At 35.8% G+C, this 72,089-nt stretch overlaps 1 protein-coding gene across 1 annotated transcript; it reads left to right on the forward strand.

Moving 5' to 3' along the window:
- The first annotated feature begins 24,557 nt into the window (after nt 1-24,557).
- On the forward strand, nt 24,558-47,177 carry lrfn5a (leucine rich repeat and fibronectin type III domain containing 5a). Its single transcript, XM_041265341.1, has 3 exons — nt 24,558-25,276; nt 42,903-44,310; nt 45,660-47,177. Exons 2-3 carry the CDS (start codon nt 42,923-42,925, stop codon nt 46,600-46,602), a joined length of 2,331 nt encoding a protein of 776 aa, XP_041121275.1. The 5' UTR covers nt 24,558-25,276; nt 42,903-42,922; the 3' UTR covers nt 46,603-47,177.
- The last annotated feature ends 24,912 nt before the right edge of the window (nt 47,178-72,089 follow it).

The following is a 72,089-nucleotide window of genomic DNA, read 5'->3' on the forward strand; positions in this document are numbered from 1 at the left end:
AAAAAAAAAACCTCCAAAACAGAACAGGTTCTACAATCCTTAAAATATTCTCAGGAGGGAGATTCAACTAATGTTTACAAAATTACATCCTATGTTGATTGTAATAGTACAGGATACAACACCATATTCTTTACAACATTACTGAATGCATGCTTGCTATCCCAAGGCTATACTTTCCCCTGCTTTACGTTCAGAGAGAAAGTTTCCATATCGAGTGGCAAAAATGCATCAGCAATTCCTTTGTAGTCTGTCTGGCTATTCCCACACCAGCATAAAGGCTAAGCAACCATTTACTTGTTGATATTTTTTATAGAATTCTACACGTTTCCTCTCCAGCCGAATCTATGCTAGAAGGCATGCTTTCCCCATGGCATTTTCCATGATTCCGGTAGTACTTCTGTATATTGTGAGCAAACTGTGACCTCCTGTAACAAAGTGCCCTCCCCTGTGTGTATTTTTCTGTTTTATGCTGTGTGTGGTGTGTTAAATGTTGGTGTATAGGCATTGGTACACTGGATATAAACAGGTCTGTGTTTCACGTGTGTTTAGAAATGTATTATTGTATTTAGGCACGAGTATTGCGTGCAAGTAAAAAGTAATAATATGTTAGCAATCGAGTCTTGGCACAACTGCATAAAAGCAGCATGTTTTCACCCACTCGGGGTTGGGTGTTTGGTAAGTGGAGAACGGGAGAGAGAGGAGGAGAAATTGTTTACAACCATTGCTATTGCGTGCTGGTGGGACCAGCACGATAATTGTATATTTAAAACTCACCGTGTTTGTCAATGTGTCTTTCTGTGCACCGTTTTGTTAAGTACAGTCCTTTTTTGTTTGTCTCTTTTATTTTGGCGTAGAGTGCCGTGTTTCTGTTTCTGTTTGTTCAACCCTTTTATTTTGCAATAAACCGGCGCAAGCAGGCGCCATCATTGTTTCATTTCATCCGTCCTGTCTGTGTGTATTCCTTTCCTGGTTCTGACGCCGCCCACTTCGGCAGTCTTTGTGACACCTCCCTTTTCAAATGTCTTGCTGGTTGGTTCATTTGAAGCAGGAGTTTGTAAAAGATGCAGTTTTACTCAACGGTGTTACTGAATAATAATAAACCAGACAAAAGATTACTTTATTGAACATAGAAAACAACATTTCTTCAAGATCATCCAGCTTGGATTTTTTTGCCTTTAAGTGTTAAAACATAGCTTTTATCTGTATTATGAATGCATGTTCTTTCCATGCAAGTTTTATTAATTTAACTAACATTTAAAAAATGTGTAGTAAAAGTAATTCCACTCCTATTATGAATATTTTATTATTGCATTGAGGTTATGACAAAAAAATATAGTATGATTTAATATTGTCGAAGTGCCTTGCATAATGTGTCTCTTTCTAGCTAAATAGTACTGCACACTATTACCTAGCTGCGGAACTGATTAATTGACTAGTAGTGAGCTCCATGACAGTGAACCTCATGCTTGATGGACTTTATAATATATATGGATGTTTCCTGTTCAGTCTAACTTCTAAGAGTATTAATTTACCTTAAAAGTCAATGACAGAATGCATGGTCACAGAAAATGATGGTAGGCTATAGTAAGGTGTTGATTTAATCAGCTAGAATTTTGTAATCACCACGGGGGTACCGTAAAATGCTCTGAAACAACAGTGGATTATACTGGGCCCTACCGTCTAATACCCCTAATTTTCAAATTTGTGATTTTGAATTGCATATACAGTACAAACACAGACTTTGTTGGCTGTTTTTGGCCTTTAATAATAAGTAAGAATATGACTAGTAAACAGAAAAAAGGCTTTACCAGACAATCATAGGGGCATGGTCAGAATAGTAAATGCTTTTGCACATTAAAACAACGTTTGGAGTTTTATATTAATCCTTTAAATCTTAAAACAGAGATTTATGCTAACTGAAAGGACATTAACTACTGTACGATAGTACATTCAATGCTCCAAGTTTTAGTATTACTTTACCACAAAGAGCACACTCGTGGTTATTGTATTAGGCTACTGGGTTCTTCTTTGTGCCCTAATTTTAAAGTGCGGATAAAATCTCAGGAACAAAATAATAGGAACAAACTACTAATTACTACAAAATACAACCCTGTGTGTCTCATAAATCTAGATCATTTTAAATCTAGATATTGGCCTTATTGAGATGTTCACCCAGATCAACAAGCAATGGCAATTAAATTAGAGCCCTCACAAAGTTAAATTATGGACAGCAAATGAAGCCAGTTATTATGTTCACCGTGCAGAGTGTGACAGGCAGAGATGGATGGATGGGCAGACGTGATTAGACAAGATTGTGAAAGAGAAAGGCTGATGTGACATTGCCAGTACATTTATGTTTCAGTCAAAAAGCAACATTACAGTTACCGCTAAGTTCAAGTTGCTCTTTCTGTTGGCATAACTGTTTTTTAGGCATAACCGTTCTCATTGTAAGATACAGTAGGTGAATATACATACAAATTGCAACGTTAAACAAATGTTTCACCACTTTTAGCTGCTGGTGGCCCACATGAATCAAGCTTGACACAGAAGTCTCTTGTTGATTGCCAGTGTGTAAAACCATCATGTAAAATAACCTATATAGGTAAAGACAGTGCCAAGCCTGCAAAAAAGCTTGTGTGTGGTGCTTCAGGCTCAAAACAAAAGGTTGAATTTATCTTCAAAAAATGTTATGCAAAACTAATAAACACTTAAACTATTGTGGCTTGAATCAGCCCACTAAACTAAACGAGCCTTGTAGCTGCCAGAAAGCCTCTTCCTTCTGTTTAACAGATGCCAGTCAAATCAATTACCTTAAAGAATGCCAGCTGGGATTGACCAATCAGCACTATTTCTGGCAGACATTCTGCACATGGAACTTTGCAGGTAATTAAATACCCAAGTCACTGCACACTGTTAACCCTTTCTTGGTTCAACATCACATAACTTTTAAGCACGTGGCTGGTGCAAAGGCATACAGCCTGTATCTGTATTGGAGTGAAATGAAGGCACTAGTAGGGTTTATGTTGTTGGTAATGCTAAAATGCTTAAAGAATTAGGACTTTTTTATAATTATGTCAAATAAAGTCCCAGGGTCATTTCTACTGAAGCAGTTTGTGTGAGGATAATATAGATATTATAATATTCATTATTTTGTAACACAGACAAGTCATCACAATGAAATTTAATTCAGAAATGGAAATAAGATAATTCTTAAAGCATTTGGTAAGGTTATTTAGTGAAATGTACCTGATGTATAATGTAAGCACAGGCTGATTGAATACTGAAATTAGATTACAAGGATTCCGGATGATGATATACAATTGTAACAGCAAGTTAATCAATCTAAAGGTACTTGCCATTTATAAAATGTTCATAATTTCATCATTCAATCATTAACTATAAAAAACAATCTTTGTGACTCATTATTTCATCAGTCTTGGAATTTGTTCAGATTACTTAGTTTATTATAGTTTCACCTCATCTATAAAATTAACAAACAAACAAGATCATGCATACATTTGGGTAATGCATTTACACATTTCAATATAAAAGTACATTTGACTACATCAATAAGTAGCAGTTATCAGTAACTCAGGCCATTATCGTCCAGGTTGCAATGATGAACAGTAACGTTTTGCTTGTTGGTTGCCCCTGTTGCTATACTTATCATTCAACAGGTTAATAGTTGACAATCCAGTGTTGAAAGGACACAATCTCACATGATTCCTCGTAAATTTCGAAGAATACTGTCTCTGCTAATTGATTTTAGTTATTGGGTTATTGGGACCTATTTACAAAGCTTTTAAAGGACTGTTTAAACTGTTTTACCATAGTCTGTTTTTATGATTAACATACAGGTTGATATTCAAGAAAAATATCTAGACTGTTGTTAAACATCAGCCTAGAACAGTTTTGTGAATATAATATTAAAAATATTGGAATTAGTTCTCATAGTTAATGAGCGCTATTTGCTCTCTGTACCACCTCTGGAATCTGCAACTTGAAAGGTTAGACCATTTCCAGTAAAACTGTATAAAGAGGCCTTTGGGGAACTGTGTACTATTACGGCAATTGCTTTGCATTTTATAATCAGCGCTACATGGATCATAACAGGCAGTGAAAATACATAAAGGATGTAATTTCATCCAGACTCCATGACAATCAATAATTGAAGATGTTCTGTCAATATGCGGAACTGTGATAGCATCACATAGTTGAAATGACCCAGAACTAGCATTGTATAGCCTACCTTATGCTTTACATATATTTACAGAATTTAGAGAACAAAACTAGAAGTTTTTCACATCCAGTATAAATGTGCTGTGAAAAAAAAATGTATGTGTGACTGTGGTTCCTTATTAGATGTCAAATAACAACAAATAAAAGCAACAGTGACATGAATAAGTGTGTGGAGAAAACAATGGGTTGTTGATTGTCATGTTTTATTCATCTGTGCCACTGATATTGTGCTCTTGAATGTACAGCGGTATTGTGACAAGAGCAGATGTGTGGTGAGTGGAGCCAGCAATGTGAGTGATTTCCCTTCACACAAGGCTTCACACACATCTGCTGTGAAGAGGACTCAACGTAGCCTTAATATAACACAACTGATTAGAATTTCACAAAACTGAGTATGAAAACCTATGGCCAAATATAACGGGTAGTGTTGTGTGGTGTAACGGTGTTATGGATTCTGACCACTGTCAGGGAGCCACAACTGTAGACAAGCCTGGCCCAGCTTGCAGTGTGCGTGGTCACCGGTTCACGGCTAGCCTCTAACAAACCTACAACAGCTATGGTCATGAATTACATTTTTGCAATTTTAGGATTGAGGCATCATTTAAAAAAAAAAAAAAAACTATATGAACTTTAGACATATTATTTAGAATCATGTAGCTAATGCTAGCTACACAATTATATTGCAAAAGTGTACAGGAAGCCATTGTGTAGTAAAATATTTCATGTTAGATTTAAAAATTTCACACTTTTCAATTTTTGTCAGTTTTTCATTAAGTATCTGGAAAATTACAAAGCGCTATGTAATTCAATATGTTAACATAACGTTATTCAGCAGGTTTCATTTGACTTTATCAAGAAGCATTAATTAATTCTGTAGGGTGATGCAAAATTGTTGGCCATAGTTGTACAGTACAACATATCTAACTTCACTGAAGTCAATTTGTATTTGTTAGCTTTCAGGGGTTTTTAAGACTGCATTTACTTTGTGTCTGATGACATACTCCTTTTTGTTCTGTTTCTTGTACAGTTTGATAGAATAGCTTTTGTAGAAACTGTTAAATGAGATTTTCCTTATCTTTTTGAATGACATTTTACTGTCTGCCATGTTTTTAGTCATTGACAAGCTGATTCAGTTTTTAGCCAGGCTTATGCTGTATGTTTAGTTCTGGCTTCATTCATTTCAAGTGCACCAGCCAAGTTTGAATGAGGCAGACAATGCAAGTGGCAATGGAGCTGTTACACACCTCTAGGTGCCAGGACTGGTTTGATACCAAAACAGATTGGCTGCTTCAACAGATAACAAAAAGTAAATCAACATTTACCATTGCTAATGGATTACTGAAGCAATCATCAGTCTGCTACAGTCAAGCCACTACAATTGATGTGCTGCTGCCAGCTTCACTGATAGGTCTTGAAAGTACGTGGTCTGACTGAAAATGTTTTTGGGGCATCAGTCTATTTAAAATGTTGTTGGTAAATGGACCTATTTAAATCCAAGGTTAGGGTTAGGGTAACTTTTTAACTCTCAGCATATCTGTAAATTCATATACTGTAAGTACAAAAACACATTTTTCATTGTTAGGATGTGTGGAGCACATTGATTTGATTCATATCAGTTCATTTCTTATTTAACGTTGTGTTAAATACAACAGTTCAAGATACAGGTAACTACACCACAGCCAAACAATAGTTCCATTCTCACAATCACAGAATTGTGTTTTAGGTAGTAAATATTAGTAAATGCTAACTACAGTGTATATAGTCAATTTATCTGTATTTATGAATTATTTATGAATTGATTTATTTCAAAGATTGGAGGTTTGCTGGTGATTCATTATTATTATAATTAAAATTTTGATTTTGGAAATATTTGATGTAACACCATGTTCCTAGGTTAAAAACACAGACATCAATATTCTAGAGGTACAAGGTTCATGTACACAATAAAGTGTTACAAATATAACCTGATATAGTTTAAAATATTTTGGCAATTAGCATTTTTAACAACAGCACCATCAAAAACTATTTTTATAAGCATGATCACATATCTCCGATGATTCTGGAAAGATTGGCTATTTGTTTCAGCACAAACTTGAAATATCCGACAGCAGGACACACACAGGGATTACAATTTGTCTTTGCAGAGCCGATAACAGTTGGAATAACAAATCTGAGGACGTGTTCCAGGTGCATTGTCTTGGCGAGCATGCTGTCATGACAGCAGCTTCACAATCTGTTAGTTTGAAGACCTGACAAGCATGCAGTGTTCATTAAAGCCCTGGTGTAGAGATTGACAGGTGACTTTGGCTTCGACGATCTTGTCACCAAAACTATTCATTAGCAGACTTTATTTCAATCCACCGGGGTGAACTCAATGTCACACAACCCACGTCCTGCTCTGCTGTTCATAAATGCCTTGTTTACTCAGGACACAAATAGCCTATCAATTGATCACTGCGTGTTTAAGTGGCAATAGGTGCTTTTTTATTAAGTGCCCAGCAGTGTCTCTTCCATTACGCTGAGCAAACAATATTTTTCTTACCAGAATATTAATATTGTAAGGTGTAGAAAGTTGTGAATATTTTAATGAAAACTGTTTTTTTTTTAAATTGGACTTAGATTACATCTTGTTTTCTCCATAAAGACACTTTGTATGATTTCTTCTTGTTCTTGCAACAGCAGTCAGCAGTCTATTTCTAGGTCCTGTAGTTAACTCATTGTAACACCTGCTCGCTCACAGGGGTACAGACAGAGGGGTTATTTTTAATATGTAGTCCGACTATGCCAGCTCAGTGCGATAAGCACAGAATAATATTAGATAGTCATTGATCAGGTTCTTTTTATTCAGATACAGCGCTAAAATACGGGGGACAGTGTCACCAAAAAAACACAGACAATAGATACATATAAAATCAATGAGTAACTGTTTAATTGAGAGCAAGGTTAAAACAAGCAACAACACATTGTTCAATATCCAAGTGATCAATTACAGATTTTCCATTAACAGATCCTCATAATTGAGACTGATCAAAATAGCCATTTAAAATCACCATAGTGCAAACTGCAATACTGCACTTTAGAACATGCTTAGTGCATGTAGTAAGGGTATGGTTCTTTAACCAGTAGTAAATAGAGGATACTAAAACAAACACTGACCATAAAAACACAAAACATATGACACATTGTCTATGCAGGGGAGGGAACATCAGAGCGAGATAAAAATCTGAAAAACAATCTCTTACTTTACATTCCATAGCATAGGTTCCAATTAACTCATTGTTCAAACTGACATACTGTACGTCAGCCGAATACTTATTGTCAGGAAAGTCCATACACAGGCTTGTTTACCTTCCCCCTGTTACTCACTGTTCCAAACACTATAATTGTGTTGCTGCTCCTGCACAAACAAAACCACAACAAAGGATGAATGGACAGACAGACAAAACACCCCAGGATAGCAGTCCAGTTTGCAAGAAATGTGTGATGTTTATATTCAGTTGCGTAAAACTATAATAAGGCATTACAAGTGAACTGAGTGTAGAAGGTACTAGAAAGTATTACATCTATTACAAAGTGTTAGTCAATGATATATAACATGTATAATATAATATATAAAATAAAAAAATACAAGTAACAAATAAATATGTGAAAGATAATTGACCCTGTTACACCATCAAAGCCCCTGATTCTCTCAATCATTCACAGTCGGAGAAAGACAGTATATTCCATTCAAAGACCTCTATATTAAAAACAAGGGGTATAGGCAAATACAAGATTACATTACAAAGCTACTGTATGGCATTTCTTATTATTTTGTTGTAAACTGCACTATAAAAAGTGTATTACTGCTGAACGAATAACAATTCATTCATTAACAATACATTATTTCAGCCGACTTTTACAATAGTGACAGGATACACTCAGTACAATAATAATTGTTTAAAATGTATTTTTTTTTAAACAATATGCATCATGTCTTACAACGCACATGCACACACACACATACACACGCGCACACACATTGAAGTACTTAAAAAATAGATGGTGAGTAAGTAGATTCAAGAAAATGCACAGAGTCCTTTTCTTCAATCAGTTGCCAGGTTTATTGAAATATGCAGGGAGTCTGGTCCCAGGTACAGGACATACAGAACTCAAAATTACAATGTTTGCGTGACATTAAATACCCTTCTGTATAGATGGTCCACCTCCCCTTTCTCTGACATTAACCAATGGTCAAGGTAATTTAATTTATTGTGTGAGTGTTAATGTGTGTGTGTGTCTGTGTGTGTGGTCTAGTGTGACAACCTCTGAACTCAGTGCATTCTTCACACTCCTGGAGACAAAAGGTCCATACATCTGCCTTTTGTTATCTCCTTGCGACCCCCTTTGATGCCAGTGGGATTATCTCTTTTGATCTCTCTGAAGTCTAGAGCCTGTTCCCTTCTACTCCACAGCATTGTTATCTTATTAGCTTGCAGTCATTGTTGGGCAGTTTGTAGACGCATCGTCTCTATCAGTGGTTAGCAGTACATGCAATTTGAGCCAAACAGTCTGCTATCTGCAATATTAGTCTCCTTTCAGAAAAGAACACCAGTATAGCTCTGCTAGTCCACATGCGTAGCAAACCCCTAATCAATTCTCAATCCATGTTTTCCAACACACATACACACACATGCGCATACACACACATATACACACACACACATACACATACACACACGCACACACACATACACACACGCACATGCACACAAACACATACAAATACACATACACACACATACACACACACACACAAGAGCCCATTTTTGCCATGGCTCTATGCTACATTACAATACATATTTATTTTGTATGTATAGTCCAGCAGCTAAATTCTGCCTTCAATATCCACTGGTAGAAATCTAACAAGAAACTGAAGACCACTAGTACTGTTGGGCAAGAAAATAAAGCAAGCTATAACTGACTAAACAAACTGTGGCCTCAAAAAAAACCCTCCAAGTCTTCTCTCTAAGTACAGCTGGTACACCAAAGTGTAACACTAACCTGCCCCCCTTCAACACTCTGCCCCTAGTGGATGAAAGAAATACCACACACTGTATAACACATTTTTTGTTTCAAACATTCACTGGCAGCAGAGTGTTTGAGGGGTACTCGTTAATGCTTTTACTTTTGTGTATCAGGTGTACTTAGAGAAAATATATTCTGAGGGCTTTATGGATGTGCTCACTGAAACAAAAAAATTATATGCAAACTGATTCTAAACATGAAGTTAACTGTGATATTTCAGACCTTTCCAAGTTGCTGTTTTTACATAAACGAAATGGTGTGGATGGTTTGAGAAAAAATATAAAATGTTAACTGCGCTAGCACTGTGAAATCCTCAAAAATAAACATTTCATCCAATTATGGAAGATCCTGAAAGAGATGGAAGATTCTTTCAAATATATATGTTTAAAACTATGTTACAGGAGGTTACAAAATCCATTCCCCAATTCGTTTCACTGACGTTCATGATGGATAGGAAGCTACCGGAAAAGAAAAGAAATCAACAAAGAAGAAGTGGTCTGAAATAAAGTAATGGGATGTTGGTGCTTCACGAATCAGTCAAGGTTTGAAGTTTCCTTTTTTATAACAAATCAATGCTAGGTCAGCACAACAACAGCACAATGATGCTCAGTGGGAAATCTTTGCAAGTCTGGGGCTGTATCTAGTCATTTGATGGAAATTGTTAATCTAACTGCTTTCACCACTGTGCTTTAACCTTAATCATGATTTATCATTTAATTTACTAATGGCAAAAATGGACACTAATTGTGTGTGCTGTAATTAATCCTGTTCAGGGATAGAAGACAATTGGAATGGAAAAAAAAAACGTTAGGTTACATATGTAACCCTGGTTCCCTGAAAGAGATGATGACCACCAATGAGACTTTTGGGATGTTGCCTCCCTGAAATAAGTATTTCTGAGCATTTTATATCAAAGCTGCTAAAAGGAGTGACCTCTTCGGAGTGACGTCCCAGGTCCCGACTCCCAAGAGATCAATTAGTCAGTGCACAGAATGTTCGATCTCTTTTTTCCTGGAAGCCGTGTAAGCGACTGAAGCAACCTCGCTGGTCAGTGGTCATCTTCTCTTTCAGGAAACCAGGGTTACATCCGTAACCTAACGTTCCCTTTCAATTTGAAGACGACCACCAACGATACTTTTGGGAAAGTATACCAAAGCCGTTGCAAGGGAGATGAGCGGACAGCTAATGAGGGAGACCTCAACCACACATAACTGATAAGGTCAGTGATAGGAGTGTGCAACCTCAAGGACCCTTGTGCCCAATGAAGACACTGAGGGATCTATTACATTAACGTGGTAGAACCTGTTAAAGGTAAGCGGTGTAGTCCAGCTAGGCACAGTACAAATCTCGAACAGTGAGGCTCCTCTAAAGAGGGCCCAAGAAGTGGGGGTAAGCTGGCATTATCATATGCAGTCGAGACTGTGTCTGCAACCCAGTGCGACAGTCGCTGCTTGGAGAGGGCCTGCCCCAGGGTCTATATACCGTGATAGACGAAATGCTGGTCAGAACTATGCTAAGCTCTTGTCTTTTCAACGTAACATCTCAATGCCCGGGGGCAGAGGGAATTTAAATGCCTATATGGATGGAACGACTCCAGTTCCACAGATCGGTTCATGTGGAATGCCATTATCACCTTGAGAAGGAATGCAATTACGTATGCAGGAGCTGTGCACAGACTGCATCTGCAGCTCACTAAGGGTGCACTCACTAAGTGCAGCTGCAGGGGAGCCAGGATGACATCTACGCACTTTGAAGAGGTGTGGGGGGCTAGGGAGATGCCGAATGGCAGCACTGAAGACTCATACACGCTAGGCCTGGAGAGGGTCTGTCACAGATGTATTTGTGGCTCCTCGAAAAGGAGAAGGTCCCATGCAAAACTGTAGAGCATAATTGGTTTGTACTGTGATGAGCACCCAGATGTCCAAGGTGCAAGTACTCCAGCATTGCAGCGGGTGTGGAGAGAAGCAAAGGGTCTGAGGCCACAAGCCTTCAGGGGCCCTGCTGGGGCTGCTGAGGCTGAGACAGAGCACCCTGCTGTGGTGGCCTATGGTGGGCTTGGAACTGCCTCCTGGAACGCTGCTGCGTTTTGGTATAATGCAAATCATGTATCGTGTGATTAACATGGAAGACACTAAAGCATGTCTGTGACCTGTGTTCTCTTCCCGCCTGACAAATTTAAATGACTGTGTGAAGTTATCTATCCCTGCCTATCACTGAGCAACACATTGCAAAGTGGCTGGCTCATCATTGCAGCAAGCTGACAAGCTCTATGACTTGAATTTAAAGAGCATCATCCCTATAGCAATATAATGTATTCATCCAGGAATGTAATCCATAAAGGCAAAAGCCTAATTTAAAAGATAGCACAAACATAATCAATCAAGAAACAACTCAACACAATACGAACACAAACACATATACAACTAGTTCATATAAAAATAATAACACAGGCAAAAAGTAAAGATATACAGTAGTATCCAGGAACCTTTTTTTGTGTTTACATAAATCAGTGCCGCTGCCATATTAGAAAGATTTTCTTGTCATTCAGAGGTGAAGGCCAGGGAATAAATCAACTGCTATGTCAAACCAAATAGAAAAGTAGCAGTAATTTCTTTGAGCAGCTTTGAAAAAAAAAAAAAAAAGCCATCTCGATGATGAATGTGTGAATCATATTTTAAGAGCATGTATCTTTGTAGAAGCTTTATTAACCATACCTTTAAATTGTTAAAATTTACTTATGGTGGTCGTTACAGTGTGTGACATGTCAGGTGCCTAAATTGCATAACTCTTTGAGACTGCCCATCCCTCCACTTCTCATATGCTATTATCCCTCTCTAGCAAGGGCCATTTATAATCCCACTGTATTGTTGGATGAAGAGCGCATATTGCTGTTTGCAATTGATCTGTGATGCACAAATGACTGGAATAATGAACTTATATGTACAATACAAATGGTATATGTTATATGGGGTGGGGGGGGGAAATCAAAGTAATAGTGATTTAACATATGTTTTCTTTATAGTATTTCAAATTAATTGTAAGTAGATATTTATAAATGTAAGCAATATGAGTTTATTAATGAGTCTGACTATCTAGTAAAGCTTCATGGTAAACATGGTTCATTTGCCGTTTCTGGTTGCCACAGCAACAACTACAGACATTGAGATGAGAATGACAGCAAACACAAATTCATCTAGTATTCTTTACAGATTATGATCTTATGACAGTGATCATTTCCAGTACTTAAAAGCATACAATACAGACCTGTAGTGTCATACATTAAAATTGCAGGACACCTGGAGTACTCTTTTCATAGAATATGAGTGTTGATTTTTTGGATGCAATTTGACAGTAAAGTATGTTTTAATCAGAATGTTCAAGGTATTAGTGAGCTGGAACAAACTGCTTTCCCTTTGCACAGTAAAATAAACACACACTTCTCTGCTGATTGTTTAATGCCTGGTGGAAGGTATTGATTTAAAAAAGTTTTCATTTTTTATCTACAGCGGTTAGTGCACCATCAGCTATGTATATCTGGTTTCTCAAGCGAGAATGAATATGGGTGTTCTATCAAAAGTCAATTAATAAAGTTCACATCATAAAAAAAAAAAGTCAGATTACAAAAATGCAGCATTTATCATTGAAAGAGTTCCATTACAGGAAACAACAAAAGGAAACACACAACTAACCAATAAACAAAATGACAGAGACAGCCACAGTTCATTACTGACCACATCAGGAACTTCAATCAATAATACCTTTATATGAACATTGCACAGACGTAGACATACCTGAATCAATCTGTCTTGTCAATGGTGTACTTTTGTTTATAACAATCATGATAAACCAGTTATGAAAACTAGTTAAAATGTAGTTTGTATGCATTTCCAAAATGTAATACTTAACAAATAAAGACACTGTTGAACAAAACTAACTGTAATTTACAGCTGAAAGTGAAAGTGCAGAGGAAAAAGTGAAAGATCTCTTTGGGATTATAATTCTAATGTCACTGTACCGTGATGTCCCTTAATTAAACATTTTGCACATTTGTTGTATCTGTGTGAGTTGAACTTGTGTCCAGAGTTGGGCCACAAACACCACTGCAGCACCTGCTTTTCCCTGGACATATACTATAAGTACTCTTTGGCTTTTAGTGGTTTGCAAGAAGCAGGGCGTACAGTATAAGAAGAAGGCTGAAACACTTCATACAGATGTTGAGGTGTTATGCATACTGTGTACATGATCATTAGCAGGACTCTTTCTGTCATTTGTCAACCATTTGGATTGCCTAGCCAATAACTTTATCAGTGTGTCCAATAATGAGGTTTTCTGTACATTCAGGGAAACCAAAGCCTGAAGTCTGTTTTGCAGTTAGAGTCAGAATTCCTCCTATTTTTCTCTTAGGCTGTCAAGGTTGATACAGGGACATTTCTGGTAAGCTCTGTCATCGAATTACATTTTCTTTTCCAAATCCAATACTGTAAGGTTCATTTACTTCATAACAATCATTAAGTCAGCCTTCTTCAGGTAATCTTCAATCAAAATAGTTTTATTCAGGAACAAAGTAAATCCTATGACAGTAAAGGATGCAATCACAGCAATACTGTAAGTAAAGTTACAGATCTCAGCAGATGAAACCTTGAGCAACAAAGATGCAGGTAAACCTACAGGTCTAAACAGGTGGTCTTCGAGCCCCGAAACAATAGTTACAGACATTTAATATACTGGGCAGGTTACTGCCTACTAGAAGTGTAACCCCACCTCACCAATGAACAGAGTTGGCCCCTCCTTACTGGAGGCCTGCCAGCAGGTGCCCCATGACGCGGCACCAGAAGCACAGCTTGGCAACCTTTGCAGAAGTTTATGGATTCTAACCAATTTTAGCTGGGTTGATTGTGGTTCACACCTATTATTTAAAATCAGCTTTTTAAGAAGAAACAACTTATGCATAAACAAGGGTCAACCGCCCGAGGTCACAACTGCTTTTTGAGCCATAAATAAACCAAAAAAACCCCCAGCTTTTTAGACTTTCACACAGAGAGGCAACTTGAGAGGTGATGGCGCCACAAGGATAGGACAACACTAAACGGTATATTTGAAAAGCCTTACATGAAACACAGGATAGTCACACAATGTTCAGCGTTTCAATGATTTCTCACTTTTTTTTTTTTTACCATCGAAAGGGTTGCATACAATTATTCCAATTTATATAAAACCTTACAATACTGTATTTGGAAATTGCAGTCAAAGTAATAAACTACATATTTTACCATTCCAATGACACATATTTTTTAAACTTCAGCCTGCCATAATCATTTCAACTGTTTATATAGTGTTTTGTTTGTGCATCAAAATATACTTTTATTCCACTTAGATTTTACTGAGATCTTGCACGTACAAGTATGTGTTTGAGTCACAAATTGATTCCAGTGAACAGATTATTCTAATTCAATTCCTTTTAAATAAATTCATTGTATCCTGGTGAATTCATGATTTTTTGAAACTATCATAAAGCATAATTGAAAGGTTTTGAAATATTTATCAAATTGTTGATTGTTCTTTGTGTTTTATATGATACCTACTGCTTTGTCCCTATTTTACGAGATAATAATAGCATACTCATTCCATGTGACAATATTTTGTTATTAGAATATGCTGATCTCATTATGTATGTCTAATGACAAGGGTTTCTCAGAGCTGATCATGGTTATCTCCTGCTAGTTTTCTCAGCAGTAACTACAATAGAATGCTGATTACACATTTGGACTGCTACCAGCATTATTTCTCCTTAAAGGGGTAATATCATCAGTCTCCCTTGCTGGCTTTAGAAATTCCCATGAATGCTACTGTGGGATACTTGATCTGTGTTTGTCCAGCTCAGTTGTTTCTTTTTTTTGTGTGTTCTGCTTCATTTTAGTGTCTTGGGATTTTAAGTTTATTCTTCTTTCTGTCAGGATTGCAAAAGGCTTGTCTCGCTTTTCTCGCACTAATGTACAGGGTGTTTCAGAAATGTTGTTTCATAATGATTTCTTGTACTTGTTGCTGGTGAGAATCTAATGGAATTATTATGGCACAGTATACACTGCAATAAGAACTTGAAACAACCTGTATACACAATCATCAATTTTAATATAGCATAATAATGTATAGCAATACCTGTGAAATGTCTAGCACATGGAGTGCTTAATAGAAACATACAACTAAAAATTGAAATAAAAGACCTTCGCTGTACAATATGTTCTTTAATTAAAATGGCACTCTTTGTTAAAGTAGATGAGTGATAGAAATCACTATTTTGAGCTTTATCAGAAAAAAAACAACAGAAAATAAGAACACAATTATTAAAACAGCAGGTGATGCTGTGTCTGACACTACGCCAGATTCTAATTATTTAAATAGCTAAGTGTATGTGATGCAGACACAGACTTTTCAAGCTCTTCAATTCGATCGGCAGAGACTTGGGACACCTAGCTGTCTCATGGTCAATTATCTAGTTGGAATGACTGATGCATCAAACATTAGTGCTTAATTTGACATGGGTGCCGATTAAACTAAGCATGTTGCTCTAGTTACCTTCTAGGAAAATAAAATCTCTCCTTGGGCTAGAATCTCAAAGGCGACAAAGCCAACTCTGAAAAATGCCAACAATTTGGACAGAATTCATTAACTATTGTTGGACAACAAAAGGTGGTCTTCCAAAAGTTTTTATTTCACCGTTTCAATACAAGTGTGTTTTGTTCTCCTTAATTTGTAATAAACATGGCTTTTATCAAGTAGCTGGCATCTTTTAGGTTGTGAATGCAATCTACTTTACACATGCTGAAGTAAATCTGTAGGGGATAATGGATCCAGCTAACCAGTGCACTGCTGTTAAGGTTCTTAATGAGAGCTCATTGCTGTTCTAATTCACTGAGCCTCTACCTTTTAAGTAAATATCTCTCTCTATTTTTCTACATAGGCCTTTCTGTGGGTCTGTGTTAGAATAGGATCAGATGCATTACTTTTCCAACAAGTATTGTGTGATGCCCAAAATCCTTTTTGTTATTTTTTTCTTGTTTTAACGCAGATTATGCTATCCAAAAAGTGCTGAGGGTCTTGCATTGAATCATTATTATTACTTTTTTTTTTTTTTTTTTTTTTTTTTTAACCAGATCTCATTTTGGAATCTATCTTGAATCCATACAAATCAACAATGGCCCAAATTGCATGTCAGAGCTTGATCTTTGGAAGTAATTCTCAGAATTCAGTTCTTTAATTTAGCTTTAAACATATATTGTTCTCCATGTCTACTCATATATAAAATGAATAATCCATAAACATTCATGGAGTGTTGTTGTTATTTCCCTCATGAGGATAGCCATAAACATTATCCTCATTCGCTAAATAACTGCAGTAACCTATGAGCATCAATGGTGTATCCTCTATGCTTACTGTCCTTCACTATGAGTGAAAGGATTGCATTGTTTACAGTAATACCAGTGTGTGATTTTCACACAGGAATATGCACTGCTGTATCGCCATAAGTGTTTCTTCTACAGTATCTGCAGCACTGTGCTCCCATTAAAATTCATTGCATTGTAGAGGCTGTAATCTTTCTTCTATTATAGAAATACAGTCACTGCTGCAGAGCTTCAGCCTTCAATTCCCATACTTGTCTCTCTTTTAACTGCCATTTTCGAATGAGTTTTCATGAAACAAATTCAGTTAGGTACATCATTGTAGAAATAATATTAACTTTTGTTTAATTGATTCTGTCTATATATATATATATATATATATATATATATATATATATATATATATATTATATATATATAGCTATATGAGAAATCACTCAATGTCCTTTTAGTAAAGTAGATCAAAGTCACTAAAGTATTTAGTGACATGACACCCAAAACAGCTCACTAAACTTTTGTTGATGTAAAACACTAACTTAACTTTCACTACCAGTCTCTTTTTTTTAATGGTCCTAGGATGCAAATATAGAAGTATACTATGTACATATATATATATATAATATATATATATATATATATATTATATATAATATATATATATATATAACACACACACACACACACACACACACACACACACACACACTACGGAATGTACTTAAATGTTAATTGATTATCAACAAAGTTGAGACTCTACCCTTATGTGAGTACAGGAAAATAATTCCATTAAGGGTTTCTGTGATAGTTATAAAATATTTACTGACCTTTGGTCTTGTAATTTATGTCGACACAGAAACCCTAGATTAAATTATTTTCCAGTAAAAAGGTCAAAGCCCATCTATTATATATATATATATATATATATATATATATATATATCTATATATATATATATATATATATATATATGTGTGTGTGTGTGTGTGTGTGTGTGTGTGTGTGTGTGTGTGCATGTCTTAATAGTTGTATAGTCCATTTCATAGTAGTAAATTTCATTGTTGCTTGTTATAAAACTGGTCCTTTTTATTCTTGTTTTATTTATTAGTAGTTATTGTGCATAATACAGTTTGTAATACTGCCACCAGGCACAATCTCACTCCTTTATATTCACCTTCTGTTATGTCCTTAAGAAAACCCCTACATGTTGCTATATCTCACTTTTTGTCTTTCACTTTGACAAGCAATGTAGACAATGTAACAAATACCTGAATATCATCCTGCTTCTGTGCAACTACACTGATGCACACTGTTGATTGGAAAACAATGGTATTCACTGATTACCTTAAAGAACTGCTAACATAAGTTGAAGAAACTCATATTCTGGAATCATTGTATTGTGCATGGGAAAGTGTGTGCCTATTTTGGACCATGTTGGAAAGATCGATTTTTTTTTTTGGATAAGTAGAAATTCAACACCTCATTTATGCATAATCAAGAATACGTTTAAACATATTGCTGCGCACTTTAGACTGCTTATTGTATCTGATGATAAACTGTAGCACCTTATAATAAACTCTTAGTCAAAAACCTTGAGTGTCACCCCTCCTGGTAGTTACAGATCTTAAAATGGCTTGATTGTGACTGGTTTAGATTTAAGGCTTTGCTATATTATTTTGCTAAATGTTTTGTGCACCTCTTTTTAGTAACCATAGCAACCCCTAACCCAGTTAATTCAACCCCTTTAAGGTCTGGATTAAAAAGCCCTTTAATGGCTGACTAAACAGTGAACAATAGATTTGCAACTATAATGTAAACAAGGATGTATATAGTAATGTAATTACTATTCATTCACCACTGACAAATATTTTCCACCGCATAAGGTCAGTAATATGATGGGAAATATTTTCTGATACACGCATTAATACAACTTCTGTTTGTCATTGCCATGGAAACAGCTACCTTTTGTACTGCTTGCTTGGCTATACCTTATTCAACCCACTTTGGATTTCATATAAAATATTTATTAGAATTACTCAAGTCAAAACAAACTGGTAGAGGACTTATAAGCAGGTGAAGGGGAAGTTTAAAGAACATGTAAGTGTCTCCTCTGAAGACTTGATTCCTCTTTACAAAAGTCAAAACAACCACAGTTGATACGAATTGGTGACCAATTTAGGAAATCAGCTGAATGCGATACAAAAAGAGATCTGGTACAAGACCAATACAAGGAGAATCACAGAGACTGAGATTGACCTTTCATCACACAAAAATGAATATATCTGACAAGCCATAGAAAGTCACTGACATTCTACATCTGAGCACACCATTCATGTTTTTAAAGAACAATACTCAAATGAGACATGCACCTGTAAAATACAAGAATGTGATTTATTTAATCAATGCACCTCTAAACTATCCTAATAGTACGAAAAATGTTTTTACAATAAAGCACAGATACAGTAATTCACTATAAAACAGACTCAGTGTGATTCAAAAGACTCAGTGATTCAAACTCTTTAGTAAATTCCACCTCAACAGAGCTGCATGAATTTTACTGCATAGATCATTTTTGTGATCCCATGAAACAGTTTAAAAAGAGATTTGCAATGATTCTTCCAACAATAGACTCCATTGTCATTTACATTATTTTTTTTCTGAAAATAGACCAACACCTGCTCATTTTTTTTACAAAAGTTGAAATAAAAAAATTAAGACTAAGTGAGAGCCATTGGATTTGATCCCCTCTTGCTTGGTTAAAGTATTTTTTCACTATTTCAGAAAAAAATGGTGCTGTAGTGAGACTTTGTGGATTAAGCTGTTGTCCTTGTCAACAGTTTTTTTGTTATTAAACAATTAAAATGTGTAATTACATTGAATCATTATCAGTACCTTGTTTGTGATTACCCTTTTCTGACACATTGATTAACTTTCTTTAAAATGTTGCATGTTGCCAGAATATGAAGGAACAGAAATCTCTTCTCTCTCTCTCTCTCTCTCTCTCTCTCTCTCTCTCTCTCTCTCTCTCTCTCTCTCTATATATATATATATATATATATATATATATATATATATATATATATATAACTTTACCATTAACACATATATGTCATACATTGCCAGTTACTGATATTCTAATATTTAAAAATACTAATTAATGTGTTTTCTATGTCCCTGGGATCACTTAACACAGCTTTAAGAATATTATTTTCATATGCAAGTCTCTGGGACTTTCCTAGACAAGCTGTTAAGGGAAATTCAACAAACATGGCAAGATATGAAGTGTGCCAGGCCATTGGTTTGGAAGATCATGTTACATTTAACTGTACAGACACAAAGCTTAGTCATCCCATTATATGTGATACAATACCTCCCCTTGAACAAAGTGCAATACTAGCATCATCAACTGGTATATCTGAACTAGGTATTAACAAAGCAATCTCCAAATAACACACTATTCACAGGTTTGATGTATGTACAGCAGTACATATCACAAGATTACATAACTATAAGTGTAACAGTAACTTCTTCCAGCTGACTGTGTGGATTTACACATGGTGCCCCCCTGCCTTGTTCTGTGGCAGTACCAAACTTCATGCCTCTATTCCAGCTAGATAAGCCAAATCAAGAGACTTGACCTCATTCCTGTAAATTTAATATTGCGCTGTGGTACTGAAGAATCGAAAACAATTTCAGGACCATGGACAATGATCAAGGTAATACTGTTTCAATGGGGCATATTTTCAAAGCCTTTACTCCAGCCTTTCATTAAAGAGTAAGTCGTGGGGTTTCAAAAAGTATAACGTTACATGTACCAACATGTTACTACAACTGTTTAAATGATATGCATGGTATTCGCTTTTCATTGTTACGATCATGACAACTTTTTACACTTATAACTTTAAAGTCTGTTTCAAAGCTTTTTTTAAAATGGCTGCTCTAGTGCACTGGGGATTAAGATATGTTCTCTAAATCACTGCAGATTTAGAAAAAAAAAACATAACAACAAGTGCTCTGGCTTTTCTGTTTCATACCACATCATGGATTGTTATTGCTTTGTTACCTGTTTGACAATTTGTAAAAGGTTTTCAGGATGTTAACAATGAAAAGAAAAATTGCAGCTACGTTATTTGAACAGTTGTAGCAGCACATGGGGACGTGTAATGCTATATATTTTCAGAACCCTGCTACTTACTCTTTAACTTCTATTTTTAATTTTTTTTTTTGGAAAGTAATTGTAATGTTGTCTCAACTTTTATAAAAATATGTGTACAGCTGATTATATGAGAGAATCAGATTTTTAACCTCAAATAAGATGCTGCTGTTCATGTCTTCTTTAACCATGTACCACTATACTAGTAATTAGTCAAAACCTTCTCTAATATTATCTGTTGTGTTGTTCCTATAAATAGAATGAGTAATTACTGACATTCCATATTTAATAACAACATAGACACCACAGAAACAGTAGATTGCATTAAGCTTCTGTCATTAAAAGCAATTATATAATTGAAAGGGTGATAACTGCCAAATTCACATTATCAACATTGGTATAAAAGCTATTAGCATTGAAGTAATATTTTCATAGAATATAACAACAGCAACTTAAAGCCAAAATCGACTTAATTATATAGTTTGTGTAGCTCTGCCAGGATAATATATATATATATATATATATATATATATATATATATATATATATATATATATATTCAGCATATACAGTACTGGAAAATGTTCCTGGTTGCATCAACCACTTTTTGTTTGTACCCCTCAGAGGGTATAGTTTGGGATGTAGGTTCATTACACTGATGAAGGAATGTTTGTCTGCTTGAAATGTAAATACACATGTATCCATCTTTCAACAATATGCAGTATAAAGAGTATCGGTACCTCACCCAAATTAAGGTTATATGTAATAGTAATAGTAGAAGAGTACAGTAGCTTAATCAACAACGTAATACAATAGTGTTACTAAAAATAAGAGAACAAATCAAGATGCCTCTCAGGCAGTTTGCATCCGTCCAATTTCCATTACTAGAGAATTATACATGATATGCATTGCCTAAGTGCATTTTGTCTTTTAAATGGGATGGATTTTCACAGCGTTAAGTGTTCAGTCAAACTGTACCCAGCCACCCAAGGAAGCATCTTGGAAAGCAGCAGAATGAAGATGAAACGGCATGCTTGTATACAATTCAGGTGCATTCTGAAATACAACAGCACCCCCCATCTTACCAGATATTACACACAACAAACAAATGGCAGGATTGTTTTACTTTAATTTCCATATTGTTTATTTCTACATGTCTCAAATTTCTTCAAGGGGCTATTGAAATAAAATAGGCTTTGTTTTGCATTCATAACTTAAACAGGGTTTTGAGAAAATGGGGCCTGTGTGTTATCGCCCTTTTTAAGTGTGTGATATTCCAAGTGATATCGTTGGTTCATAAATGTAACAGGTGGTGCTGCAAGTTATAGCTGGAAATAATGTTATTTACACGTGTATTGTTTTCAATTGAGGCAGGTGTTACCAGAATTATCAGTTGATAGTATAACGATAGTATTACCACACTGTCTATACATTTGTAATTCAAAACCAAGTTACATGTTTGAGGTGAGATTATGCTTGATAGGGAGCACAAGTGAAAAATCAATATACTGCCACCCCACATACAATAATAACCATTTAGTTTTAGGATAGTTATTTTACACTTGATATACATTGTGCAAATGTAACACAACTTAACAAATGCATGTCATTTAAATGTAATGTGATATTATTTAAAACTGGATTTTCAACCAGATTTGCAAATCACTTTTCAATCACTTTTTACCAAACATATCTCAATACGTGTTCATTTTCACTTACTCATAATAAATCACAACCTTACTTATCTACTTTATCTGTAACATGTATAATACTGACTGACAGGTATCTTTTGATAATATTGCCCACGTAATGTAGTTGTATAGCACGTCATAGATACAGGCCTACAAACCTTATCAAGCCTGTTTATTAGTATTTTAAATATTTCAAACCTAAAATTATGTTTGCAACTCATAATGACACACACACACACACACACACACACACACACACACACACACACACACACACACACACACACACACACACACACACACACACACACACACACACACACACACACAAACAGAGGCAAAAATAGTTTATGAATATGGTAATGTCGTGCTGTAGTTACTTGAGAAATTACGTCATCGTATTGCAATAAGTATTCAACGAAACAGTCTTTAAACAATGTAGTATGCGGGTTAAAAAGTATACCATAGGTGTATACTTTTACGTGCCAATGCTCTCCAAATTCTTCCCAGTGGAGAATAAAATAAACACATCGGCAAAATATGGTATTTGTATACAATAATAACTTTAACGATTAGTCATAATTTCACATTTTATCGTCAAGAAACACAACCCAATGTTGCATTATGTTAGTTGTAGACACGCCCTGCTCTGTAACTGTCCATGGTTCTGAAAAGGCTCTGACAAAAGCAACCCTGAGAGAGAAAAAAAAAAAAAAAGTGATCTGTCTCTTCAGATTAGTCGGTTTAAATGTCAAATATGTTTGTCGGTTTTATGTCAACTGCTTTTAAAATATTGTATGCGTGTTTTTTAAAGATTGAATGCTCATCAATTTAATTAAACAATTTCCAACTTCAGCATATGGATTTTTTTCTTTTCTTACATAAATCTTAACATTACCGCACACAAAAAGAAAGACACACCCGTCTTCCAGCGTTCGAAAGCTTTAGTAACTGGACAAACGTAACAATTTACAAGTGCAGCTGTTGCAGTTGCCACGCCTAAAGACACTGTGTGTATGTCTGTATCAAACGTACAGACATCATATAAAACAAAACAAAACAAGTTATTTCAATACCAGGTGAGTATATCATGTCTGTGCGGTATTTTAAGAAAAGGAGAAAAAAATGTATACTTTTGAATGCTTGATTAATACAATGTCCAACAACCAGGTATACTTTTTCGTAGTTCTTGGCATCTTAGTATATTAGTTAAGACGTGTGTGTACATTCCTGTGCACCCCAAAGGAGTGCAGGGATAGAAACCATACTCCATTAAGCAAGGAATAATCATTTACATCCCCGTTGGTTTCCATGACAGTAAAATAAAAGTTTCTTTCCAGGAAAGGCTGACTTCCAGTTGATTATAGCGTCACTTATCATCGCCTTTTTTTTTTGTTTGTTTTTTGTTTTTATGCACCATGGAATAAGATTGTAAAACCGATGAGACACAAGTCCAGGGAAGATAATCTCTTTTCTTCTGCGCTTCGTATATAAAATGTTGCTTCACATAGAAGTTTACAACTTTTCTCACCACAGACTCTCAGGTTATTTAAAAAATAAATATTGAAATAAGATTCCCGGTAAAGAAAACCACATGCTTGGATGCTCTCAGCATTGACGACGCTGTGGAATTATTTACACACCCTTTAATAGCACTGAATGATGCTCTCTATGTGTTGAGGTTTTCTGTGAAAACTATGCTAACAACACTCCTTAGTGAGTCCCACAGAGTGACAGATGCAGAAGCAAGGATATCGAGCGTCAGCTTCAACCAATCCACGATGACTTCCTTTGCATTCTTTTGAAAGAAGAAAAACAGTTTTAGCCTGACAAATCTCTGCTCTTCCACTGTTTAACGCCTCGGTGGTGTTTAGAGGGCTGGTCACTAAGAATGCAGGGGATAAATACCGAGAATGCAGCTTGTAGTTGATATTTTTTTTTTGTTTTGTTTTTTTTTTTAAAGATTTCTATTGTTCCATTGTTTTTATTTTTGTTATTACCAAATAAGAACAACAAAGATATACCCTGTAATTATTGGTCAGAAATCCTTTTACTGAGCTAAAGAGGTGGAAGAAGCTTGCAACAGGGCGGAGGACCGTCCCTTTCTGGAGACTTGGATGGAGAACACGCGTAGGTGGCTCTCAATCACTCTGAGGATTAACTCAGCGTGGAGGCTGAACTGGGGGAAGTGCTAGGTGCAGCGGTGCAAAGACCTGTCTGGTGAGATTTGATCTGCGTTCCCTATCTCAGTCACTTGATCGCTCTCACTGCAGAGACGTTTGCTCAGCTAAACAGAGCAAGCTGGCTTAATGCGGAGAAAAGCTGCCGTAATTATAAGGCTCGCCTGCCAGCCGAAGGAGGATGGCTCCATTTGCACTGACTGAAAGGGAAAAACAAGCAACTGTGTCCGGTGAAGGGCTTCTCGAGACCTGTTTTGGAATCTGACTGTGTCTGCGTTGTTTGCGTTGGATTTTTTTTTTTACAAGGCGCGTCTGTGGATTCAAAAGGCACTCTTGTATACAAACCTATGGTATTTTGTTTGAGCGCAGGGGGGAAATGGGCTGCGCGGAGTTGTGCGGTAAGAAAAGCATCACACCTTGTATTGACACTGAATATCGTGAAAATCTGATGGAACAAAATAAAACCAAAGCATGGGGAAAAAATGAGGAGTGAGAAGACTATATTTCCCTGACGCTCAGTAAACTGAGCAGGGCTAATGTTTTTTCTGCAAGGTAAACTTTCCCTTTTTATAACATGTGTCTGTTATATTTACCTTTTTAGAAGGTATACGTGTATGTCAGGTTATAGTCAGTCATTACTGAATGATTTGCTGGGCATTGCGTGTTTTTGATTTTTTATCAACCAAATGGCTGCCTTGATGCCAAAGGTGTTCACGTTTTGTTACAGTGGATCTGTACGATCGCGAAAGGCTTTTCGGGGTTTTAATTTGGTGTTCAGATACACTGCAAGGTCAAACAGCGTTTTCAAGGCATGCTTGTTAAGAGGTAGGCTGCTATTGCAAAATGTCATTCACTGTACTTGGCTGTATACGCGGCTGTCACGACAGTCCTCTAAAACTGTAAAGATATGTAAAGATCATTGCATAAAAATAGCTTTAAATGCATGAAGCATGCTGAAATAACGATTCCCTTGGCTGCTGCAAGTGAAATATGAATTGAAATGGTACAGTAAATTACATATAACGATAGGTCGTATATTTCCCTTGCTTCGTGCTGCGTTGGGGATTATGCTTACGTATACCATTGCCTATTCCCAAACTGCGTTGTCTGTAAAAATGGGGTGTTTAGCCCAAAAACATGGTGAAATCAAGTACAGTCTATCTGACTCAAATTACATTGGTATTTTTTGCCTAAGTGCATAAAACCACACTAAGCTTTAGGAATGTGCTCGCCGATACTGGTTCAGATCACAGTATAGAAATGGCAGAAGAAAAAAAGACTAACTGACCTCAATTTTACAAACAGGAGTCTAAAAATGTTTTATGGTCTGCTGCTGATTTGTGGATTTTGGTTAAAGAGAAAGTATTTCAGAAAGAAATTTGTACATTTCAACATTGCTTATACTATATATATATATATATATATATATATATATATATATATATATATATATATATATATATATAATTAATATATTAAGTATTTAAATTCTGACTGATTTTTGTGTTTTTGTGTTTCAGCCAATGCAAAACATAGTCATTTAGGTCACTTTGGTTTATTATTTGATATAACATAATAAACACCCTCCGCCCTATTTATTTATTTATTTATTGACTTTCATAAAGACTATTTAGACATTCTAATAGTTGCTATACAAATTATTGGAGAGAACAAATCCCAAGTGACAGTGAGTCGTAGCACGTATATGAGATTATTGATAACTATGAAGAAATATAAATGAAGATTTTAAATGCGCTGTTCAGTCCTGTTAAAACTATAATAATCAAAGTCAGTACATTTTTAAAAAGGGTTCAAAAGTGTTCGGCGAAATAGCATAATATTAACAAGATCAAGTACTTTCAGACAAGATTTATACATGTTTCTCCTGTGGTGTAATCCATGAATTATTAAACACCTTAATGCTTTGTTTTTTCTCAGTTAGGACAAACGAAATAAAGCAGTGAAGACTTTAACAAGCCTTTATACCCCAATGCAGTTTTAAGGCAATAACAGACTAGATAAACTGTATCTAAACATATAAAATGGAATAACTATCTAACAAATCAAGTTAAATGGTGTAATTTGACTTCATGGTCAATCCACAAAGTCTGAATATTATCCTGTATTTATTATTATTATTATTATTATTATTATTATTATTATTATTATTTATTATTATTAATCCTTAATGACAACATTTCAGACTCTCAGATCTGCAGTCTCAGCTGTCAAGCACCTAAACTGTAGTGCTACTTTAGCTGGCTGGTGGTGCTATAATTCAATTTATGATCCATCCTGCAGCTTCATTGGCAGAAAAGGGCTTCGATACCTTTTGCAGTTGAATAATCCGAGCTGCAGGCCAAAGGGAGTCAGCACTAGCTGGGATTATAAACTTCAAAGGGGAGAGTTCTATCTCTTGCACAGAAAGGCAGTAGTCCCCAGACTAAAGTGTTTAAGTGACTCAATCTGGCTAACGATGGCAGAAAAGGTCATTCCCTTTGGTTGCCAAAGATGTTTTAAAATCCAGACAAGTTTGGATGCCTAACTCATCTGTCAGATTTCAAAGGGTTTGAGAGAGCTACACTGTAATGAAAGCACACCAATTGGAAAGACTTCAGATTGTCTCACTGTGGAGTACGCTTGCTTTCATCCATGTTGCCTGCTGCTCGGAGCTAAAAAAAAATCAAACAAAGAATTATGAGATTCCTATGGCTGATGCAGTTTAATGAAAGCCAGACTCTGTTGATCAGGATGCCCTAGATTACCATACTCCCTGCTTAAGCACTAAGTGAGCTGAGAAGACCAGTTGTAAGACTCTTATTGGCTGATGTCTATGTCTATTTAGAACACCAGGGCTTTCGGAGATTATGAAACATAAAAAATGGGGCTACATTAATAGTATATCTGCTGGCATTATGACAATGAATTCACAAAATTATTAATTTGTTTCTTCGTTTGATTATTCCTTTTTCTTTATTGAGTAGTTTTTTTTTTTTTTTTTTGCAAAGGTTATGAAATCATAGCAGAAGGCAAAATATGTGTAAGTGGACTTAAACTGCATACTATGATATGACATATAGATGTGCTGTGTCTTAAGGTCCTGTTGATTTGTAAACAGGCATTTGTGTCTTTTGCTTCACTACTAGTATTTTATAATTGTATAGTAAATGACAGAAATAAACTAATTTCAAAACAAACATATAAATGCATGAAGATTCATCGCAACGTCATTCTACACTGTTACACTAAAATTGATCATTCAGGCAATCTCATTTTTAGTTGCTATGATACCAAAGTTATGACAAATTTGATGACATCATTATAGATATAGTCATTTGCAAACTGCTGTAGTCATGTCGATGGTGATAAAGGTGCAGCAGGGGTATTTATTTTTTGTTTTTTTTAAATAATATGATATTATGCAACTTTTCATAATCTGTTATTTTATTTGGGAATTAATTTAAAGGTGAATGTGTATTGCATTATTGACATATTGTGTGATCTGTGTAATTGAAGCATGCATATTGCGATTATGTAAAGTTATGCCTGTCACATAAATAGCAACTCTACAAAAAAAAAAAAAAAAAAAAAAAAAAAAAAAAAAAAAGAGATATTCTCACTTCAAATGCTGCAGGCTAAGAAATGATAGCATTGATCTTATATATTCTATTTATGTTTTTGGTTAAAATGCAGGGCATTTGCAATACCAATAGGTGGCAGTCAAGCTATAAATATACATTAATATACAATGTTGCTAAATGTATAATGAGGAACAGTTCATTTAAAGGGCTAGAAATAATCAAGCATATCCAATGCAGTACCCACTGGAATGTCTTCTGTGTTAAAAGCAAATTGATTTTCACTGCAGCAGTACACCACTGAAAGAAGCTCGTTCAGAAGCTAAATAACAGTTAATTAGCACAATACTAATATGTTGTCCTAATGCTGATTGATTTTTTGCACATTTGGTGCATATTTACATATTTACAACTAAGTCAGTGAGTTAAGAACATAACAATGAAAGATAGCTGTTGTTATTCTTCCCTGCTGTTTTAAACTTAATTTGTATTTTATGTGTGTGTGTGTGTGTGTGTGTGTGTGTGTGTGTGTGTGTGTGTGTGTGTGTGTTTGTGGGGGTGGGGGGATCAACGGCAAGCTGCTTTTCAAACCCTCAAAATTTGTGAATATGACAGAATTGACCTTTATTTTGAAAAGAGAATAATTTCCAGTAATGTAAATAAACAATTGGCTGAAGAGTGCAATTTGTAAAGAAAGAAAGCACATGGTATGAAATTAAATAATAATAATAAAAAAAAACAGGAGATGTACAAATCACTAACACTCCAAGGAATGCCATAATAAAACACTGACAATTACACCACCAATCCATATGCAAATGATCTGGTGAAATCCAATAATTTACAGTAGAATTGTATTTATTATTATTATTATTATTATTATTATTATTATTATTAGTAGTAGTCCTATTTAAATGCTTAAAAAGGCCATCCACACCTCCAGCCATCATTTGGGACAACTGGAGAAAAAAATTAAAATTAGCATCCTCATAAAAGAGGATGCTAAATAAATAGACATTTAACTAAATTAACGAAAAAAACAGAAAAAGGACTACAAATTAAATTAACAAACCCAAAGGGGAGGTGGTACAGAGCATGCCCCCTAGAGCCCACTGGTCGACAAAGGCAGCCATGTCGCCAGCAGACTCCGCGTTGGCGTGCTCCAACTTAACCTGGGATCGGACGAGGGCCCTGAACATGGCCCCGCAGTCAAAGAGACCTTCCCCGCTCATCTTCCGCTTCCTGGTCTTGTAAATGGCCAGTTTAGCAAGAGCCAGGAGCAGATTCATGAGGAGGTCTCTCTTGCTGGAGCCACGAACAGGGTGCCTGAATATGAGGAGGGTGGGGGAGTAGTAGGAGTAGTAGTAGTATTGTACATGGTGATCAATACACAGTGGTGGTACAAGACACGTGTATTCTATAATAAGATTAGGTCAAGTTTGATCATAAAACTGCTAACCTCAGGTTTGTATTTAAAAACAAACTCTACCACCATTACATTAACTAAAAAAACAAACAAAAACACTGCCAATACTAATACCGACAACAATGGTCAGCAGATTTTATCCGCAGAAGACAAGAAGAAATTTGTGGAAGGTCAGATGCACTCTTAGAAAAACAATAAGCAACATAAATTCAAACAAAAAGAAATGACCTCAGCCACTTGCTGGGCAGTGTAGACAGATGACCCTCAGAAAGCAGAGGCTCATGAGTGAAGTGAGGATTGAAATGTACCCTTGTTTAGATTAAGCTATTGTTTGGTACCTTCACGTATCAGAAATGTACCCTGATTTCAAGTCTTGTTTCGTTTTGTCAGGCGATTATGACATCTCTTTGTTACGACATTTGTCAGACCCTAATCTGACTGACTGTACAGCTCCAATAGAACTGTGGGATTTGTAGTTTTGTTTATTTTTAAATATTCCTAAACATGAATATCTGTTTATTTTTTTTATTATAAAAACTGGGTAAAATACAAATGGTTCCTGCTGTTTTGTGGTAACTGCTATGCAATCACATGGACACTGCTTTGTAAACATCATCTTGTTATGTAATTACACAACTAAACTATGGTACAGGCCATTTCCATGTATTTATACACTTAGTACACTGGTATGCACCATGCAAGAGCAAGAAACCATTAGTTACAAAGTTATTATCTTGTTATTAGATAGTTATGTGTATCCCCAGTTTAAAGAAATATTATCACGATAGTAAACCTTATAACAGAGATGCAAATGAAGACCACTTATTTTTTTAGTCAAGCTACAGCTATCTCGGTGCAGAGTTCAGAGAGCACAACCTGCTGCTTTTTGCCCTCCCCCCCTCTGTCTTTCTTCTCCCTTTGCTGAACCATCTCTCCATATCTGCTGCAGCTGTTAAACAAACATGTCTCTGTTCTTTTAAAGCATGTTGCCAGGTGTTAATTGACAATTAATAAATCAACTGACACCTGACTGCATTTCACACTTTTTTAATTAACATGTGGCAGTGCAAACGGTGGCCATCTTGGCTCCAAGCCAAGAATATAAGAAACAATAATGAGAGCTCATTTAAAAAAAGAAAAAAAATCACAACTTAGAAACATTATTATTATTTGTTTATTTAGCAGACATCTTTATCCAAAGCGACTTAGAGAGACTAGGGTGTGTGAACTGTGCATCAGCTGCTGAGTCACTTACAAAAACGTCTCACCCGGAAGACAGAGCACAATATCTTCCAATATCCTGAAGTAGAGACATATACAAAACAGATAATGAATGAGCAGCAAAGATCACTGAACCTAACTTCTAGGGCTATGGGTCTCACTAAATTGGCAATAGAGCGTGAGTAAGCTTCACAAAAACACTTAGCTGATCATAGCTCTGAGTACCTAAATGTATAGAGACTGCTTTACCCTTAATCTACAGTAGGATTGTCGATTGCAGTCCGGTGCAGTAGCCCTGCAGTCCTATTCCTTGTGCTTAAAGGATTTGGAGCTTCACTGCAGGAACCTGTCTCAAATGCTGTCTATCACCTTTCCAAAATCCTTAAGGCCATTTTCAAAATGACTTAGGGAGACCTATATAATCCATAAATTAGTAGCAAACTTGTCTTATCCAATCAGAAACACCTCCTTCAATAATCTGCCCAGTACAGCTCACTGTTCAAAACTTGCATCAGATTTTTATTTCATCTCACCAGACATAAATTTGTAATAGAATTAGCTTTTTATTTAATTCTGTCAACATCTTTCTACAATTCTATTGACTTTAGTGCATAATCCATCTACTATACAGAGATGTGCAATGCACTACATGACCATGGCTCTTGAAAAAAAAAGCTATGCTTCATATTCAAAGGACAATATAATCAAAAAGAAGACAGAAAGTGCTGCCGCAATGTGTTAGGATGTGGATCTTGATAAGACTTTTCAATCACACATTTTGCTTCGAATTTCTGACCAGCTGTGGCAGACGATAAAACAATGCAACACATGCCTTTCTTTTGATGAATAGGGTTACTCATCTTAATGACATCTTGCATTGAGCATGTCCAGTATGGAATCCTAACTGACATGAAGGCTTTTTAAAAAATATTTTCTACAGTAACGATGGTCATTTACATAAGTGACAGTGAATAGCATTTTATGTGTCACCCGGGGGGAGAACCAAGACCATTTATTTTGGTCTGCAATTGGAAGAAAGCGGCCAATTGCACTTGTCAAAAAGATGAAAAATAACAGTTTAGTTAGTTTATTCTGTCACCGTCTCTCTGTCTCTCTCTCCTAGATTGATTTCTACACACAATCCTGTTTGCAAATACAGTACATAACCAAGCATAGTTTTTGCTATTGGCCACACTAGCAATTAGTCCTGTAACCCCTTGACATCACATTCCAACTCAGATGTGACGTTCTTGACTGTTACAAATGCAGTAACCATTTATGTGAGGTCAAATTTAAATCAAATGTCCAACCCAGTTATTCTGCATTGTGTAATAATAATATATAACTGTAAGGGATGATTCAAATGTGGTATTAATATGACAGTATGTTATGATATCCATCTTGTTATTTAAACATATTTGGTTACTATAACTCCCTTTTTATGTGGTGCCTCTGTATGTTTTGTTTATGGCATTTAAAAAAAAAAGACCTCAACTTTAGAAAGGATTTAAAACTAATGCAGCATCGATATACACTTATTGCTATGATATTGTACCTCAGATGGAATATGAGAGGAACAGTGAAGTCTGAAACCACTGCATCCAACTACAAAGAGGGAAGATATCATGGAAACTTTTGTTAAGAATTCCCGAAGAACTAGGAGTTGACATGAAAAATATTTTTGTGTAACCACTAATGGTGCTGCTCCAATGGTAGAGAAGAAAAGGGGACTTGTGAAGCTATTGGATGATTACATTGGCTACCCGATTGTCAGATTTTACTGCATCATCCACCAGGAGAGCCTTTGTACTAACATTTAAAATGTCCAGATTAGTGATGTGATGAACACAGTGGTGAGTACAAACTTTAATGTTGGGAAATTGGGCTGGAATATGTTTTTGCTTGTGCTTTGAAATGTTTGAGGTTTATCAATCCATAATACTTGCATCTATACATAATTAGATCATTCAAGTTGTTTGTACGGTACAGGCAGATGAAGCTGAGATTATACTTGTTGAAAATGGAATTGTCAGGCAGAGCTAGGATTTCCAAATTCAACTCTCACTGATGGAGGACGTAAAGTACATAAGGGGAAAATAGAAATCTGTAAATATACTTAATAACATCTACTCTACTGAGAAGCATGGGTCAGGTTCACCCAGGGGGTATAGTAAAGGAAGATAAAACAGATGGGCTTAAGAAAGAACCAAACTCTTTGATTGTCTATTTTATTTGTTGTGTGTTGTCTCCTGAATTCTCTTAGCCTGACTCCTGATGTTATTAAGTATATTTACAGATTTATATTTTCCCCTTATGTACTTTATGTTCAGTGGTTACATGGGAAGGAAAGCTGCAGATTTGAGGTAAACATGTCAGTTTCAGCCCCCGGCAGTGTCCTTAAAATTCAAGTGGAGAAGCCGGATGATCAGACATACAGGAAAAGGGCATATCTGCACAGCTAGCAAATTTATCTTTTGAAGATACCTCAGATACAGTTACCTTTAAAAGAAGCAACTGAACCAATGGGTTCAATTCACAAAGCTTTTACTGAAGAGTTACTTTTACTCTGTTTTAATGAGTTTAACATTGACAGCCATGACAGGGAATGTACACTGCCTGGCTACATTATTAGGACCAGTAACTAATCTGGGGTTGGGACACTGTTTGCCCTGATCACAGCCTTAACATGACGTGGCATAGACTCCACAAGGTGGTTTCAATTGGCAAAGTTGGACGTGCATTTGAAAAATAAACCTAAGAAACCTCTATTAGCCTTTTAAAATAGTCTGCATTCTAAACTTGAAATATAATATAAACTTCTGTAGATGTGGTCTACGTATTATATAAAATATATCATTATATGAACTTTCAATTTTTTTCAAAACATAAATTGCTTTCAGAACAATACAAACCTGCCTGGATGGGCGCTAAATCAATAATTATCTAATGATTATCTAATTATACTACATTATTAAACAGGTATGAATTCACATCATAATGTTTTTTTTTTCAATTTTTAGAGGTACAGTTTTCAAGATGTTTTACACTGTTTTTGTGCCCCATTCAGGCATTTTTGTCTTCACCTGGTTTTCACCTACTCCATGAACAGTGTTTCAGCTGTTCCACAGAATACAGATTATATTAAAAATATATATTATGATTTAAAATTTGAGTAATTTGAGTAAAGAAAAACTTCTCAGGATTGAAAATCTGCCAAAACCACTTGGGGTGGAGGATCTGCCTGAGAACCAATCCCAATAACAGATAAAGGGTGTCCCAAACAATTCTCATAGAGGTTGGGAGTGCTTTGGCCACAGCCAAACCATTAGTACCATGGACATATGCTTTTACTGTACCAGTATCTGAAACTGAGAACTTACCTGGAATATCAGCATGCTCTGTTTGCGCAGTTGGAGCTGCAGTCATCTTAGCGGGAATGTGTCGAGACACAGGTATACATTTTTGATAAATATTTAACAATGAAAATATAATATATTGTTTATATATTTAACTAATGTTAAATTAAACAAAGGTCAGTCGAGCTCTAAGCTTACTCTTGATGTGAGTAAATAGTATTCAAATAGTTGACTTGTATACTAATTACTTAATTGAAGTAAAAACTATTTTTCCCCAACATTGTGATTTGCGGAAAACATATTGTTTGAATTTCGCACTTGTAGGTGGACTTGCACAATTATTCATAACTCCAGTTGAGGGGGAAAAAAAATCACTTTTCTGACACTCCCATTTCAAATTTCACTAGCAGGAAGAATTGAGGGGAAAAAACTCTCATTTGATATCTGGCCCTAAGTTCTGCAACCTGATTTTTTTTTTTTTTGTATTCTTAATAGGCAAAATATTATACTTTAAGTTTAGAGCACAGAATCTAGGTTACAGATATGAAGTTTTGGATTACAGAATGTAAGGTTCATTCTGTATTTTACAGTTGGTTAAGCAGGATACGTTTCATACAGATACAAACATCGTCAGGTTCAGCTTCATGGTTTAGTGCGCTGACCAGCATATAGAATATCATGCTAAAAAGATCATGTTAATTATGGCATTTATCACCCTCCAGTGCACTGTATGAAAAGTCCCTTCAGACAAATTGACAATTTAACTACCGGTAGTTTGAAGAGGGCAGGGCATTTTCATGCTTAAAGCTTCATTCAAAATTCAATCACCCGTTTCTACATTTGTATTTTATTTGAAAAAAAAAAAACTGTCAATGAAGTGAAAGTTGAGAAATTAACATGTTCTTTGTAGCTATGCTAAGAACTGACAATTAGTTGTATTCAGTTCTTTTATTTCTCAAGGTATATGTTGCAAGCCACGGGAATATGGTTTGAATGTATATTTATTCTCACAAATAAATGGGTGAACCAGTTCTAATGTTTGGTTATTTATTTAGAACTGGATAGTGTCGATTAATGATATTACATGGAGAACTGCTGTGATACATAATGAGATGATGCTACATAACAAATCTGAACATGCAGGGATTTTTGATGCTCAGTAGTTAGGAAACATTAATATTCAAGTTCAGTTTTCATACCATTCTCGTTACAGTTGTTGAACAAGTTCGGAGATGATAGCTCCACTGTGACCTCAGCTTAAATCCTGACAGCAGCTTGGGGTCACAATAGACTGTCAGTAGGTATTGATATCGGACGCTTTTAGTTCTAGGGTTCGAGTGATTGTAGAGCATACCATCTTATTCTTAAACATGGGTGATTCAAATTGAAAGGACGGCTCGCACTCATTTTGTTTGAATGTACATTTGTGACGTGATCCACTAGCCCTACGAAATAAGCTGTGTGCTTGTATTCACTAATGTGTCTCCTCTTCCTGTAAAGCGCAACTCTGGTCGATCTAGTCCATTGTGACAAGCAACAGATGCGCTACAGTGGCCCAAATCACAGAAACCTTTAATACTTGACAAGCCACACCTGTTGTGAACAATGTAACAAGATACTATTCATGTCTTCAGACATTCTGTAGCCTGTAGTTTAGATACTGCATCCATAACAGTTTTCCTGTTGAAAGAGCTAACTTGATCTTTACTGCTGTCCTCGACGGATGGGCTTTGTTTTTGATTACTGAGAAATATCTTCCTTCAACAACAGATGGAGAGCTAGTTGTTGAATGAAGTCAGGGTCAGACTTGGTCATAATGTAAAGTATTTTGGTGCAGATAGTAAAATGGATGAGAGCATAATTCTAATAATAAAGTCATTGGAAAAGCCACCAAATAAAAATCAGGATAAAGGCAAAGTAAGTAAATGTTACCCAGTAAATGCTCCCAGTTCTTTATTCATATTTAAACTACAATTATCTTGCCCTGCAAAATACCAGTATTCTGTAAAATGTAGTAACAGCAGTAATAAAACAACATTTATATTTGTGTTGTTTGGAGTCCACCTCTCTTTTCTTCTTCGGCACAGTTGAACATTTTAAGAAAATACGTACCTGTACACTTTTGATGTTTTTCCACAATTTTTGTTGTTGTTATTTTTTTCTGCTCTATATTTTATAATATTCACAAAAACCACCAGATTTGTTTCTAGTCCCATCCCGCTCAGCAGCATATGGGTTTAGCAGCATTCAGTGTGCTGAGTCTCTATGGACTTGTACTACTGCTGCTGGCTCTGGTATAATCTACAGCAGGAGCAGCTAGCTCTGGTCCATGTACCATTTCTCTATGCTAGAATGATTTACCCATACTTCAGACAGCTAGATGACCAGCCATTTTAGGCTTAAACCAGTAAACTCATAGTGCTGACTGCTTTTGCTGACATCTCGTGATATCTCGTTATACATAGTACACCAGTGCTGCCTCAGAATGTGTTTACATTTGTTTATTTTCATTCTCATCTTATTTAATAAACATGAGGCTTCTTGATGATGTCTTGTCACTGCAATGTGGCACATGCTTGTAATTGCCAGTGAATTACGATGAGATGCAGATTTTTAAGTAGGGTATGTGATTGATGGTGAATACATCTGCCCCACTTTGAACTCTTGCCCCTGAAGGTAGATCAGTATGGGGAATTAAATTCCTATTGGAAAGCATTATCTCACTCAAACATAAAAATCAACTCAATTGTCAATTATATTAACATTGATACCTTTCTTATTGCCACCCAGACAAATTACAGAGTAACAGAATGTCAAGGATTTGCTGGATTATTTTGTTTTAAAATCATATGCATGACCAGTGCTTCTAGATTTGCCATTTGCGTGTTACTGAACACTATCAGTTGTATCTTTTTTCTAGACAGAAAAAGACGTCCTCTAATGTCTTACTTGAGTAGCTTTTCCAGACACTACTGTGGACCTTATTTGAATCTAGGTGGAGTTCTACAGTAGTTGAATGTGCCTTACAATATGGTAAAGTGGTATGCATAAATAACCCTAATAGTACAGCACATGGAGGGAACGTTGAACAGAGCAATTAGTTATTTTTCAGGTTTTTTTTTTTTTTTTGGATGTGTTTGATGCAAGCCATGTGGTTTGAATGTATATTTATTCTCACAAATAAATGAGTGAGCACATTCTGATGATTGGCTATTTATTTAGAACTGGGTAGTATCGATGAATAATATTACATGGAGAACTGCTGTGATGAATAATGAGATGATGCTACATAACAAATCTGAACATGCAGGGATTTTTGATGCTCAATGATTAGGAAACATTAATGTTCTAGTTTAGTTTTCATACTGTTCTCGCTACAGTTGTTGAACAAGTTCAGAGATCACAGCACCACTGTGACTGCAGATTAAATCCTGACAGCAGTTTAGGGTGGAGAAATAGGTTGTAACGTGTGCTTCATTAGTGGAGATTGTAAATATTGGAGTTGGGTGTGCAATGGCATACTAGGAGGTGTTAGATCTGGTTTAGGTGCCTGAGCACTTTATTAAGTCCACTAACAAACAAGGGAATGGCACAAAACCTTGTTTTTATCAGTGTAATTACACAGTAAGTTACCTTGCAGTCAAATTCTTCTCACAGTATGGCCTTTTGAGTATATGGGGTTGTGGGTTATAAAGAATGGAATTATACAGTGATCTGCAGTAATTCAATGATCTAAAATGAGTGAATCTAAACACTGGCACCCTTTAAAACTGTACTAATCCTGCCTGTGTTTCCCCCAGTGCTGCTTCATTGAACCCTTATTAACATCACTAACGGAAATGCTTACAAATAGAGTGGAGTTCTGCAAACATTATTAACTGTTTAAATTAAAATATTATGTAGAAGGTGTCTAGGACAGTTGTCACACAATACAGCAAAATCGAAATTGGAAACATGCATTTTCCTTACTGGTACAGTTTTAAGCTATCAGCTAAGACACTGATTGGGTACCGTTTTGGGTTGGCAAAATCAAGTACAGTTTGTTGAACCACCATAGGCAGCCTTCTTATAAACAGGAGGAGGATGAAAAAAAAATCAATCTGAGCCATTATTGCCAGGTAATGCACATGAGCTTTCGTTCCCTGCTCTGGATTCATTCCAGCATGCAATTTCGGGTTCATTATCTTTTCATATGACCTCGATTTGTTATTAAGAGACATCAGATAGGAATTTCCTTTAAAAACTAGACTGCTTATCTTGCAGGCTTTTGATCTCTTGAAGTCTGACGGTAAAAAGCCTACCACTTGGATACCCAGCACCACTTGCAGTAGGGACTCGTTTACAGGAGAGCTTATGGAAATCAGCAATTCAGAGCTGATTATTCCTGGTCCTATATAAATACCTCCTCATAAGAAAGTATTTTGCAAAGCCTCCATCTGAGTATACAGGACATATCTTACATTTTAAGCACAGCTTGCATAACAGGGTTATAGGTAGTTGCTAATTCTAACTAAGTACTGATTTTTAAATCCTTACATTAGCATTTGGGGCAGCATTGAGACATGCTAATTTATGGGTTAGAATATATTATCACATGATATTACAGTGTGATAATATATTCTGACTAATAGGACGTTCTATACATTATATGATGTTTCTTTTTTCTTTTTTCTTTATAGATTGAGTAGCAGATCATAATATTCTTGGTGCATATCATTGCCTGGAGAAAACAAATCAATATGATTACAACATACAAGAGACACTTTAGTGAAGAAAACAATACATATCTCCCACTGAACAAATGTATGAGATGTATGCAAAGGTTTTTCCCCTTGGATTTTCATTTTCTTGCTTTTGATGTTTTCTTAAATTCTTCAGTTCTTGGTCTTAACATTGTATATTTACTCTCTTTTGGATTATCCACAGTGCAATGTGTTTGTTTAGATAACACTCCTGACCACCTTTGTGAATAACTAGATTCGCAAAAAAAAAAAAAAAAAAAAAAAAATCAATTAATATTAATTTATTATCAATTCCTCATGTTGGAATTTCTTCTAGCCAAAGTGCCTTTCCAAATTTAATTCAATGAATCAATGAATCATCTGCAAATGTTCTGTGAAGGTCATGGTTTATATTATATATTCCGCCTGATCTTTCTGTGTGTTTTGTAACAAAGCTTTCAGCCAAGGCTCATTTACGTCCTTTAAAATAACAGACACAAACACAGAACGGTACTCTTCAGCACTTTCGTGAACTTTTAATAAACTAAAAATCAAACTAAAAACAAAACAAAAAGCCTGTCTCCACGGAGACCTAGACTAAACACAGCTTTCCTTAACTAAAGGGTTAGGACGGCTAAGCCGTTTTCCCAACAAATTTTACTTTTACCTACACCAGACAGCTAAGCTGTTTACCAGTAACACACATTTCCTTCAGGTATAAACACACAATACCTTATCTGCTAGACACTCCTTGGCTGAACACACACTGGTTCTCCTGTTACCAGTTCCCTGGCATTCATCTCCCTAATAGAGCTTCAAACTCTCTTTTTATAAGAACATAAGAACATAAGAAAGTTTACAAACGAGAGGAGGCCATTCGGCCCATCTTGCTCGTTTGGTTGTTAGTAGCTTATTGATCCCAAAATCTCATCAAGCAGCTTCTTGAAGGATCCCAGGGTGTCAGCTTCAACAACATTACTGGGGAGTTGATTCCAGACCCTCACAATTCTCTGTGTAAAAAAGTGTCTCCTATTTTCTGTTCTGAATGCCCCTTTTTCTAAACTCCATTTGTGACCCCTGGTCCTTGTTTCTTTTTTCAGGCTGAAAAAGTCCCTTGGGTCGACACTGTCAATACCTTTTAGAATTTTGAATGCTTGAATTAGGTCGCCACGTAGTCTTCTTTGTTCAAGACTGAACAGATTCAATTCTTTTAGCCTGTCTGCATATGACATGCCTTTTAAGCCCGGAATAATTCTGGTCGCTCTTCTTTGCACTCTTTCTAGAGCAGCAATATCTTTTTTATAGCGAGGTGACCAGAACTGAACACAATATTCAAGATGAGGTCTTACTAGTGCGTTGTACAGTTTTAACATTACTTCCCTTGATTTAAATTCAACACTTTTCACAATGTATCCGAGCATCTTGTTAGCCTTTTTTATAGCTTCCCCACATTGTCTAGATGAAGACATTTCTGAGTCAACAAAAACTCCTAGGTCTTTTTCATAGATTCCTTCTCCAATTTCAATATCTCCCATATGATATTTATAATGTACATTTTTATTTCCTGCGTGCAGTACCTTACACTTTTCTCTATTAAATGTCATTTGCCATGTGTCTGCCCAGTTCTGAATCTTGTCTAGATCATTTTGAATGACCTTTGCTGCTGCAACAGTGTTTGCCACTCCTCCTACTTTTGTGTCGTCTGCAAATTTAACAAGTTTGCTTACTATACCAGAATCTAAATCATTAATGTAGATTAGGAATAGCAGAGGACCTAATACTGATCCCTGTGGTACACCGCTGGTTACCACACTCCATTCTGAGGTTTTTCCTCTAATCAGTACTTTCTGTTTTCTACATGTTAACCACTCCCTAATCCATGTACATGTGTTTCTTTGAATCCCAACTGCGTTCAGTTTGAGAATTAACCTTTTGTGCGGGACTTTGTCAAAAGCTTTCTGGAAATCTAAATAAACCATGTCATATGCTTTGCAATTATCCATTATCGATGTTGCATCCTCAAAAAAATCAAGCAAGTTAGTTAGGCACGATCTCCCTTTCCTAAAACCATGTTGACTGTCTCCCAGTACCCTGTTACCATATAGGTAATTTTCCATTTTGGATCTTATTATAGTTTCCATAAGTTTGCATATAATAGAAGTCAGGCTTACTGGTCTGTAGTTACCTGGTTCAGTTTTGTTTCCCTTTTTGTGGATCGGTATTACGTTTGCAATTTTCCAGTCTGTTGGTACCACCCCTGTGTCAAGAGACTGCTGCATGATCTTGGTTAGCGGTTTGTAAATTACTTCTTTCATTTCTTTGAGTACTACTGGGAGGATCTCATCCGGCCCAGGGGATTTGTTTATTTTAAGAGCTCCTAGTCCCTTTAACACTTCTGCTTCAGTTATGCTAAAGTTATTTAAAACTGGATAGGAACTGGATGACATGTGGGGCATGTTGTCAGTATCTTCCTTTGTAAAAACTTGTGAAAAGTAATCATTTAACATATTTGCTATTTTTTTTTCTTCCTCTACGATTTTGCCATTTGTAACCCTTAAACTCTCTTATATTCTGTGGCTGTTCCCAATTAGCACCAATCATCTCATTTTGGAACAACCACATTCTGACATGTATTTGGCAGGGATAGGAATTAACCTGATCCCTGCCAACCACCACCAAAACACACACCTCCAGTACTTTATTTACAGACTGGGCTCTACCCTGCCACAGTTTGTATTATATAACTATAAGTAATATATTTGATAATGAAAGTGTTGACAGTTGAAAGTGTTACATGTGTACCACTACAGTTATATTTATTACGGTATTTAAGCATTTCCATCAGGGTGTTTAACAAGAAACATTAACCCTTTCCTGGCATTCTTTTGCAAAGCTGCCACTGCTACAGTTTCAAAGCAATGTATCACAGAAACCATTTGTTCCATTACAGATGGTGTTGAGTAGGTATTTACCTTTCCACTGACACACTGTTTAAAACTTCTTGATATATCAGTGATACAATATTTTTCACATTTCCATATTACTTCATGTTTATAAACCATATCCTAACTTATCCTTTAGATGCCATGTTTTTGTTCATTTTTAGTTACTAATGTAAACACATCATCCATGTTGCGAAATACGTTTTGTAAGAAAGGAAATTAACTCTTTATTTGATAGCTAGCAATAAAAATCCTCTGATGGAAAATGTAGCATGGCAGTCTTTTCCTCCAGCACAGCGAGTGCACTGCAGCCAGCCAGCCAACCGTGAACGCTCTGAATGAATAATAAAACCCAGCAGTTTTCCATTTTAGAATTGTTTTGTGATGCCTTTAAGTTTAAACTGTAAAATTAAATTGTGCCTGCCGGAGAGTTCAGTAAAGTGAAATGATGGAGGGCAGGGGATGATAAATAGCAACTAGCTTGTGCTGAGGAAATGTTTATTTTACCTGCCAGACACAGGGCATTAAATAGAAACTTAGGCTAATGTCTGACTGCCTTCCAACCTTTTAGTTAACCACTAAGGAGACTTTATAAATAACTAATATCTTGTTTAAACTGCAAGCTTCATTTGATTAACTTTTTGCATATGTCGGAATATTTTTCTTCTACTACTTAATTATTATTATAGGCTATTCTTACTGCTTCATATACTTTCTGTATAATGTCATTTAAAATTATTGAAATCTCATTGTGTTCTATTTTGGGAACTCCTTTTCTGTCAGCTATTGAAGGCGGCAGGTTACATATTAGAGATTGTAATATGAAAAACAAAAGTAGAAAGCATTTGAAACATAAATACATAATAAAAGTTTTTGCAAAATGTATTCTATGACCAGGATTATTAATTATCTCCATTCTTTCCCTTTTTTGCAGGTGTTTGAACCTGACTTACAATGGAAAAACTGCTTTTCTATCTGCTGGTCATTGGCATGGCAGTTAAGGCCCAGATCTGTCCAAAGCGCTGTGTCTGTCAAAATTTGTCCCCCAACCTTGCAACACTCTGTGCCAAAAAAGGGCTTCTATTTGTGCCACCGAACATCGACCGGCGTACCGTGGAGTTGCGTCTGGCCGATAACTTTGTTTCAAGCATCAAACGGAAAGACTTTGCCAACATGACCGGCCTGGTGGACCTTACCCTGTCTAGGAATACAATTAGCTTCATCACTCCTCATGCTTTTGCTGACCTCCGCAACTTGCGGGCCTTACATCTAAACAGCAATCGACTAACTAAGATTTCCAATGATATATTTAGCGGTCTCTCCAACCTTCATCACTTAATTGTAAACAACAATCAGCTCACTCACATCTTCTCAGAGGCTTTTAATGATGTTTTGGCATTGGAAGAGTTGGATATATCCTATAACAACCTGGAAACCATCCCTTGGGAAGCCATTGAGAGAATGGTTAGCTTGCACACACTCAGCCTGGATCACAACATGATTGACTACATCCCTGAGGGAACTTTCTCCCACCTCCACAAGCTAACACGCTTAGATGTTACCTCCAACAAACTGCAGAAACTCCCACCAGATCCACTCTTCCAGCGTGCTCAGGCTCTGGCTACGTCAGATATCACGACTTCTTCATCTTTTGCTCTAAGCTTTGGGGGGAACCCATTGCACTGCAATTGCGAACTGCTTTGGCTGAGGCGGCTCACACGGGAGGATGATTTAGAGACTTGTGCCACACCATACCATTTAACGGGACGATACTTTTGGTCTATCCCAGAAGAGGAGTTCTTGTGCGAGCCTCCACTCATCACTCGCCATACACACGAGATGAGGGTTTTGGAAGGCCAGCGGGCTACACTGAGATGCAAAGCCAGAGGGGACCCAGAACCAGCTATTCACTGGATTTCGCCTGACGGCAAGCTCATCTCCAACTCTTCCAGGGCACTTGTTTACGATAACGGGACGCTTGACATCCTCATCACCACTGTGAAGGACACAGGCTCTTTCACATGCATCTCTTCCAATCCAGCTGGGGAAGCCACTCAAGTAGTGGACCTGAACATAATCAAGCTCCCCCACTTGATTAACAGCACAAACAACATTCAGGAGCCTGACCCTGGCTCCTCAGATATATCCACTTCCACTAAATCTGGTTCCAACACAAGCAACAACACAGGGGACACAAAGATAAACCAGGACAAAAGGGTGGTGATTGCAGAGGCAACCTCATCAACGGCCCTTATTAAATTTAATTTTCAGAGGAACATCCCGGGTATCCGCATGTTCCAAATCCAATACAATGGCACCTACGATGACTCCCTTGTTTACAGGTAGGACTTTTATTGGAGTGTATCTTGTGTACTTTCCAGGATGAAATCATCTTTCATTGATTTATTAATCCATTGCCATCATTCAGGGTGAACACTTAGACTGCCCCTATTGCAGCATGTCAGAGACTTATATTGAAGTGTTTGTTGTTGTGTAATGCACTTTTCTGCGTTAATGGTAACAAATAAAAAGGGGGTATTACTTATCCCAGTGCTATTCTATTGTAGGGTTTAAGATGATCTTTAATCCGATTATGTCATTTTATGAAATAACTTGCTATGTGAAATAGGGCACTGTGAACAAGTTTCATGAAACTGATCTTATAGTTTATTCCATTAAAAAAATAAATAAATAAGAAATCAGAGGTTATCAAATTTGGTGTAGGGTGTATAAAAATCAATCACCATTTGCAGTCCATCTGTCTGGTATTTGCCGAGGTGATGTAGATCAAAGTATGCTAACTGCTTACACCTAGAAGACTGCTAATGTGATGGTCACACTTTTCAAAGGCAATTTGTCATTTGCATTATTGTGAAAAGACTGACAATCTTGGATGTTTTGGACTGCTGAACAAAGAAATTAGCAGTCCTGTCAATGACATCTAGAAGCTGATAGGGCATATCGTGTGAAGCTGCCAGGTGTGTTTGGAGGTTTCATGTACAGCTACTGGAAAAACTGGGCATTCTTATCCAACACAAAACATTGAGAAAGACATCTAGTCTACACGTTTGTTATTGATTTTTTTTTAATTTTTTTTATTTAGCATAATGGAGTTTTCAATAGATATGCATGATGTTTAATGAATAGCAAACTCAAATTAATTTAGGTAATCATTTTTCTAGACTTTTGTAAAATAATTAAATGAATATCTCTTTTTTTTACAAACTGACTTTAAAACATTCTTTAAATAACTCATGGACTCTATCTTGTTTTTGTGGACATTATTTATTTGTTATCTGAAGGTCTTTTAAATGCAGCATATTTTTCTCACATTTGTCCAAGTGGATGACTCACTCCTCATTTTCTAAATTCTTGTGACACACTATGATTCTGTAGTTCTCAGATAACACCATTTTGGAGTAAATGGTACCTTATTATAAGTGTAAATTAGATTCAATTGTCGTTGAACTCACTGATAAAAACAGCAGCACAAAGTCTTGTGATGTTGAAATGACAGTGAAACAGAACATCTAGTTCTAATGGAGAATTATTAAGTTGTTTGTGTAAACGTGTAAGTCTTTTTTCTGTGTTTATATTGATTACTTCCAATCAGATACTTGCTTTTATTAATCATATTGCTGCTATGAATAAAAACCTAATATTCTAACAGTAGGTCTTCTTTGTTTTCCAGAATGATCCCTCCCACAAGCAAAAACTTCCTTATTAATAACTTGGCTGCGGGAACTACTTATGACCTGTGTGTCCTGGCTATCTATGATGATGGCATCACCTCACTCACTGCAACCAGGGTTGTGGGTTGCATCCAATTCACAACGGAGCAGGATTATGTCCGCTGTCACTTTATGCAATCCCAGTTTCTCGGTGGTACAATGATTATTATTATTGGTGGGATCATCGTGGCATCTGTACTTGTCTTCATCATCATCCTGATGATCCGGTATAAAGTGTGCAACAGTGGGGACCCAAACAAGGCCACAAAGGTCAGCAACATGCACTCCCAAACCAATGGGGCTCAAGGCCAGGGCTGCGGGGGATCACTACCCCCCTCAAACTCAAAGCTGGCCTTGGGGGAGGAGGAAAGTGCCCAGTGTCACAAGGCTTTCTACAGAGACACTGTGACACAGTCATCAGAAACCTGCTCCATCCCCGATTGCTCCACCACTACCTCTCTGGTAGCCCAGAACTGGACCTCCAGCACGTCTGGCTCTCCAAAGCCAAAACGTAAGCCTGGGCCGAAGTCATCGGCTGAGCCCAAGATTGATACTCTGCCCAACGCCGAGACTCAGAACACAAACCGTAATAACTCCACAGCGCTGCAGCAGCCCAGCCGTTCTCCACCTATCCAGCCTAAGCAGAACCCATCTTTTAGAAGAGCACAATCCAAGCCCAATAAATACCTTACCCTACCAACAGAGAACTTGAGAGCAAAACGCAGGCATTCTCTCAATGAAGACTTTTCTAAGTGCAACTACTACATCAATTCTCAAAAGCTGGGAAGCTTGTGGTCTAAACGGAGCCTATCAATGAACGGCATGTTGTTGCAGTTGGAAGGCTCAGATAGTGGGAAAGCTACCTTCTCAAGTTCGGAGTGGATACTGGAAAGCACTGTGTGACTTAATTATTATTATTTTTTTGCATCTTTTTATTTGTTTAGTTTTTTTTAGTTTTTCTTTTTAAAGCTAACAGTGAAGGGATGTTTGCCTTGCAGGAATTTGGAATTCCGTACTTGTCTCAGCTTATAAATGCTACTTCCAGCAGGGTTGTGAATAAACATAATTGTGCCCATGTGGCATTGTGACAGCAAGCAGAGCAGCATTCAATGACGTAAATAATAATGGAAAAAAAAAACAGAAAGACTGCAAAAGAAAAGCACAGTGCCTTCCCTTGCATAAAGATTGGCTTCCTGATTCAGCTGTAGGAGGAACCCAATGAAAATAACTTTGTGTTATGGGGTCTAGGTGTCTGGAGGGTAGAGTAGGGGTGGAAAGATTTCACACAAGGCCTTTTTACAAAGGAAATGAAATTTCCTGGATATTATAGGGAAAAAAAGAGACTTGTTACGGGATGTCTTATTAAGTTGGTATTTTTAAAGAAAAAAAATCAAGTTTTCTTTAAGTGACATTGATATTGACATTATTTTCAGGCAAAAAAAAAAAAGAAAGAAAGAAAAACCCTGTACAGAAAAAAGAAACAGCAACTGCTGTGTTGTTATGTTGTGTAAAATAAAATATGAAATAAGTATACATACATGGTGTCATTGTGTTGAATATGTTTAACTATTGAGAGGTAGTTCTTGAGAAAATAATTTTCTGAAAGGATTAGTTTAGCTGTCGCTTTTAATTCTTATGGAGATTGGATTGAACTATAACTTCTTGTCATTTTGACAAATAGATACATTCACATTTTCCCAACAGAGTCTGTTATTTATAACTATTTGAGTCCCTTATTTCTTTAGTACATCAATCCTGGTGATTATATTATGGTGGTTCCTCAATTCCAACGTATGTCTCAACTGTATTGATAGAAAAATGTACAATGATACATACCATATTTCTTTGAATTTAAGACGCAGCTCAAATTTCCTACCCTCAACTTGAGGAAAAAAAAAAATCTAATAAAGATGCATTTACAAAAATGCATTTACTCATATAAGAAAACAACGGATGGAGGCAGTTTGCTGCCATCTGCTGTCACACAGAGCATTACAGTTATGCGCTGCTTCTCATTTCCAGTTGTGATTACTCACGCATGTTTTTTTTTTCCATTTTTGTGAACTGTGGTATTGCTTGACAAGTAGAAAAATACGGGGGTCTTAGAACTGAGCCTAATAAAGAATCGCTGAAATTGTAAAAGCTTCTCTTTGAATTCCTTAGGAAGCTAATGATTCTTTGTGACAGGAAGGACCTTGTCACTGGTTTAGCTGAGCTGCTGCTGTGGTAAACAGGAAGTCTTGCCCACAGCTGAGCTGATCAGGAGGTCCTGATTGGCTAGGGGCAGTGCCCCGGGAGTCTACGCCTGTTTAAGAATGCAGCAGTGCCAGTTCAAGGCTACTGCACCACATCCTGCCAGACTGCCACTGAGTGAAAGTTTGCTTTGTTTACATCGAGGAGGAGAGTGTCCGCTTCACAGGATAACTACTATGGAACCTTTCCACTGCCAGTCAGTCATGTTGCTGTGCTCATGCTCTCATGACTTTTGTTGGTGATTTTGGCTATTTTAGCATAGACAACAGAAAAATTATAATAAAAGAACACACTTAAATATAAGCTAGGACGACAATGTTCGGCTCAGCTGAAGTCTTGTTATTGTTCTTTCTTGATTGTGACAGAGCATTAATTCTAAAAACAAAACAAGAAATGTCATGGTTATCCCTCCATATACAGTACATATAAAACAAAGATCACATCAACCTATGCAAAATATCATTTATGAGATATAATGTATATGTATTGGTCGTTTCATGAGCGTGAGGCACACTTATTTGTTATCTCACTCTCATGCAGACTTATTTATAAACATTGAATTATGAAGAGTGGTTCTAGGTTAACGAAAAAGTTATATACCGGTATATGGACTTTTAAAAACGAAATCCAATTTTAGTATGCAAGATTATACAAAACCTACATATCTATAAACAGCACATCAAAAATTATTCTTTGGACAGTGACAAGTGCTGCTGCTGTTTAGTGTTGCTTCACAAATGCTGATCTTCCCAAAAAACAACTTATAGAGCTCATTTAGTTTATCAGTTTGTACAAGAATGCATTCAGATTTAGTCCAAAGCCCAGGCTGGACCACAAAGTGACCCTATATATTAATTTCTAAACTGCGTAGTTCCTAGGAGCTGCCAAGCTATGCATCCATCAAGAGAAAAAGACTTGATTTCTTACCTGAAGATCAACAGACACTAAATTGATATTTGTGTCACTTTATCTCTTTACCAGTTTTGGATCACATTACTGATAAGATATGAATTGAACTAATTGAGTTTTATTTTCCTGCTTTGATTATTGATTATTGTGTTTAATTAGCAATGCAGGGTTGATCTCTCTACTGTATATCTGTAGCCCAACATCAACAAAACCCCACTCCTTTCATTGTTGTAAATGATCCGTCTAAATAACCATGTGCAAACTGACTGAAACATGTCATAAAGCAGCATGGAATGGGATCCAGGATTTAGCATGAGCTTCTTTATCTCCATCAACATTCTAAATTAGATTGCCTTTCCATAGCAACTCTAATGCCCAGGCTTTTAAAGTTAGATACATTTTAAAATATCTACAGTGGCAATATATTGAACATTATTATTATTATTATTATTATTATTATTATTATTATTATTATTATTATTATTATTATTATTATTATTGTATTCTTCCAAATAATATTATTGTATAAAAACATGTATTTTGTCTACTTTTAAATGACTAACAAATAGTTTTGTACTTAGCAGTAATGGTAGTATGTTTGTGCTGCGGCCAATGGCTCCCTAATAGTCAGCAGATGGGCCTTTATGAATACCTGTGTATCTAAAGTACGTTTTCTCTCGATTCTAGCAACCCTTCCTTGTTTCACAGTTAACAGCAGTGTGGTCACTATACCCAATGTATTGTTTAAACAACCTTCCCATTCCTAAGTTTTAAAACACACTTACATGGAATTCCTAGCACAGAATTTCAAAAGGTGTAGATCCAGAATGTACAGTGTACTGATTTAGTGCTTTTCTATTACTTACTCGGCCCTTTGAGGTGAAATCCAGATTGGGACATAAAACAAATTAGTTCAGGGCTACAACTCCATTCTGTATGCATTGCTGTAAACAACAGAGACATCACATAATCTGACACAACAGATTTAAGTATTAAGTATTAACTATCCTATGTATAGTGCAAAGTGGTCCTACCAGGCCAGTGGTTACCTCACAGACTATTGCCTTTTCACAAAATACTTCTTTAGTCAACTTTTTGTACGTTCTCAGGACAGATGAGAAATGAAAATGATAAAATCCTGTTGTTGCTTAATAATTTAATTTTAGTTAAGTTATAATTAATCTAAAAAACAATTCAAATGATTGACAATATTTACAAACAATAAAAGCAATGCAATACACTGTACAAATTGATACATTATGTTTATTTATTTTATAGGATAAGAATATTGTTTAGAAAGACATGCATTCAAACTTAAATTAAACAGATAAATTTGGCTTGAGTGAAAATAGCTCAATTAAAATTGTTTCAGCTGTAAATTCCCTGCCTCAACCAACAATATTAACTGTTGTTAGCTGGCAAATACCATGTCCTTGTGAAGGCTGGTCTCTGTTCCCTCCATTTAATGTCCATGCCCTAATCTAAAATGCTAAATGTAATTTGTTTTACAAGCTAATGGAAGGGTTTGATGTTATTATTTTCCCATCATACAGCTAATGAATAGAAGTTATTAAATGCACTGGGCCGTGCATGTTACTACTTGCTTTTAGATACCCAAATTGCAGTGTGCAGGGAAGCAGCCACCATGGCCCAATGCATCAACAAATACTTTAATCATGTTTTTATATATAAACTTCTTATAGATTTTAGAATTGCAGAAAGCGGCTGAGTGTCCTGTACTCCATTCACACTAAGCTATGACTGCTCAGTACAGTACAGGCACGAAAGCTACATTTTCATCAGTGTGAATTGCCCATGCCAGCTCTAGACCACCTCTGGAGGAGGTTGAAGTGCAGACAGTGTGAAGAGGTAAGACAACATTAAACCACGATAGTGACATCTTGCTTTAGTCTAAACAACTCCTATCACCAGAAGTCTTTCTAACAATTTATATCATAATATTAATTTGTGGTAACATTTAAAGTTAACATTAGACTATAATTTGTAAGGCCATTGGCCTATATAAATTACTGCAGTAATACTACTACTACTGCTAAGACTACTAATAATAACAAACTTAATCTACAAAAACAGAAAAAAAATAAATTAAAAAAATAATAATCCAAGTATCGCACACTGTCTATATGTCCAAAGACCAATGTGGCACTCATTTTGCTGGTCATTTTGATGGTTCACAGTGCAGAAGGAGTCAAAAATACAACCCCTAGGGAGTCACTAAGTAGTCACGACAGCATTATTTACACAAAACAGTGGTACCCCGTCTTCAGACAGATGCAGTTCATAGTATTCAACTCAGTAAACTACCAAGCGAGTTCATTACAAAACTGACATTCAGAACAGAAGATTTTAGAATGCCTATCATTTGGACTCATAATGAGTTTCCATGGTAACTGATTGGTAACTAATCCAGTTCATTTTTTCATTAGCTAATAGAATTTGCTGAATAACAATTTTGTGTTGGATAATCTTAAAATTTACCAAATTCTAATTTACAATATAATACAAAAAATGTGTATTATGTCTGCCTGCTGTTGCCAGTTCATCAATATTGGATTGAATGCAAAAGAATAAGCAATTTTTATATTCTGCATTTAACAACAGAAATAGGTTATTTATTTAAAAAAAAAACAGCCTTCTGAAGTTGTTGCTCAAAAACAATTTTTTTTAAATGAATTGCTAAAAATACAGAAAAAACAACCACATTATTAATCCATCTATAATTGATTATTCTTATTTCCACATTTTTTTCATGAAAAGAAATGGATACATTTGATTTTAACATTTAAAGAATGGAATGAAAACCAAACCATATTGGATGGAAACTTGCCTTGCCATAATCACGCATTTGATTTGCTTTTGCTGTTTGGCACCTCATTCTTTTTTTTTCTCTGTTGTGCAAAAATGAAATATGGGGGGGGGGGGGGGGGGGGGTAGTTAATTTACATGTTGTGGAACAGCTTGATGCTTTCAACTGGAACAAAACAAAACACACCAGAAAACATTCACTCGGTCTGCTTTTCTGAAAGATTGAAATGCAAAAAAAGGAAACAAAAACAAATCTGGTTGTGCTTCAGCTACTTGGGAAGAAGCCCAAAGTGTTTGCAAGAAAAAGGCAACATTGTCCCATTCAGCCAAACATGAAAAGAAAGCAAAATCAGACGCTGCAAAACTGCTCAGTTGTGCTTCCTTCCTCCTATTCCTGAAAAGAAAAAAAAAACAAAAAAACACTATAGTTGAGGCATGGCTTTTTATAGTTTAAGATTTGGAATAAACTGTAGTGCTTAACGCTATCAAAATCATGCATCACAGAGTTTGACAGCAAAGCTATATAGGTACAGCCATCTGTCAGCATGCTAATGACTGTTAAAGGTATATTTATGGAATGTCCTCTTCGGGTTACCATAAACATGATAAAACAAAAAGAACTGAGAAATTACTTAACAGTTCATTAGAAAACTAGTCTGGCTAGTGATGGAAAGGGTTAGGAACGTGGACTAATTACATTGGTTTCAACTACAGAAACTGTCAAGTATTTTGTCTTTGTAAATAAAATAATGGACATAATCCTATTTTCAGTTAATTGCTGTTTAACAGCCGGCACAGTTATATGGTATATACTATATGCAATGCAACATAATTACTGTGAACACAATTACCATATGGTACCACAGGCTACAGACCAACAAAAAAAAAATTCCCATCGATAAAAATCGAAACATAGCTAGAGTGACCACTCTGAGAGTATGCAAAAAATGTGTTGTTCCTTTGGTGTTTGTTTTGTGAATGTGCAATGAGGCATGTACTGAACTAATGTTAACTAGACAGCTACAGTCATTGATACCGTCAGCTAATGGGTTCGGTTTATAGTACTTAAGGTCAAAGTTGAGGAATTCTATGTAGTACGCATGCAGTAATGTTCTCTTTCGTGGTTGTTAGCTAGCAATACACCCAGTAGCTACCAGAAGAGACGTATGATAAAACAATGGGTCGATAAAGAAAGGCTACGCAGGAGTAGTGCTGTGAACATCCTGATCTTGAGTTTGGAACAGTCAAAAAGTCTAATCAGGAGGATGTTGACATTCTGCACTGCCAGATTTGACAGAAATAAGTGCCAAATTAAATTGCATTTCTGAAAATTTAAACATCCAGACACATCTCAAATGGAAAGAAACTCAGGAATGAGTATCACAGTCTACAACTGAGTCATGTCTAGGAAGGATGAAACAAAAGAAAGAAGAAGCAGCAGATTTTCCACACGATCTGGTGCGTGCACTACATTTTGAGGGAATTCCGATGAATGAGGTCCAAGGCTCAAGCGATGTACTTGCTCTGTAGTGCATACTTATCCAGACAAGCACCAATTGGAAGAGAAGTATTTCCCCGAAGTGTTCGCTCACCACCGAGCGATTATCAAAGAACTTGTGGGAGATGAGAAATTCTCCCTTGTGATCGATAAAATCCATAAGCTTTCTGGAAGACTGGCAGTTTACCTCCTTGCTGTGTTCTACAGTGACAAAAAGAAAACCATCAATACAGTACTGTTGAAGTCATCCATTTTACTTCAGTGCAATGCAAGGGTCCTGTTAGTCTTCCTTCAAGACGTGTTGTGGAAAAATGGTTTAACTTGGGAAAACTGTGTGTCAGTCAACACTGACTGGATAAGGATATCATTATTATCCTAACACTACCTTGGATTTAGAGCTGTCAGTTTCTATCTGTGTGGCACACACTAGCTGGATTAATGTCAACATTGACTGACATCCAGTGTAATCCCTACACACTCAATAATTGGGATTAATGTCAGAGGGCAGGATTGCAGATGTCTCTAGTTACACCATTACAATTACAACAGGGCACTCAGCCACTGGTCTTTGACTGTCACTCCCTTAAAAGAGAAAATAAATTAAAATGACAATTGAATGTTTTACAAAGGTTCTGAGAAGTTCTTGAATCTGTATTCCCAGATTTTCTTTCAGATAACTTAATTCTGCTGTTGAATGCAAAGTGCATTGTCATTGATTTACTACTTCAAAAACTCATGACAGATGGAGATTACTCGAGCATGTATTTTCCAGAAAGCAACTACATCCAGTGTTATTTGGGAAGAAAATGACTACAGAGGTTTGCACTGAGAAATCTGAAAATGTTAATAAATCTGCAGGAGTGAGCAATCCAGCTTGCATGATTTAATGACCCCTTCAGAACACGAAATACAATACAAATGCAGTGTTTAGAGCAGGTTGAGGAGTTTGAGGGTGTCCGTTTTAGTTAAACTAGACCCTGTGGTCTTGTGTGTAAATATATTTACCAAACTTGTGCAGAAACATACAAGGTTGTTGGAAGGAAAGCATTTATTTTTTTCTGTTGCAGACTGGAAGTGACTGATTGCAAGTGATACAAGCAAAGAACCATTGTAAAAGTCTTCATGATTGATGAAGTCCTTTCTGTGTGTATGATTTTACCAGGCTTAATGATGCAAAACAAAAAAAGTATTTTCCTACTGTTATTAATTTACTTTTAAACTCTTATAAGAAGGAAAGGAAAAGCAAAATGAATCCCTTGAAACACCTTCCAGCACCATGTAGAGTCTTTAGTGTCAAGGCTGTGATAGGATGAACATTGTTCTAAACTGATGTTAGGTAGAGATCATGATAAAGTGACCATTTAAAAAATATATATATTATTATTATTATTATTATTATTATTATTATTATTATTATTATTATTAGTAGTAGTAGTAGTAGTAGTATTAGTAGTATTAATATTACTACATTCTCCAAAATGAACCAACATCTCCTATACACTCCATGTCTGCTTCCAAATCACAAAATTATTGAAACACCAACACCCAGTGAACTAGAGCTCAACCTAATGGAAACTTGGGGCAGCATGGGCTTTTGAGTAGTGTAACAAACAACTAATAATTTACAATGTTTTGTAAATGCAGTCAAGATTCACAAGGGACACTCAGCAACAAATACAGTTCACGGAACAACAACAAAGTAATGTCCTTAATTTAGATAAGCTAGCCTGTTTTCCTGGGTCGTATTCCATAAATATTTTATGACCGATTGTAAAATTCATGGTATACTGGAAATAAAAAACATGTTTATCAGTTACTCAGCACTGAGGGTATACAGAGGTACTTATCTGGTGTGCTTGGAAACCTGTAATACTTTCTCTTGTTTTCCAGCAGTAAAAGTCACACAGTAAAACAAATACACTCAGGGGATTTTAAAATGTCTACTATTATAATACATTTTTACATTGCATTACAAATGGAGATCCTCAAATGGATCAACTGGTAAAGCTGTGCCAGTATAGAGTTGCTGAAAGGCAACATCATTGAACAGGTTAAATTTGGGAGAAAAAGGATGGTAAAATAACTCGACACTTTTGATAATGCATGCCTGAATTGTGTTGTTACAAAAGGGACTGCTTTTACCAGGAAGATAAAGACTACTTTTAGTGTTCTAACACCCTTAGTCAATTATATTAACTGTCTCTAAACACTTAGCCTACTAAAAACCCTTACAGAGACCCTTAAGCAGTAATTCATATAACTAAAAATACATTTGGGAAAGATTATAGAAACCAAGGGGTCCCTGATTGGCTGACCTGGTAAAAGCACAACAGTGTGGTGTGCAGGGTGAGTGATGCAGTGAAGGTTCTTGGCTGTGTGAAGTAGCTGGTCTTCACTAGGGATTCTGACAGGAGTGTTGCATTGGCTCTGGCGCTCCCATGGAGTAGGGAGGCAAAACCAGCAGGGACTGTTTTAAATAAAAATCAGTATAGAAACCCCTAGTGATGAAGGTGCTTGAATTTCATTGTGTTTTATATCATAGCCTATTTCAGTGCAGTTCAGGCATGATAAGGTGCAACACAAAAGATAAAGCAAATGATCAATGATTTCATTTTTAACATTTTACAAATGTGTGTTTCAAATATGAATAAAAACACAATCTAATTGAAGCAGAAATAACAAAAGGTAATAAATAGAACAACATTAAAACATCTCAAGTTTCTATTTTTTGCTTGGTTGAAATGTAGTGACAGACAAACATGAAGCAGAACATTTCAGAATATTGGAGGCCCCGCTGTGATAATGGTACAAGAGGATACATTATGTTTTTTTAAATGATTTCTAAATACATATAATATAGGTTGCAAACTGCTTGTTTGTGTTTTTTAGTCTCAAAGACATTGAAAAATGCTTCCTGCTTACTAAAGCAGAAATAAACTTAATTTAATAGCCCTGATTCCCATGAAGTAGATACACAAAACCAGAAAAAATTCCCAGTAATGTCCCTTTACTTTTGGCAGAATTTCTAAGTGGTTATATCTATCAACCATATTGCTTATTATGCAATCAGCAGTTCTACTGTAGATACACACAATAATTAAATAATTACAATGACTCACATTACATGTTTGAAATAATATTTTACATAATTCTTATAAACCGAATAACCATTTATAATGGAACTAGCATTACCAAATGTATCTTAATGAAAACTGCACTGTGCAATTCAAATACCATAGTTTAAATATGTAATTGTGACAGAAATATAATTAATCTTTGTGGTACATCTTTCTCCCGACCGGTGAGGGCACTAAGTAAAAGGTACAGTGTACCCTGGACCGGATGGCCTGAAAATTCATTCTGTCGCCAGAAGCCAACACAAACCCAGACATCACTACATCTGTATCACGATATATATTGTATTGCTCCATGAGCACTACAGCACCCACCTAGGACAGGTGACCGTGTTTGTATATTGTGTGTGTAATTGACTGTGTTTATTATTTGGGACTGCAAACCCTTTATGAGAACAGTGCAATACACGTTGCTGAGTGTTTTCTGGGATTATTATTTACAGTCACCAGACCAGCATTATAAATAAACCTCCTAGCTCTTTGGATTCTTGTTGTCTGCCTTTCATTGATCACCGCATCACTCCTGCACCTGCACAGTGAAAGCCACTTTGCCACAGTAATGCATAATAAAAATATATGCAATAAAAATACTGTTATGGGTACTGAACAGAAATATGAATTAATAACAGTTTTTCAATTTGTTTTAGTGCTCAAGTCACTAAACCAAAATAATACAGTAACACCAACTATGTATGTAATTTAGATTTTAACTTTGCAGGGAGACTATGAGAACTATTAGTATTTTAGGACTACCTATATCAGAACAAACAGCTACATGCTGAATAATCCCATCACATACAGTATTCACAGGTTACAAACTGATCAGGAATCCTCTGCATACCAGAAATGTCCATCGTTCAGCCTTATCTGAATAGCTAACAGAAGGTTTTGGTTGAAATGGCTTTGACGAGATTGTTTTTCAACTCCTTTTTAAAATATTACACAGTTGCATGACCTGTGCAAGGTGCCTCTTGTAATTTCTCCTATGGTACATTTGATCTTAAAGGTACAGTACTACCAAAAAGAACACAATATGTGAATCAATAAATTATCAAATATTGGAGGTACTTACTGTATACAAGTGCAAGAATATTACTTTGTTTAACTATACTTTTACTCTGCTTTACTACACTTTGGTATACTGCAACAAACCTTTATAAGGGAATGCCACATTCACTGTGGTTCAAACACACAGTAGCCATACCAAATACCATCCTGTTTTTGTATTTACAATGAATACAGATACTGGAAATGGAATAACAATCACACAAATTCACTTCATCCATGGATTCTTAATTGAGCAATAGTGTGACACGTAACATGCAGGTAACTTTATAAAGAGGTTGGGGTGTATGCACTGCACATTTAAAGATAGCAATTCAAATTTCATTTGTATTAATTTACAGAGATCAATGATAATGGAAAAAAAAAAAAACAGCTGGCTTGCAAGATTGATACACACTGGGCATACTCGCCTCGATGTCAATTACATTTTTATTGTTAAAGAAAAGGTAGAAATATAAGACAAATGATGCATCAGCAGTCCTTGAAGCTCTGGTACCATAAGGGCTGTAATAGTTGCTAACTCAGGAATAAACCTCCAGGCTCAACTATGAGACTCAATCTACTGAGTTTAGAAATACAACTGAACCATCTGGGAGTAGGCTGAGCTGACACTAGGCCGCATCAATCCCTGACAAAGATCCACACACTTTCCTAGTGGTCTCCAGACTGCTGTCCTAAGATCAGACATGGTCCTTTAAAGCTGTTAGAAAGGACCTCACAATACTCCCAATACAACATAGTAATTCAGACTATTTATTGGATGCAATTTCTCAGTGTTAAAGTGGCTCAATTATAATAAACTAGCTATGCTAAGCTGTGTCGCAAACTAGGTTTTCCAGCCTGGGTAAAAATATTTAGCATACATTTTGTTACAGCCCACATTGTTTACATGTCTGTTGTGTAGCTGGTTATTACTTAGTTAACATACTTCCTTGTATAAACTTGTGTACAACCTTTTTATTGTGATTGAGGTGGTGTAGAAATTAAATCTTGGACCATGATTGCCAGTCAAGATTATTTTGAAACAAATTATGGATAAAAGAATGTGCCTTTTGACTATTTTTTAACGTGACTACTCTATAATATTCATATATGGTAAAGGTATGTATCCTTTAAATGTATGTGTTAACTTTAAATTAGCTATGTTTCCCTATGGGCAGTTATATTACAAAACCACATGTGACTACTTTGTTTTTTAAGTTCCTTTGGCTGCCTGGATCTGACTTACATTAGGTGTAGCTCCTTTAGAGACAAGCCATGTCACATTGCAGTGGCTACAGACCTGCACCATTCATATGAAAAACCAAAATAATGCCACCCATGAGTGAAACTACTTGTGAATGCATTTTCTGGGTGCTTGGTTTGTTACAAATACCACAGTAATAAGACTTGGATGGCAGCAACATCTTTTTTTTTATTTTTTATTTTTTTATTTATTCAACAAGTAGTTCTGTGTGGCTGACTTTCACATATTAAATCAGGAAAGATTTAACTAATTAAGAAGGTTGTTGAAACAGAACGTTTTTGGGAACCATAATAATCCACTCCTCCATCTTTAGAATAAGGAAATGTTCTTGGATAGTCACGCCCACCCTCTCTCGAAAACCAATAGCCTAGGGTTCTGCCTGACTCAAAGTAGAGCAGCACAATATGATCAATTCTCGTTATATTTGTTTATGCTTCTGACAGCACTATTTATAAAATACTTTCGTATATATGAAAATAGAATATATAGGAATGAACTACTTCATCATCCTAAGCGATGGTCCTGAACAAGCTCAGACCAAGCCTATAGTAAAATGTGAGGGAGTGACAGCTATTATCCCTGCACTTTAAATAACTAGAGAGGACTTCAATACATACTGTCCTCATAATTTCACAGTATCCAAAAGTTAAACATATTTGTATATAATATATGTGAATACAATTAAATGTGTAGTGTGTTATAGCCAAATTCATTCAGAAACAACTGTATGATTGGGATAGACAGACATGCTCATGTGATAGACAGACATACTCATGTTTTCATATACAGACTTTAAAAAACAGACACAGTTTAACACAAACTGGAAGATTTTTTACTTACAGTGAATACTGTGGTGTTGTCTACCTTTCCTAAAACAGTAGAGCATGGGGGTTCCCCAAGTGGCTCATCCAGGTTAAGTGATGCCATTGGGAGTGCAGGATTTGTCACAGCTTGGACATTTCCAGTTCACATCCAGGCTATGCAAAGAGACCGAATTTTGTTGGGGACCCCGAAGGGGGCATCACATTGGACAATTCAAATTTGGGGAAAATAAATACAAAATAATAATTGGTCACTCTAACAAAAAAAAACGAAAACAAAACAATATCATATGGAGAAAACACAAATGTTCAGATTCAGAAAATGATGACTCCATAATAGTACCACATTTTGCACCATTTAACTTCTTATCTCAATAAAAAGCAAACAGATAAATCGGATAATTCCCATCTAATCAGATGCCTGAAAGCAAATCTTAATGAATTCCTCCAATTAAAAAAATGCATAGATGAAAGAAGCATTTAATAAACAGGGCTCACAATAAATTACTCTGGTATCCAATTAAATCACAACATGATTTTCTCAGGTGGCTATTAAACGTATTAATTTAACTCTAAACCTTTTATGCAAATATGAGTTGCACCTGTTAGTAATATGCTAATTGTGAGCTGTATCTACACAATGCAATTGCACAGCTACATAAATCCACTGTGAGTGAATAGGGTACCTTTTGATAATTTTTACGGGTAAATATTTGCAGCTGGTTGGTCGCTAATAATTTATATTTTTTTTATAACATGTACAATAACAGACATAATTAGCACAAACCTTGTGATAATACAAAATGGTAACAATTATTTGCTAACAACAGCAAAATTGCATGTAACTGGAATTCTAGAGATGTGATTTTGACTAGTTAGTGGTAGGTAACTCTTTATATATAAAAACCACCAAAAACTCAACAATACATTCATTGTTAGTCAAATTGTTCAAAATCCCAACTCAGTGCAATTACTTTTAGAGTTATGAAGAGGCATTTCTATTTTGGCTTGCCACAGTTGCACTGCTTTCCTAGAAAAAAAACAAAAACAAAAAAACAAGAACATTTAAAAGTACCATTCAGATGGTTTTACCATTACAATAGTAACCTAGGAGATGAATACAGACTAATGGACGATAAAATCCCTTAATTTGTGTCACTACAGTTTGTCTGACTGTTTTGATTTTAATGGAAACAAGGAAAGCTATATTTGCCTGTATATACAAAATTACAATTGCTGTTATGATATTCAATTTGATAATGTGATTCTGCTGAGAAAGCTAGTGGAACAGCAAACACTAGTGTATTCAATACACCTGTCCCTGTAACCACAGTGTGCATACACCCTACTAATGATAATGTTGGCAAGCCAATTCCATCCCTCCCTCAAGACCTTCTGTCAAATGACAATATGTAGGTTAGACTTTTGCTTGTGAAGATTATGATAAAAATACCAATAAGTAAAGTAAAATAATTAAAATAAGTAAAATTATTTTTTCCTGGTGGTACACAAAATATTGATGCATTATGCGTTATCTTTCATTACATCATACAAATATTTTTTCTCTCTTTCTCTTTCAGTTTTCTTCAAATGAAATGGAAAAAACCCCAAAATGTCTGAAATGTCTTGGCCTTGACAGTTTCACAAGCGGATCTGCAGAAATTCTAGTGCATGTCAAAAACAAAGCGCTGGACAAGCAGTTGCTGCTTAAGCAGTCATACATAAAGACAACAGCATCTTACCTGGATTTCACTGTGTTTTCTAAGTTATACAGTACGTCATGTAATTATTCTAACTTTGTCTTTCAGATTGATTAAACAAATCCGTTCTGGAAAGCAAGTTTAAATACTAGTAAGCAAACCTCACTGGGCTGTGTTAAGAGGACAGAAATTGTGAGCTAAGGATGAAGAAGGCAGCACCACAGTAAGTCTGGATCTGTGAGATGAGCTGTGTTTCGAATTGAATGTTTAGCAGTATTAATGCATGGTCAAGGGTATAGTTATTTGTTTTGGGTTGGATTTTTGCTGCTTAATTAATGTATGGATATCTGTTCTCCAATTGGCCGAAGCAGCCAGTTTTGGGATTCCTACTGTACATGTGCAACTTTTTGCAAATTAATTGAAAGACCCATTATCTCCAGCCACTTAGCTTAAGTAGCCTGATTTATTCGAATTTACAGTGAAGTTTAGTTGCACAAAAAGTAATTAAGTGGTCAGTGCTAAAGAAAATATTGCCACTATGAAAATTTGTGTTCACATTCGGACAGAATAGGTATTGTGATTTTAACATCTAATGTATGGTTCTTAAGTCTGTAATATGTTTTATTTCAGTGACTCTAGAAAATCCTTATAATTAAGGTTAATAGTTTGCGGTATTCCAGATTTTCAGTAAACGTAATGTAAGAAACTTTATCCATCTGAAAACCATTCATTGTATAAAACATTGACTGTGTATCTGTTCTACTTTAATACTGTTATAAAATGCTTTAGTAAAGATAATAATGTAGAAAATCATTAATTAAAAAAAAAAAAAAAAACTTCATTAACTTACTATTACAATAACCTGACGTTATCCCTCACTATCACTGCAAACTCAAATGTTTTTCTTCATATATGTCAAAATGTACTTACAGTACACATTGGCAGCACCACTATCCATGTTTGCTTAAAATATATTCTTCCAAACTTTTCAATATTTTCTCTATTAAACACATTTTTTATATAATAAACCTTCATTTAACCTTCTGAGGCTTCAGAAGTCTTGCATATCTGAGATACAAATGGCACTTAGAAACGAATCTTACAAACCTGTACACTTTCTTACACATACACACAGTTGCAATGCATAATTCAAATTTATATGAAATTTTCATCTCTGTACACCTGCCATATTGTTTATATAACAATTGCAGAAACAACTGACAATACCAATGGGAAATTTACTGTGTAGAAAGCAGTCCCAATAAATATGGAAGCACTTTAAAATGAATGCTTACCTGAGAACAATCTCAGTTATTTACCAGAATGAATTAGATATCTTACAAAACGACATCATCTGAACTGGGGACAAGAAAAAAAAGAAAAGGAATAAAATGAGTGCAGAAGCAGGGCAAGTTGAAATTAGATTTTTGGAAGGTGTTTTTGGAAGGGGGTTTCACATAAAAGAAGTCCGTTTCTCTTGACTTGCTAACCCTTTTAGACTCCCACTTTCCATGGATTGGTCAGGGCTAACCAAATTGTGTCAGCATCCAGTGTTTGCTCTGTTCAAAACCACATCATCAGAGATATAGCAATGCTCTTGAGGCTGCACATTGTCTTCCATTATTTTCTGTGTTCTTCAAAATTGGGATCCTGCTGTCGTATTCTGACTTGCACTATTACTCTGAATGTTCACTTAACTGCAGACCTCATTAGACTCTTACACCAGCAGCAGTGCTCCTTATATACCTTTGCATTTAAGAAAAGAATAATACTTGGCAAACATCAGTAACTGACTGCAATGTCACAGTTACACTACGCAACATCACCAGAACAAATAATCAATAAAACAAGTTACAGGGTCATCAATACTTTCAAAACTTTCAGCTGAGGCAGCTGATGAGTTTTAGTTAAATTATCGAAAACAAGATTATCACCGGAGAGTGTGTAGAGCTACAGGGGCGTGATATGCTGTTTCACTTAAAAAGTGTTCCACCCAGATATCAGATCCTTCATTTGGAATTGTGGGTTGAGTGGAACCTTTATTGCCCATATAGAATATTTGCATGTAACATGTAAGAAAATGTAGCATGTAAGAAAAAAAAAAGAAAGAAAAACACAAGGAATTGAACATTTATTGTTTTCATCCCACATACTGTACAGTACATATCTCAGATGGGTCTGGAGGCTTTTGACATGATTGTTTTATTGCTGATTGAAGGGGAAAGATTACTGCTGCTTGACTGTTCGATGTTTCACATAATTGAAAGACACATTAATTTGAGCAGAGTTAGAGTTGTATGCTAAGCATATTGTAAAGTACAAGAGCTGTAATACCAAAGTATCATCAGCATGAATCTCAGATTCTTGCAAGAACTAATTTACCAGTCCTTTGTAGCTACTTTTATTAACAACACTGCATTTCATTTACAAACATCTGTACACATGAGATTCTGAATTCAATTAAAAAATGCATTTAATCTCACACCTAAGCACCCATGCAAAATTGTAACTCCGTACTGACTTTTTTTGCATTGACTGTACAGTAAATATTGTATTGTTGCCCATGAGAAACTAGGTTACCTGTGATTTAACATGTTTATGCAAATAGAAAATTAACTATAGCTCCTATCTGTATGGAGGCTCATAATTGAATAGCTTTTCTTTTAAGCCTACATTACATGAGGTAGTGATTTACATGTGATGTTAAATGCTCATATAACTTAATAAACAAGTTTCATGTTTTTTTTTCACCAGTTAATTTTCTAAATATGCTGGTGATCTTGTCAGCTCATTCATTAAAAGTGAATAAAAAATTAAAAAAAGGGTATGTGTGTGACAGTTTTGGGGTCAACACATTACTACAGTATTAAATTAATTGTGACTTAAGTATTAAACAAATTTCTCCACCATGCACATCCATTCATCAAAAATGGTATCAAATGTGAAGTTTTGAAAGAAACACATGTCATATCAAACTCATCTTGAACATCATATCTGGTACTACACTAGGTTAAAGAAAGCTGTGTCCTCAAGTCATGCTTTTAGACTATCTTACACATCCAGGATCATTTCACCAAGACAGTGAAATTGTACCCACCCCTTCACTGGTTTCTTTCCTGTCAGTACACCTTATTGACTGACATGCTTTCAGACAGTAACACGCTTTCACCCAGGAGACACTGCTGAGGTGAAATGACACAGGATGTGCAAGTGCAAACAAACAACCTGAGAATAAAGCATAGAAATTGACCGCTTCCTTTAAAGCAGTACCACATATCAGGTTTTAACATGAAAATATATGCATGCTATAACATTTTCTTTACAAACTGCTCATTTAAGACCCATGTAGCTAATGGAAGTGCAAAACAGCTACACTGTAAGGATTGTTTGTGTTGGTGCAACTACGTACATACATCAAGGGAATAGCCACATACATTAATGTAGTGAAGAAAAGACAAAGGTGTCAAGATGGAACTTGAAACCTGACGGCAGTGCTTTAGAACATAAAGCAGTATCCATTCACTTACACAAATATTGCAATAATAGCTTTAATATTGTCCTCTGTTTATAGATTGAGCTTTTCACTCACTGCTTTCAGCAAGACAGATCAATACAAATTATCAATAATTTGTCAGCTCTTGATAGATTACATTGTCCTGCAGTGTTGCCTCCAATCCTATTGCTGCCTCCTCTGATGTGTCAGCAGAGTTATTTCTTGAACACAGCTCTCTAGGGTAGCTCATTAACCCTGATGTTATGCGGTACATCTTTTTCCTAGTTGCCAATAAGACAATCCAAAATTAGTGAACTGGAAACATATTAAAAGGACGTGCAAGACTTATACTAATATTTGTTCACACTAGCATGGAATAAAATATAGTTAATTTGACATAGTGGTGCAGGAATAGTTAAAGTTTAATAGTTAAACTTTAGTGTTCATCAAAATATTTTTTTTTAATTGGCATTGTCATGTGTATAATTACAGTAATTACAATTGTGTACAAAGCTTCCCCTAGCAATAAAAGAGAGCTGACTGCTGAAGAAGAGTATTTGACTTAAATAACATTGTCTTGTTTATAGGAACAATGCATGATACAGATGGATCTCCTGCATTATTGTGAATGGGCTTTGCAGTGTCTTATCTCAACTAAAGATAATAGTTATTAATACATCAGTTTTGTAACTGAGCAACGAGGTTTTTATTTGTTTGTTTTTTTCAGCTACATAACTCCTCCCTCCTCCTGCTCTAAACATGTAATCACATTAGTTTCAGCATGTGCCATTTTCAAATGCTGGCAGAGGTGATTACAGTTGACCTTTGCAGTCCTTATCCTTTGAGTTAATAATTTATTTGCATATACATTATACTGTAAATACAGTATAATTGTAAATCTCGAAAAACTACTCACTTCTAAATCTTTTGTAGTCATCTTTGTTTTACTTTAGTATAAATACATGTTAATTTGGATTCATATGTTGTTTTTTTCTGACTTGATGTGAACGAAAAGACACACATTTGCCTGTTTTCCCATTGGAAATAGTGATATTTTGAAATATCACTGTCCTGGTCACAAAAGCAAAGTTTGTGGGGAATAATAGCCATTTTCTATACTTTTGAGGCATCAGCAATTAGGAAATAACACTTACTACCCAGGAACAAAAAGTGTGTTACATAGTGTAATCTGTAGCAAGCCATTCCAATCTTAGCATGTTTTGTCTTTCCATTGAGTGATTTGATACTGACAAAATGGTTCTTTCTAACATTGCTGTCACACACAAGGCTGGTACTTAAAACAGCAGCAGAAAAAAATCAATTGCATTTATCATAACCCTTGCCACTAGGCTACATCTGACTACAATTTTTCAGACAGTCAATACACTCATCACTCACTGATAAAACTGCATTGCAGGTGGTGCCATGCTGAAACAGAAGCTGCAACTTGAGGGCTTACAACTCCCTTATGGTATCCAGAGATCATGGATACTCTTATAGTATGGATATAATTGTTGTGAAAACAAAAACCTTTAAATGGCAATGTTTAAATCCAATGCTATTATTTTCCCCAAATCAATACTTAGTTCAAAAACGGTGCGATGAAGTAATATTAAGTAATGTTATACACTGTACTTTGCCTTCTACAGTGTTTTGTACTACACTAACCTTGAATAATGAATTCCCGTGAAAATTATTTTACTAAAAGTAGTTTAACTAACACTACTGATTGAACTTGCACCACTGTATTTCTATATTTAATGAGGATGGTGAGCATAATTAATGCGGTATTAATTAAATAGTGCTGCGTCGACGACGCATATATATATATATATATAATATATATATATATATATATATATATTATATATATATATCGACATATCAGACACTTAATTAGGTAATCTGTGGTTCTTGATGGTTATATTCACATTGTGTCATAATATCCTGACTTAAAACGCGGATGTACTCATGTATTGTCAATACAGCTTGCAGAATCGCGTCTAAGCTGCATATAGATCAGGTACATCAAAGTATCACCATTAAACCTCTGAAAAATACATTTGTTCTATTGTACTGTCTAATGACTTTCTTCCTTCCAGTGTGTTACTGGGTATACTCGTTGCACAGTTTTTAAAGTAGTGTTCAGTTCACATTCAACACTGATTGTTTATTACAAGGTATCATGCTGTTATCATGTTCATGGTATTATATTATCCCCGGGGACAAATGGACAACTTTATACTATAGTTGTTAAACCTGGTCACCATTACTACAATACAATGAGTATTCAGTTATTTTTTTCACATCTGCACATCATCACAATCCGGCTTGCAGCAATGAACAACAATGCCGTGACGTTTTTATTATGTGTGTGGCTACAGTACACCTTAAGCTATACAGCAACTAAAAGAGATACTTAGATATAGAACCACCAGGTACGAGAAAAAGAAACAAACTGTAGCCTTATGAGTAGCTCTGAATCCAATGAAGATTTTATTGTGTTCTGCAGTGGGTACTGAGATGCATGTGCCATACGTTACAACAGCATGCTGTCCAGGAGGTTACTGTCTATAAAAAGCCTTATGCCTCTCAGTTCTAATGCCATTTCCAACGGCAGTCTTTACACCATCACCCCAAGTTTGCATTAACGTTTATGGTGCGAATTTACATCTTAAGTTTCTGGTCACCAAAACCTTGATTGAGATAATGCACTTCTTATTCTCTGCAGTCCATGTTTCCATGCATTACATTTTATGTGAAACAATAACGTAGTTACCTTGAGTTACATAAAAAAGGACTATGGCTAATGCATTACATGAAAATTAGAAAGTGTTTCAACAGTGCAAGTCAACCTCTACATAGTAAAATATGATGAGATCAGCTAAGTATGATGAGATCAATCAGAGAAGCCAACAAATTTGCAAGACATACTATTTACTACCTGGGTGTTATTTAGGGATTTATTGCGATGGAGAGGTGCTTGTGTACAAAAAAAAAAAAAGAAATGATTATTTTTCATTATTAGGCTTATTGAATCTTCAACCTCAAAAATTCACAAACACGTTTTCCAAAAGACAGGGAAATTTTATTCAATGTATCGCTCATGAAAAAATATATAGCCCTTTAAACAACGCACACAACTCATGAAGAAAAAAATGTACAACTCACAGAACATATCTGCCATTAAAAATATGTCTTTAAAAGTTATTGCAAAACAGACTTGTGTCTGCAAAGTAAAATTATTATTTAAAGAGTTATTATTTATTTTACAGTCACATAGCCTAAGTGTTGTATGTGTGTATACCCGTACCTGAATATCAGTACAAAAGTAAATTGTGCACCTGATCTCTAATAAAATAACAAGGGAACTAAAAAAAAGAAAATGTACGAAAATAACTAACATACTAACAGTTGTATCTGATTCAAGCGAATATGAATATTAGACCTGCTAAAAAACCTTACTAAATCCAGGATACTAACCTTAAAGTTGTTTGCAAAAAAGTAATTGATTTTGAAATAAAGGTAAAGTATGTGTATTAACAATAACAAATGACAAGTGTTTAATGCTGTAAAAAAAACTCAGATACCCTAGACTGAATTGTATTGTGCAATAATACTCTATAATGATATATTTTTTTTTTATATATATATATATATATATATATATATATATATATATATATATGTGTGTGTGTGTGTGTGTGTGTGTGTGTGTGAGTGTGTCTGTGTGTAACAGTGTTAAGCTTTTATTTTGTAGTAGGTAAAATCACAAAACATCTTTTCCACTAGGCCACATATAATCATGTGCCTTTTTCTAACATTTAATAATGTTAAAAAAATTGACAGTAGCAGCCCTCCTACAAAAGACTCTTTGTCTTACTTATATATTGTAATATATGGCCTTCAGGACACACCTTGAGGTTTCTTCAACGGAAGTGCAAAACATTTTTTGAATTTTATATATATATATTCTATCTACAACAACATCATTATCATTTCTTAAATGGCTAATGGCCCTGTGGCAGGCTGGCGAGTGGATAGAGGCCCAGAGACAGACTGTAGTTCAAAAAAATAACAATTTTATTATAAATAAACAAAAATAAAGTGCACAAGGGCAAAATAACAAATACTCAAACATAAATAAAGCAAAAACAAAACTCACAAAAATAAAGTTTCCAGGCTGGGCAATGCCTTCACTGGATTTAGAAACTTCAAAAACCACAAAACAAACACCAACCTGCTTCCTCAGCTCCCTCTCCCCAAATGAGAAGCAGAGGCCTCCTTTTATATCAGGTGGCTGGGCGCTGATTGATCGTTAATTAACCTAATCAACTAATCAACCCCAGCCACCTGAACATAATAAACCCAGGCAGGTAGGGGAAGTTAACCCCATCTCTGCCAGTTTAAAGGGCAGAGCTTTGCTCTGCCACAGGCCCTAATATCCCAATTCGCAAACTAAAATTAGTAAATTTGGTTCATTACTACTCAAATATTTGATAGATAATGATAATGACAGATAATGATTAGGGGCAATGGTACACAAGGTGGGAGCTGTCAGACATACTGGACCTACACCCCAGCAAGTGCTGCTGTGATTGAAACCAATGTAAAATCTGTGATGTCACATCTTAACAAGATAAAATAACCTCATTTCTTTATTTTAATCAATTTGATAAGATTATAAGAAGTAAAATGTGCTATATATTTTGAGTATTTTGCTAGGGTGACCTCTGGGATGGAACATCTTAATTACAAAGATGTCTTCAGGCAAGATGTCAGTGTGAAACAGAATTAACACTCATGCACGTGTTATATCCATCTGTTAATCAGTTCTGCCAAATCAATTAATCTAATTTGGAAAAAAACAGGCAATGATTCACATATTTCATACAGTGAAGAGAGAAATCTAAAATGAATTAGAATTTATTTTTAAATGTTACAATGTTGTGTTTCTCTTGAATTCTAGTTTTTTTGAGAGGTATATTTATATGTACATTATGAATTGAGACATGTCCAGGCTGGAAACACTATGATTAGATTTTGTCACAGTAGAAGGTTCTGTTCAAGCTGAACACAACTGCTTGCATGTAAAGGAAATATGTAGGAATCAAATCACATTTTGGGCCCCCATACTTTCAGACTACTGTGATCAAATTGCAAGCTGTTATAAAACCCTACCCTAGCTTGAATAGGGTATCTCTGTTTTGAACCAAATGCAAATATTATATTCTAGACAAAACACATATAGTTGTCTTATCTTTAAAGTTTCTCCAGACACCAGGATGTAAGAAAATGACCAGACTCCACTGTGTCCTGTGTGGGTCTCATTGATAAGCATTTGTTGCTTATCTTTGACAGCCCCGGGAAGATACAATGTGGTTTGTTTCTGTAGGTCAAATCTTTATAAATATGGAGCATATTCGCAATGGTGGACGTACAGAGGGTAAACACGAAAGCTGAGGCTGAATCATTTTTTTTTTTTTAATGTTGGTAACTCATACGTTTAAAAACATTTGCATAGGGGTTGAATATCTTTTTTTGTATAATCTTTGCTCGGTTCCAATTTTCTGTATAATAAAATAGCCTGAAATACTTGTCAATTAAATTAACAGAAAATAGATCACTACTGTACATGCATGAATGAATAAATGTGATCATTATTTTGTTTAGCTGGTGTGAAGATCATCAGCGTTGATTATTTGTTATTTTATTTAGTAGTCACCAATTAATTTTTCTCTTGTATTTCTCCTAATTTGAAATAGCCAATTATTTTAGGCTCAGCTCACTGCTACTACCCCTGTGCTGACACAGGAGCAGTGAAGCACTGTCCTCTGAAGTGTGTGCAGTCAGCTGACCTCTTCTCTTCACTCTGCAGGCCCACCATTCAGCCCCCACAGAGCTACAGCATCAGAGGACAACGCAGCTCTCAGCAGCTTACAGGCAAGCCCAGAGGCACCCAGCTAGCCCACAGGGATCACTGGCGCACTGAGCCAAGGACACCCTGGCTGACTTAAGCCCTCTCCACCTGGGCAATGCTCGGCCAATTGTGCGCTGCCCTATATATATATATTTTTTTTTTCAATGAAGAAAACATACCATTTGGAATCACCAAATTTGGTGTTTGTTCATTTTCTACCCATGTTCCATAACAACTTATTGTGGGTGGGTTTTTTTTTTTTCACGCTTAAAGAATGCAACTTGGAAGACCAGATTCCATATATTTGACAGCTGATCCTTTTGGCAAAGTGCATCTCCAGACTAACAGGATACAAAAAGGTAATGTAATCATGTGAAATACAGGCTGAGATATTTCATTTCCCCCTTGCCAGGGCTGGCATGACATATCGGAAGCAGATGCTGTAGATGACAGTCCGTACTTTATTCTCTGATAAATATCGAAACAATGTTGCTATACTGTTCCAAAGATATTACAAATGAACCCATTTTTCATTTTAATCTTGTATGTGTTGGGAGGATTAATCTATTCAGCTCTTTTATAAGTGTATAACAGGATTTATATTGTTATTAAGAATGAAACCTGACAAGAAGGAGTGCAGATAAAAGCTGGTGGTGGAAGCCTCACGAATGCTATCCTCCCCCCTCCCTTCTTCTTCTGTTTTGTAATAGAAGATAACCAAACTGTAGCCCAGGATGTAGCTCATTTGTAAGCATTGGCTTTTAACATTCATTTTCAAATGACAGCATAATTACAATAATCAAACCCAATGAGTAGTATGAGGGACCCCTCCCAGGACGATTGTTTTTTTTTATCATGTATTTTAAATAGCTTTGTGACTGAGTATCAACCTGTTACTAATCTGTCATCTCCACTGTGGAAATCTTTCACAGCTCACAAGCATTAAATCCATGGCTTTTTATAAGCCTGTTTATTTAATTAATGGAGGCCTTCAAAGACTAATGGTAGAAACTGGGCAAAAAGATTAGCCTAAATTCAAAATTATACATTCAGATCATCCCTAAAAAATATTTAAGCTAAATCAAGCTTGATGTGTGCCGTGCTAGTCTACTGATTATTATTATTATTATTATTATTATTATTATTATTATTATTATTATTATTATTATTATTATTATTAATAATCATTATTTATTTTTTGCATACACAGTACTAGACAGTAAGTTTCTCACACACAGGACCTTATAGACACATTAGGTATATGAATACAGGTATACTAGAACTACACCTATTAACTGAATTTTGAAACAGTACTGAGTATCAGTTTAGATATTTCAGAGCAGTGATTCCTTTTCAATTATACCATAATTGTAACGAATTATGGTGGATGGGAAGAGGTTGCTTCTTGGAAAAATAGATTTTTAATCTAGAATTTCACGGTTGACTGTTCCTGCATTGTGCCAATTGAATATTTTTCATATTTATTCTTGCTTAAATGAAACTCAATAGGCTATCTACGCATATG

This window comes from Polyodon spathula, chromosome 12 (assembly GCF_017654505.1).
Source record: "Polyodon spathula isolate WHYD16114869_AA chromosome 12, ASM1765450v1, whole genome shotgun sequence".
NCBI lineage: Eukaryota > Metazoa > Chordata > Actinopteri > Acipenseriformes > Polyodontidae > Polyodon > Polyodon spathula.

What these genes read in the sequence shown, in the direction of transcription:
- lrfn5a (XM_041265341.1), top strand. Translation starts at nt 42,923, where the DNA reads ATGGAAAAACTGCTTTTCTATCTGCTGGTCATTGGCATGGCAGTTAAG. An exon ending in GATGACTCCCTTGTTTACAG is followed by an intron (nt 44,311 to 45,659) that starts GTAGGACTTTTA and finishes TTTGTTTTCCAG; the next exon opens with AATGATCCCTCCCACAAGCA.